Genomic DNA, 70,948 nt, shown 5'->3' on the forward strand with positions numbered 1-70,948 from the left:
GCCCACAGGTTGTGAATTAGATACCCTTTCTGTAGAGGAAGCAACTCATCACTGGTACACTGGTATGACCATGATGTATTGCAGGCCTTTTGGGAAAGAAATTCAACAAGTTGCTGAAGCCTGTAGCAATAGTGGGCTCTAACTAGGTCATGTCTTCCAGAAAAACCATGCAAACACCAAGTGTGGTCCTTCTTGTGGCCCTTCAAACACTTTGCAAACTGCAGCTGCTTTTGTTGATTCCATTGTCTTGGTGGTTCCATAGGAAAGTGAAATGATGTAGGTTGACACCTTTTTGTAGCCTTTGCATTCTGTCAGATGTCTTCTTTATGCAGTCCTGGATGCAGCATTACATACACTCCTGGAAATGGAAAAAAGAACACATTGACACCGGTGTGTCAGACCCACCATACTTGCTCCGGACACTGCGAGAGGGCTGTACAAGCAATGATCACACGCACGGCACAGCGGACACACCAGGAACCGCGGTGTTGGCCGTCGAATGGCGCTAGCTGCGCAGCATTTGTGCACCGCCGCCGTCAGTGTCAGCCAGTTTGCCGTGGCATACGGAGCTCCATCGCAGTCTTTAACACTGGTAGCATGCCGCGACAGCGTGGACGTGAACTGTATGTGCAGCTGACGGACTTTGAGCGAGGGCGTATAGTGGGCATGCGGGAGGCCGGGTGGACGTACCGCCGAATTGCTCAACACGTGGTGCGTGAGGTCTCCACAGTACATCGATGTTGTCGCCAGTGGTCGGCGGAAGGTGCACGTGCCCGTCGACCTGGGACCGGACCGCAGCGACGCACGGATGCACGCCAAGACCGTAGGATCCTACGCAGTGCCGTAGGGGACCGCACCGCCACTTCCCAGCAAATTAGGGACACTGTTGCTCCTGGGGTATCGGCGAGGACCATTCGCAACCGCCTCCATGAAGCTGGGCTACGGTCCCGCACACCGTTAGGCCGTCTTCCGCTCACGCCCCAACATCGTGCAGCCCGCCTCCAGTGGTGTCGCGACAGGCGTGAATAGAGGGACGAATGGAGATGTGTCGTCTTCAGCGATGAGAGTCGCTTCTGCCTTGGTGCCAATGATGGTCATATGCGTGTTTGGCGCCGTGCAGGTGAGCGCCACAATCAGGACTGCATACGACCGAGGCACACAGGGCCAACACCCGGCATCATGGTGTGGGGAGCGATCTCCTACACTGGCCGTACACCACTGGTGATCGTCGAGGGGACACTGAATAGTGCACGGTACATCCAAACCGTCATCGAACCCATCGTTCTACCATTCCTAGACCGGCAAGGGAACTTGCTGTTCCAACAGGACAATGCACGTCCGCATGTATCCCGTGCCACCCAACGTGCTCTAGAAGGTGTAAGTCAACTACCCTGGCCAGCAAGATCTCCGGATCTGTCCCCCATTGAGCATGTTTGGGACTGGATGAAGCGTCGTCTCAAGCGGTCTGCACATCCAGCACAAACGCTGGTCCAACTGAGGCGCCAGGTGGAAATGGCATGGCAAGCCGTTCCACAGGACTACATCCAGCATCTCTACGATAGTCTCCATGGGAGAATAGCAGCCTGCATTGCTGCGAAAGGTGGATATACACTGTACTAGTGCCGACATTGTGCATGCTCTGTTGCCTGTGTCTATGTGCCTGTGGTTCTGTCAGTGTGATCATGTGATGTATCTGACCCCAGGAATGTGTCAATAAAGTTTCCCCTTCCTGGGACAATGAATTCACGGTGTTCTTATTTCAATTTCCAGGACTGTAGATGAACTGCAGCTGGTTCCATACTTCTGTCAAAGATGGCATCTTGCTGCTCATATTGGAACACAGACTACAGTAGTACCAAGAGGTACAGTAGCATCTAGGTGTCCTTGTCAAATTAGATTAGATTAGATTAATACTTGTTCCATAGATCATGAATACAACACTTCGTAATGATGTGGAACGTGTCAGGTTAATAAAAGATGTCTGTACAAGATATTACATTACACAAAATATTGCATGACACTCATGTTTAAGTTGTTTTTTTCCCTCCCTTAATTTATATCTAAAAATTCGGCCAATGAGTAGAAGGAGTTGTCATCTAGAAATTCTTTTAATTTATTTTTAAATGTTGGTTGGCTATCTGTCAGGCTTTTTGGTAGGTGACCAAAGACTTTTGTGGCAGCATAATTTACCCCTTTCTGTGCCAAAGTCAGATTTAACCCTGCATAGTGAAGATCATGCTTTCTCCTGGTGTTATAGCTATGCACACAGCTATTACTTTTGAACTGGGTTGGATTATTAACAACAAATTTCATAAGTGAATATATATACTGTGAGGTTACTGTGAGGATCCCTAGATCCTTAAATAGATGTCTGAAGGATGACTGTGGGTGGGCTCCCGCAATTATTCTGATTACACGATTTGAGCAATTAATACTTTTCTACTCAACGATGAATTATCCCAGAATATGATGCCATACGAAAGCAGTGAATGAAAGTAGGCATAGTAAGCTAATTTACTGAGATTCTTATCACCAAAATTTGCAATAACCCTAATAGCATACGTATCTGAACTCAGACATTTCAGCAAACCATCAATGTGTTGCTTCCAGTTTAACCTCTCATCAATGGACACACCTAAAAATTTTGAAAATTCTACCTCAGCTACAGACTTCTGTTCAAAGTCTATATTTATTACTGGAGTTGTACCATTTACTGTACAGAACTGTATATACTGTGTTTTATCAAAATTTAAAGAGAGTCCGTTTGCTGAGAACCACTTAATAATTTTGTGAAAAACATCATTTACAATTACATCACTTAGTTCTTGGTTTTTGGATGTTATTACTATACTTGTATCGTCAGGAAAAAGAACTAACTTTGCATCTTCATCAACGTGGTATGGTAAGTCATTAATGTATATCAAGAACAGTAAAGGACCTAAGACCGAACCCTGTGGGACCCCGTACTTGATAGCCCCCCAGTTTGAGGAATAAGCTGTTGCTTTAACATTACATGAACCACTTATTTCAACTTTCTGCATTCTTCCAGTTAAGTATGAATTAAACCATTTGTGCACTGCCCCCTCAAACCATAATGATTTAGCTCATCTAAAAGAATTCCATGATTTACACGATCAAAGGCTTTTGAGAGATCACAAAAAATACCAATGGGTGATGTCCGGTTATTCAGAGCATTTAATATTTGATCAGTGAAAGCGTATATAGCATTTTCTGTTGAAAAGCCTTTCTGAAAACCAAACTAACATTTTGCTAGTACTTTATTTTTACAAATATGGGAGGCTACTCTTGAATACATTACTTTCTCAAAAATTTTTGATAGAGCTGTCAGAAGAGAGATTGGGCGATAGTTGTGGACATCCGACGTATCCCCCTCTTTATGCAATGGTTTTACAATGGCATATTTCAGTCTAACGGGGAAAACACCCCGCTCCAAATAGCTATTACATACGTGGCTGAGAATCCTACTTATCTGTGGGGAACAAGCTTTAAGTACCTTGCTGGAAATGCCATCAATTCCGTAAGAGCTTTTACTTTTCAGTGAGTTTATTATTTTACTGATTTCAGAGGGAGAGGTTGGTGGAAATACAGTTGTTTCAAAAATGCACAGGTATGGCCTCTTCTATTAGTAGCCTTGCCTCTTCTAGTGAAGATCTAGATCCTATTTTCTCCACAACATTTAAAAAATGATTATTGAAAATATTTTCAATTTCTGATTGTTTGTTAGTACACTTGTTATACAGTTTTATGGCACTAAAGTCTTCCTGTGCTCTTGGTTGCCCTGTTTCCCTTTCAATAATATTCCAAATTGCTTTAATTTTATTATCAGAGTTACTGATCTCAGACATGATACACATGCTTCTGGACTTTTCAATAACTTTTCTTAGTACCGCACAATAGTTTTTATAATATTGAACAATTTTGGGGTCAGTACTCCCTCTTGCTGTTAGATACAGTTCTCTTTTACGGTTGCAAGATATTCTTATTCCTTTAGTTAGCCAAGGTTTTTTATATGTTTTCTTGGAATTTTGTTTAACTATTTTCTTGGGGAAACAATTTTCAAATACCCTTAAAAATGTATCGTGAAATGAGTTATATTTCAAGTTTGCATCGGGTTCCTTATACACTTCATCCCAGTCTAACTGCTGTAGGCTTTCCCTAAAGTTTGCAATATTTATATTGTTAATTGAACGCACTGCTTTGAAATTCTGATTTGATATACTGCATGGAGCTATGTCATGTACTGTAACTAGCTGTGCACCATGATCTGAAAGATCATTCTCAACAGGATAAGCATTTATGTCCTTAAACTTATCTTGGTCTATAAAAAAGTTATCTATCAATGTCCTGCTGTTCTTTGTTATCCCAGTAGGAAAATCAATGACGGAGCTCAAATTGAAAGAACTGAGTAATACTACAAGGTCATTCTTCCTATTACACTCTCTCAGGGAATTAACATTGAAATCCCCACAAATGATAATTTGCTTCCCCCTGTCTGACAGATAGCACAACAAAAAGCATCCAAGTTTTCTAGAAATAGCTGGAAATTCACTGAGGGGGACCTATACACTGTTACAATTATGAAAGTGCCATCATTTAGTTTTAATTCAGTGGCACATGCTTCCATATGTTGCTCTACACAAAATTTTTTTGTTTCTAAATTTTTTACACTGTGGAAGCTTTTGACATATATGGCAACTCCTCCTCTCATCATATTATCTCTACTTACACGTGCAGCTAATTTGTACCCATTGATGCTAACATTTTGCATATCAGTGACAATGTGATGCTCAGACAGGCATGGTACATATATTACATTCTCAGTTTCTATGTCTTCTAAACAAAGCAGAAGCTCATCAATTTTATTCTTCAATCCCCCAATATTTTGATGAAATATACTAACATTATTTTTCACTTTACTTTTGTGTGTATCTTGAACTTTTTTAACATCTTTAGTACTTGCCTGGCTGAGTTTCCCACTGGACACTGATCTTACACTAAAAAAAAGTTTCCACCAAGAGATGTAGTTCCTCCCCCCTTTAAATTTCCTGCTATCAGCCCAGCCAGTTTACCCTTCCCTTTCTTGTTGAGGTGTAGGCCATGTCTAGTATAGTCTCACCTACAGAGTGAATCAACAGGAACCACACCAATGTGTGACCCTGCACCAGATCCAAGTAGCCGTTCCAACTCCAAATTAACTCCCCTGACAGAAGAGCTCAAATGAGGTCGGTCGTGGCGCTCCAGAACCGACACAAACCCAACACTGGTATGACTCGATGTTGATGCAATCTTTGCCAGGTCATGTCAGTCAATGCATTTGGCTCCTCTTCAGGTACTTTAGTGGAATCTTTGGACATAACGGCACATTGTACAACTGAGCAGACACTCTGGGGAGAGCTTGTACAGTTAAATTGTACATGGAACAATGCGTAAAATTTCATCCATTCGTTATATACCTAAGTGGTGTATGTTCTGTCAGACATGCCTGACGGGTCATATATCACTCAGATGTATACATTTCTGCAAGAGCGTGACCTCTTCTTGACTTTTGTTTCATGGGGATGCACTAATATCGTCCAAACTTCTACAGGAAACAGTAATCTGCAAGTAGGAGGTTAACAGATGAGGGACAATATGTTGCAACATGTGATTATGTTGAGGATTTTGGTCGAACAGAAAATGTGTCCAGATGGCCAGGGCAGTTAAGGCAATCGTTCTAGAGAACTGGAGCAACCGGATTTGTGTCCCAGTCCAGCACAAAGTTTCAACTTCAGTCATTGTATTGCCACAATACCCATGTGGCTGGAAGTCATGAGTTTCCCACCCATTCTTTCCTTTTACTTCCCCATCTTCTATTTCGTATAAATTCGTCCATTCCTTAGCATTTCTTAGTGATTTATATGTTTGTTGCCATCTAGATTTTTGATTATTCGCCAAACTTTACCTGTTTTTACACGCCCCTCCAGCTTCCTTTCATGTTGAAGCATTTTGTCTTTGATATATTTTTATTCTTTATAAGTTCAAATGGAAATGACATTTCTAAGATGATACATTTTCTCAGTTAAGCTAAGTTTGGGAGCAGTAATCAGGAGAAACTTTGTCCAAGAAATCAATCCAATGAGTTTAGAATAATAACAGAAAATTTATCAAGGTGAAATCTGAAGTGTAGTACTTCCTGATTAGTCCTGTCTTCTTGCTACATAACTGCATAAGCTCACGACATAATAATTTCTATACAATTTTCTAAAATTTATTCTAGTCAGTTTGACCTGTAATCTTATTTTTAATTGAAACACCACATTTGTATTTATTTTTCAAAGTCAGCTACATGTAATAACAGTTACGGATTTAAAAATAGTGAATGCATATGACTGAAGGCTGTAATTCAAGGAGAAGTATGGAGGATGCATTAATCCACTGTCTATGTAGAATGGGTGATGATACAAAGAATATACAAGGTATTTGAGAACTCTCTTGTACAGAACCCCAACGAAAATATGTTAAAACTGAAAATAGTGTTCTTCTTATAACCATTCAGTTTATTGGTTTAATTTGTCGCTGGAACTAGTATCAACAAATAGACATGACTGCTTTGAGGACATCTATGACCATGAGGTAGCTGTAGCAACAATTATCACCAAAGTACAAAGGGTAACTAAAACAAATAGAAAGATGTATAACTTAAGTAAACTGGATGAAGAGGTGTAAGTAGTGTTGTATCTCAGTAAGGAGCTTGAAACGTTTATTTTGGGAGAGGAGCATGTAGAACTGTGGCTCAGGTTTAGAAGAATAGCTTACCATGCACTGGCTAGAGGTGTAGGCATCCCTAGTAGAACAGTTCATGCTGGAAAGGACCCTCCATAGTATACAGCCACTGCAAAAATAAATTTCTACACAGAGACTACTACATAATAGGTGTAAAACAAGCATGAGGCTACAGATAAGGAGATCTACATCTACATGGATATTCTGCAAATCAATCGAAGCACCTTCACAATTCCCTATTATTCCAATCTCGTTTGCTCCCTGCCGCCGTTGGATAAGCAGCTGCAGCAGCAAGTTGTATACTCCTAGCTCACTCATTTGCTATATAGTTTAATTCTTAATTTCTTTGCGTGTTTTTGGTACTTGCATTGTTTAATTCATAAATTTCGGGCGTATTATAGTATTTGAGAGTTGTAGCATCGCGTTTTAGTACCTGAATAGTGTACATTTGCGTAGTCGTTTGTCTTCTGTTTTTGTTTTGAACGGCCAGTGTCGGTTGGTCACAGTCAGTGTGCTCCCTGCCGCCGTTGGATAAGCAGCTGCAGCAGCAAGTCGTATACTCCTAGCTCACTCATTTGTTACATAGTTTAATTCTTAATTTCTTTTCGTGTTTTTTGTACTTGCATTGTTTAATTCATAAATTTCGGGCGTATTATAGTATTTGAGAGTTGTAGTATCGCGTTTTAGCACCTGAATAGTGTAAATTCGCGTAGTCTCCTTCCGCCGCCGAGCAGTGTCAGCAGTGCGCAAGTAGCAGCATTACTGCATTTACTAGGCAATCTTGTATTTTAATAACCATTTAAATTTTGTCGATTTGTTTGCGCTCTCTGTAGATTAGTTCAGACGTTCTTTGCAAAACAGTTTTTAGCATGGATAGGGACTGCAACTGCTGTGTTCGGATGCAGGCTGAGTTGGCATCCCTTCGCTCCCAGCTTCAGGCAGTGTTGGCTTCGGTCACACAGCTTGAGGCTGTTGCCAATGGGCATCACTGTGGGGGTCCGGATGGGGGTTTGTCGGGGACGGCCAGCTCGTCCCACGCATCCCCCGATCGGACTACGACTGTGGTTGCCCGGGATACTGCCCGCATTGAGGCTGATCCCTCACCTGTGGTAGAGTGGGAGGTCGTCTCTAGGTGTGGCAGGGGGCGAAAGACATTCCGGAGGGCTGAACGGAAGGCCTCTCCAGTTTGTCTGACGAACCGGTTTCAGGCTCTGTCTCAGGCTGATACTGATCTTCGGCCTGACATGGCTGCTCGTCCTGTTCCAGAGGTTACCCCTCAGTCTGCAAGATCCGGGCGGTCGCAGAGGGTGGGCTTACTGGTAGTTGGGAGCTCCAACGTCAGGCGCGTAATGGGGCCCCTTAGGGAAATGGCAGCAAGAGAGGGGAAGAAAACCAATGTGCACTCCGTGTGCATACCGGGGGGAGTCATTCCAGATGTGGAAAGGGTCCTTCCGGATGCCATGAAGGGTACAAGGTGCACCCATCTGCAGGTGGTCGCTCATGTTGGCACCAATGATTTGTGTCGCTATGGATCGGAGGAAATCCTCTCTGGCTTCCGGTGGCTATCTGATTTGGTGAAGACTGCCAGTCTTGCTAGCGGGATGAAAGTAGAGCTCACCATCTGCAGCATCGTCGACAGGACTGACTGCGGACCTTTGGTACAGAGCCGAGTGGAGGGTCTGAATCAGAGGCTGAGACGGTTCTGCGACCGTGTGGGCTGCAGACTCCTCGACTTGCGCCATAGGGTGGTGGGGTTTCGGGTTCCGCTGGATAGGTCAGGAGTCCACTACACGCAACAAGTGGCTACACGGGTAGCAGGGGTTGTGTGGCGTGAGCTGGGCGGTTTTTTAGGTTAGATGGCCTTGGGCAAGTACAGAAAGGGCAACAGCCTCAACGGGTGCGGGGCAAAGTCAGGACATGCGGGGACCAAGCAGCAATAGGTATTGTAATTGTCAACTGTCGAAGCTGCGTTGGTAAAGTACCAGAACTTCAAGCGCTGATAGAAAGCACCGAAGCTGAAATCGTTATAGGTACAGAAAGCTGGCTTAAGCCAGAGATAAATTTTGCCGAAATTTTTACAAAGGTACAGACGGTGTTTAGAAAGGGTAGATTGCATGTAACCGGTGGTGGAGTGTTCGTCGCTGTTAGTAGTAGTTTATCCTGTAGTGAAGTAGAAGTGGATAGTTCCTGTGAATTATTATGGGTGGAGGTTACACTCAACAACCGAGCTAGGTTAATAATTGGCTCCTTTTACCGACCTCCCGACTCAGCAGCATTAGTGGCAGAACAACTGAGAGAAAATTTGGAATACATTTCACATAAATTTTCTCAGCATGTTATAGTCTTAGGTGGAGATTTCAATTTACCAGGTATAGACTGGGACACTCAGATGTTTAGGACGGGTGGTAGGGACAGAGCATCGAGTGACATTATACTGAGTGCACTATCCGAAAATTACCTCGAGCAATTAAACAGAGAACCGACTCGTGGAGATAACATCTTGGACCTACTGATAACAAACAGACCCGAACTTTTCGACTCTTTAAGTGCAGAACAGGGAATCAGTGATCATAAGGTCGTTGCAGCATCCCTGAATATGGAAGTTAATAGGAATATAAAAAAAGGGAGGAAGGTTTATCTGTTTAGCAAGAGTAATAGAAGGGAGATTTCAGACTACCTAACAGATCAAAACGAAAATTTCTGTTCCAACACTGACAATGTTGAGTGTTTATGGAAAAAGTTCAAGGCAATCGTAAAATGCGTTTTAGACAGGTACGTGCCGAGTAAAACTGTGAGGGACGGGAAAAACCCACCGTGGTACAACAACAAAGTTAGGAAACTACTGCGAAAGCAAAGAGAGCTTCACTCCAAGTTTAAACGCAGCCAAAACCTCTCAGACAAACAGAAGCTAAACGATGTCAAAGTTAGTGTAAGGAGGGCTATGAGTGAAGCGTTCAGTGAATTCGAAAGTAAAATTCTATGTACCGACTTGACAGAAAATCCTAGGAAGTTAAATCAGTAAGTGACTCGAAACAGCATATCCAGACACTCCAGGGTGATGATGGCATTGAAACAGAGGATGACACGCGTAAAGCTGAAATACTAAACACCTTTTTTGTTCGTAATTGTAATTCCTATGTATTTAGTTGAATTTACGACCTTTATATTTGACTGATTTATCGTGTAACCGAAGTTTAACGGATTCCTTTTAGCACTCATGTGGATGACCTCTAACTTTTCGTTATATAGGGTCAACTGCCAATTTTCGCACCATACAGACGTCTTTTCTAATTCGTTTTGCAGTTTATTTTGATCTTCTAATGACTTTATTAGTCGATAAACGACATCGTCATCTGCAAACAACCATAAGACGGCTGCTCAGATTGTCTCCAAAATAGTATATACTCGTAGATAAGGAACAGAAAACTGCCTATAACACTACCTTGGCTAACGCCAGAAATCACTTCTGTTTTACTCAATGACTTTCCGTCAGTTACCGCAAACTGTGACCTCTCTGACAGGAAGTCACATAACTGAGACGATATTCCATAAGCACGCAATTTCACTATAAGCCGCTTATGCAGTACAGTATCAAAAGACTTCTGGAAATCCAGAAATACGGAGTCGATTTGAAATCCCTTGTCAATAGCTCTCAACACTTCATGCGAATAAAGAGTTAGTTGTGTTTCACAAGTACGATGTTTTCTTCGAGGTAATTCATACTGTTCGAACACAATATACGTTCCAGAATCCTGCTGCATATCGACGTTAATGGTATGAGCCTGTAATGATGTGGATTACTCCTACTACCTTTCTTGAATATTGGTGTGACCCGTGAAACTTTCCAGTCCTTGGGTGCGAATCTTCCGTCGAGCGAATTGTTGTATATGATTGTCAAGTATGGAGTTAATGTATCAGCATGCTCTGAAAGGAACCTAAATGGTATATAGTCTGGACCAAAAAAGTTGCTTTTATTTAATGATTTAAGTTGCTTCACTACTCCTAGGATATTTAGTTCTACGTTACTCGTGTTGGCAGCTGTTCTTGGTTCGAATTCTGGAATATTTACTCCGTTTTCTGTTGTGAAGGCATTTCGTAAGGCTGTGTTTAGTAACTCTGCTTTGGCACCACTGTCTTCGATAGTATCTCCATTGCTATCGTGCAGAGAAGGCATTGATTGTTTCTTGCTGCTAACATACTTCCCATACGACCAGAATCTCTCTGGATTTTCTGCCAGGTTTCGAGACAAAGTTTCGTTGTGGGAACTGTTATAAGCATCTCGCATTGAAGTCCGCGCTAAATTTCAAGCTTCTGTAAAAGATCGCGAATCATATGGATTTTGCGTCTGTTTAAATTTGGTATGTTTGTTTCCTTGTTTCTGCAACAGTGTTCTGACCCGGATCAGCTCCGTCGTTTGGTAATTTATTTGGTATAACTCTCTAAATTGCTGCCGATACTATTTCTCTGAATTCAAGCCACATCTGGTCTACATTAATTTGGAAGGACTGTCTCTCAGGAAGGCGTCAAGTGAATTTTTATCTGCCTTTTTGAATAGGTATATTTTTCGTTTACTTTGGAGGATTTGGGGTTTACAATATTCAATCTCGCTGCAACAACCCTGTGTTCACTAATCCCTGCATCCGTTTTGATGCTCATTATTAACTCAGGATTATTTGTTGCTAAGAGGTCAAGTGTGTTTTCATGCTGCATGAAACGGATTTGGCTGTCAAGAAAGCATTGCCTGAAGCCTTCGACTACTGTATCAGAATATAGTCAAAGGATCTCTCAGAAAATCCAAAATTCCTGTCATATATAAAGGCTGTTAATTCCTGTCATATATAAAGGCTGTTAATGGTACCAGTGTCCAGTGATTCATGGATGAGACAGTAATTGAAATTGAGGTTACAAAGCAAAAATGTTGAACTCCATTTACAAATGTTCCTTTAAAATGGAAAATCCAGGATACTAACATAACTTAATTCTAACATGATGGACAATTTTGGTGTTAGTGGTGTTGAAGAAACAGCTGAAATCTTTAAAATTGAACAAATGTCCAGGACGTGATGAATTTCTCTAGTATTCTATACTGAATTTCCAGCTGTAGTCAGCCCCTCTTTCAACCATAATCTACTTTAGATTACTCGAACAAAAACTCTGCCCAGCAGTTCAAAGAAAGACAGACAACATCGGTCTACAAGTAGGGTAGCATGAATGAACCACAAAACTACCATCCAGCGCCCTTGTCATCCATTTGTTGTAAAATTTAGAATATATTCTAAGCTCAAACTCAATGAGGTATCTTGAACAGAATGACAGCATCCATGCCATCCAGCATGTGAGACATGACATGCACTTTTCTCACATGTCATGCTGAATCACATGGATCAAGGCAGTCCAGGAGATGCAACGAGTTCTCGATTTCTAAAAGGCATTTCACCACAGTCTATTCCGTGCATATGACATCAAAGGTACGATTGTACGAGGTACCAGGATGGAGAGTAATCAATAGATGTAGAACTAACTTCAGGTGTACCTCTGGAGAAATGTATTAGGACCATTGCTGTTCATGTTTTATACACTGACGGAAAAAAATCGCTACATCAAGAATAAGTTGGTAGGCGTGTTTCTCCATCTGAAAGATGATGTCACTTCCAATTTCGCGCCAGTCCCATAAGAGTAGCGCTAGTAGGGCCACTAAGAGGAAGCAAAACAGGTTTGCTTTAAATATACGTTATAATGATCATGTGCATTAGTTACCTTTGCGATTGGACATCGTGAGTTGATGTTAGTCAAGAATGACTTTAAGGCATTATCAGAATTTCACTGAGCTTGGACGAGGCCATGTAATAGGGCTACATGAAGCTGGATGTTCCTTTCGTGATTTTGCGGGAAGACTTGGCAGGAATGTACCCACTGTACATGACTGCTGGCAGCGGTGGTCACGGGAATGTATGACCACAAGATGAGCTGGCTCCGGAAGGCCATGTGACATTACGAAGAGGGACGACCATCGTGTTCGAAGTGCCGTTCTGGCGCATTGTAGTGCTTCTGCAGCAGCAGTCTGAGCAGCAGTTGGCATCACAGTGACACAACGAACTGCTGCAAATCGGTTATTTCAAGGACAGCTCCCAGCCAGACAGCCTTTAGCGTGTATGCCACTGACCCCAAACCTCCGCCATTTGCTTCAGTAGCGTCAGACCTCAATGGAGGGCAGGGTGGAGGACTGTTGTTTTCTGATGAAAGCTGGTTCTGCCTCTGTGCCAGTGACGGCTGTGTATTAAAGACCTTGTAGACAATATTAACATTTCCGAAATGGGGCAGAGTCTGACAAGTATGGCGTTTTTATTTATCTTTTCCGTCCTGATTATGCTATTTGCACCAAATTTTGCAGACAGTATTCACATATACCACTGAATGTACTTGCAAAGCTATATCAGCGTATGATACATAGTTAAGGAGAAAAGACGTCTATAGCTATGAGCCAGTGCATGCCTGAGTGAGACTCGGGTTCCCCTGGTAAGTATGACTCGTGACCCCATACTTTTTGCAGATGATGCGGTTATCTGTAATGAAACACTGTTTGAAAAAAGTTGCACAAATATTCAGTTGGATGTTGATAAGACTTCATACGGGTGCATAGACCGATAACTCCCTTTAAATGTTCATCAGTGTAAAACTGTGCACTTCACGAACCGAAAAAAAACGCAATATCCAGTGATTTAAAGTATCAACGAGTCGCAATTGGAATCAGTAAACTCATACAAATTCCTGAGTGAAATGGAACGATCACTTAATGTCAGTCATAGGTGAAGCAGATGACTCATCAGTTTACAAGTAGAAAGCTGGGGAAATACTATAAGTCTAAAAAGAGATTTCTTACGAAACACTCGTGTGACTCATGCGTATACAAAGTAGGGCAGCACGAATGTCACAGATTTGTTATTTGTTGAGCATCCATTTTATCATATACAATGATATAAGAGTTGTCGTGTTACATTATATGAGTTTGTAATTAAACTGTAAATTAATAACATAGGCCTACGGTGGTAAAACATATATAAATATATATCTCGTGCAGTGTATAGTAGAGAATAACAAAACAAACAATAATTAATTATTTATAGTGCATAGTATTTTCATACGTTTGTTTTTCAGGTATAACTTATCATTTTCATTGACCACTATTGTAGAGAATAATAGAACAAACACGGTGGTCACGTGGTCACGGAGGTGCCGAAAAATCTGAATTGGCAACGCTTGAAGGTAGTCGCAAACTATTCCGAGAAAGCCTAACAACGTTTCAAGAAGCAACTTAAAATGACAAATCTAGAAATATACCAGATCCCCTATATATCGCTCCCATAGTGTTCGCGAAGACAAGATTAGGGCAATTACAGTGCGATAACAGAGGCTTTTTGAACAGTCATTCTTCTCTCGCTACATAGGTGAATTGAACGGGGAGTGCCCTCTGCCATGAACTTCACAGTAATTTGCAGAGTATGGATGTGGAATTGTACATGTTTCATCTCCTGTTTCCCAATTGGGTTTCTATCGTCTCGCGTTTGAACGTGGCCCAGGACTTACTATCGAGAATGTAATGTATCGATAGTATTCGAGAGTTGTCGATTTCTAACAATGTGATTAGCTAGTATCCGATTATATCGATAATCCTATAAGTTCTTTGTTTAAGATTAATCACCCGCGTCTTAGTAAGTCCCGAAAAGAAATAATGGGTTGGGTGGTGGAGGGAAAGTGAGGGGAGGGAGGGAGAGGGACTCGATACATTTGTGCAGTTTTGTAACGTAATGAGTGTGTTGCATTTGAAGGGAATGATAATGCATGAAGAACGATGATTGGCATCAAATTGCATACCATAGGACCGAGAAGGTTACATTGTTGCGGGTATTAAGGAGGATGGATAAAGCTAGTAAAGCTTTGCGAAGGTACATTAGGCTCTTATATATCATTTCTTTGGTAGAGAATACATGAGAAACTCTGTGTTACACATTAGCAGTAATTAATTATAAATAACCAAGTCGTCACTATTTTGGTATGTTTTAATTTCTTCATTGCAAGTGCGTACCTCACATTTTAATTTCTTGTGCCTTGCAGTTTTGTTGGTGGTTAAATATCGAATTTATTTTGTAGTTCCGTTTGAATCGTCATTCATTTAGATAAGTGACCTAATGATGATTATAATTCTGTAGAGTTTCCATACTCTGCACCACAGAAGTAAGATAAAAATATACGATCTTATAGGAGCAGTGTTTGTATAAAATCAATGGGAATGGGCCATCGTGATCTGAATATGGTAATCTCAGAGCTTAAAGCCGTGCGATCTACAGCAAAAGCCTTTATTGTGGCGCAGAATACAGCTGTTATGGAATTGATGAAATGGGCATCTGGTGATGAAAATGAAGCAATAAAAAATACGTTCATTTATATAGCAGAACTGAATTCTTTGTGGACTGAAGTGCAGAAGGAATTTTCAGGTAACCTGTTTACATTTACTGTTCAGATTTACACATAAGAAACCATAAGTATGCAAGGTATTGGTTTTTCCTTTATCCTGTTTTTTGCATTTACAGATATCTTAGCTGTGGGGCTGCTTTTGGCTTGTAGTTGTTGCAGGGTAACTTGGTATCTTACAATTTAACAGTTTGCTTAATGCCTCTTATTTCCTGTAGTTGGATAGTTCATGATGGTGTATGAGAAAGTTAGTCATGAAAGACGAATCTTGGTCTCTCAGTATTTATTTATTGGTCCCCTGAATCATTCTTGTACAAGACATGCATATGATATATAAAAAAAAAAATCATTATGGTATGAGAAAAGTCATAGTATTGCTGTGGTTGATTTTATGAGGAAATGTAATGAAAACTACAATATATGATTTTTTTGTAAGTACACACAGAAATGTTATATTAATAGACTTTTTTAAATTTGGAGTGGAAGACTAGTCTGTATATCTGAGGTATTAATATTGTGATGGGCAGTTATGTTGGAAATTGTAAACTGATGTCAGTGCCTAGTGTCATTTGGTTATTGAAATTCTGTATATTTGTCCTTAGTTAAAAATGAGATATGGCCATGGAATAAACTGGTGTTCCCTTTTAAGTTTCATTCTTGCAGTCACTAAAATTTAAAGTTACACAAATATTCTTTGGATTGTAGTTGTCTGAACTTTTATAATGTGTGTTAATGCCCTGATTAGTAGAGCCAGTACTAGACCATGAATTGGGAATGAATTCAAACCTTTTGTCAGCTTGCTATGTAAAAAAAAAAAAAAAAAAAAAAAAACTGCTTAAGCATCATCTGGAGTAGATCCAACTATAATTATTGGTATATGAGATTCTGTTACACCTTGATCTCCACATGTACACATATGTGAATGTCTATTAGAACTGAATGCTTCCTCTATATCACTAACTTTTCCTCTCTTGTTGCAAGTCATGTATTAATTAACAGAATGGAACTACATACTGTTGATTATGAAAGTTGTATACTTTGAGTTTTTGTGTGATTTCACTTGTTAAGATTATATAATTTTCTTTTCACCAGAAAATCTGAAGGAGTTTAGCCATCAGTTTGAAATGATTCTGGAAGGTGAGCAGCACATGGATCAAGTTAGAAATCGGTTGAGTGTATGTGAGAATAAGGAGCAAAAAATTAGAAAGGAAATACAGAAATCAGCAAGAAAGAGCACAGCAGAAGAACTACAGCAGCTAGAAGCAAAGTTAGTGCAGGCTAAGCAATCAAAAGAACTTGCACAATATGAAGGTAATTTTGATTCTTCCTTTTCCTCGCTGGCTTTGTGTTGATTGTATTATTGGTTCATGACATTATTGTATTTTAATTATTTTTGTATGATTCTGACGTTGAAAAATGCATTGAAGTGAGAATGTGCCTATGTGTGCAAGTCGTCATCCAATGTCTAATGAGTTAGGACAGAGATATTTATTGGGTGTTGAGCTGGCATTATATTTTGTTCACTTCAAAGTACTTTTATATGAAACCAGCCTGAACTGCACCTCTCTTGCTAAATATTTATTACAGCACTTTCAAAGGTATATTAATTGTATATCACCAAATTTGCATTAGCCAGAAGCTGAGTTCAAATCCAATACAAGTCCTTTATGCTTTAGAAAATGCACAGTTTTATGTAACACAACTGGCAAATGCCAGCCGAGTTCCTTCTAGAATACAGCTGACTTCTCCATTCCATTCGACATCATAACAGAGACTATTTTTCAATCCCATGGACTAAATTGATGATGTAGTGTAGTAGGGAAACAATAACTTGCCAGATGAGCTCTGTAACATGACTATCTGAGATGAGCATACTATTTAAACTGTAAGTTAATATTGTAATCAGTCACTAGTTTTTCTAATAGGCTATATGCATATATTTCAGATTTAAGCAGTGTTTTTGTGAACTGATAGCATCACAGCTGTTTCCACTTCTCTGGCGTAGAGAGACATATTAAATTGATTCCTCGCCCAAGGGCTTGCTTTCCTCAAAATATTATAACTAAAAGAGGGAGGAATTGATGTAATGCATTTTAAAGTTTATAGACATAGCGTGTGACATAGACTTGGCTAGCTGAAGTTAAAATGAGAGCTGTTAGTCCCATCTGCTGTAAACAACGAAACTTTGTTTGAAGTGTTTGTGAGAATTTGTTTGATATAAAAATTGCAAACCAGTGCACATTTATTGTAGATGTGTGTGGAAATGTGAAAACCATGTCCAGATTAGTCAGTTTCATTGGTTTGTTGGTGGCTCAAAATGGCCATTGCTGTCAGTAAGGCATTAAATTCTTAGTTCTTGAAATTGGAAAATTGATGTAATTTATTCTACTCATATCACAAGTATTACTTTAGATAAATGAACTGAAGACATATAGCTATCATTCATAGAATGCACAGGCAAAAATTACAATATTGCAGTCTGTTGGGAAACACCTGAGAACATGCAGATAATTCCTAGCAGGGCCAAGATAGTCCTGCTGGTTATCTTATAAGAGTGGCCATCTACCTTTAGTGTTCAGAGTAAGAGAAAACATGTTTACTACTTCTGGAAAATAAAGCTATACTCTGCACATGAGCATGAATTCCTTGCTTATTCATGAGGACTATTTTCTATTTGTTCTCATCTCTTGACATCATAAATGACATTCACCTCATACTGTGTCTGTAGAGTGTGTGCATACAGTGACTGCAGTCACTCCTCTGTATACATCCTGTTTGACTACATTAGCATTACATAACATTAAGTTATTCCATTTCTGCCTTGGAATGGTTCAGAACACATGAAATGAGCCATGACTACCAAGTGGCAAATCGATACAAATTCAGAATGGCTGTACTGCAGCTTCAATACAGTCATTAGGAAACACAAGTTTGTAAACACTTGTGGACACGGTCCTGATAGCGTTGGCACATAGACACATTTCGCGAGAGACAGAAGTCTCTTCACTCCCCAATGGTTGAGACTGGCTGTGTCATGGTGAGTAGACAGCACAATGATGTTACCCTGACAGGAACTACCTGGAAGTTAGCAGGATCCAACCTCAAACAAAACTGGCCTCCGGTGATGCTGCTTCATGGGAGAGGTGAGACGGTGGTGCCTTGGAACTATAAGAGGCATGGCTTCTTCCTAGCATCTCATTGGCACCTTGTGATACCGTTTTTCTGTGCAGTATCTCTACAGTGGTTGATATTTCTTGTGCCGCTCTCGATACTCGATGACACTGCAAAACATATTAGCCAGTATTGAAAAATTAGTATGTTGACTAGCAATCGAGATATTTGACACCCCCCCCCCCCTCCAGCCGTCTCTCTCTCTCTCTCTCTGTCTTTCTTTCTTTCTTTCTCTTCATTGTTGGGCCTGTCAATGTTTCAGCATCTCTAGTACACAGTAAGCTATTGCCTTTACTCCTAAATTATTTACATTGTACCAGGACTTTGCAGTACTATGTTAGTTGAAAATCATTGGGACCACAAAAATTTTGTTTTGTGGCTTTAACTGGATTGCCATTCTCTTCCTATCAAATCAGTGTGTCTTATTTACAACATGTTGTGGTGCTGTATGTGCATCTCAATTTGTTGAATACCAGGCAAAATTAACTTGAAACACTTATAAAAGTAAGCTGGCACTCTTAACAGTAGAACAGCCAACTTATGAACACAATATATTAAGTGTCCGGTTTGGAAACAGTTTCATTGGAATAATTGTAGTAAGATGGCTTTATGGTGGGATCTAAATATCATATGGCTGAAGTGAGCAGTCTGGATCTAAAATGTGCTAGGGAATGGCTATTGTTATAGAGCACAGGAGTTTGGACACTGGTGCTGTTTGACCCAAAGCAACAGTTGTGATGGTCAGCTGTGTTATGAATAGCAGTCACAGTGCAGCAACTGGTGAAGCTTGGTGGCCAGATTGATATGGGTGATCCCCATGTTGGAACCAGTCAAAATAACCTACTTTCCTGGAGCTTGGACATATGGGGAAAAATGGTTGGCTTATTTTGATAAATATAAAACTGTTGCATCAATTGTCGGGGGACAAAAGTAATCTCATCTTGGCACTGATGATTTGGAAAATTTAAAATAAAATCTGTGTACTGTCTTTTACTGTATGTTAACTATGTCAATGTACATGGAAGTCAGTATTTTATGTAAGGACCTTCATTGCAATGTCAACATGCCAAAAACAGGAATCTGCAAATTTTGTTGACTTCTTTTGTGAATGACATCACAATGAAGTAACTCCTATTTGTTCAACATACACAGTTTTCAAAGATGACAGTACAAAAAAAAATTGCAATAAATGTTTAAATTTTCTTAGTCATTAGCGTTGACATTTTTTCCTATGACGAGGACATGAAATTTAGTGGATAATCTGTCTCAGTTACTTAAGGTAAACTCTAAATATTCCACACTTTGCTGAAACCATTACCATGTCTCCAAATTGCATTTTAATACTGCATGGCGACCAGTCTCCAGGTTGGTGGAAGTGACACAAGCAGGAATTTCACACAGTTAGTACACTGACATGACAAAAGTCATGGGATAGCAGTATGCTCATATACAGATGGCGGTAGTATCATGTACACAAGGTATAAAAGGGCAATGCATTGATGGAGCTGTCATTTGTATTCTGGTGATTCATGTGGAAAGATTTCCGACATGATTATGACCACACGACAAGAGTTAACAGGCTTTGAATGCGGAATGTAAGGTGGAGCTAGACAGGCGCACGGGACATTCCATTCTGAAAATTGTTGGGGAATTTAATGTCTTCATCACTAAAAGTCAACCTAACCTTCATGTAAGGCGTGACAGTGAGGACAAGCGTGAATCAAATATGGGTGAGCAGTGACAAATATTTCAGGAAATTCCATGTATAAATTCTCCACTGTCACAATCAGTATTGTCACAGAAATTAGATTAACCTGCTCGTGTACCAAGTAACCAATATTATTGAATGTGCCTAGCTCAAATAAGGTTTGAATGCCGGAACACAGTACTAACAAAACGGTTATGCCTCTAAATGTGTTTGTCAATAACTGGGACTGTGAATTGACCTTTTATTGGAACCAAGCATCCTTTGCTTGAGAATAAATAATTGTTGTGAGATTCCAACTTTTAAGGTGAGATAAGTTTGCCAGTTCATCAGTGAGCCAGATGGTCCCAAATCAAAATGAAACTTATCTTGTCAGACAAGTCTGTAGGAATTTTTGATATCTGCCAATTGCTGGATGCCACTGTATGTGTGTATGATGCACAACATTGTCCTGTTACAAATGAGGTGTTCAATGAATGATGTGTGGTTGACAAATACTGCTAACATCAAATTTCTGCCATCAAAAACACAAATTCAGCTTTTGGTTTACTATTATGGTGTGTGTGTGTGTGAGAGAGAGAGAGAGAGTGAGTGAGTGAGTGATTAAAAACTAGGGGTGGGATGGAAGGCATTTGCAGTATATGCTTGCGGAAATGGGGCTTATGAATGTACTTGTTGCCGGTGGTGTGTAAGACACCTGAGCTGTGCTGGAGGAGTATGACTTCTGAGGAAAAGGGGAGTGGTAGAAAGAGGTACCAGAGCTGTCTGTGGCATGATTACAATGCAGTCAGTCATTCAGTACAGAGACATATTAACTGCATTGAAGATGCCACGCCATACTGCTGTCTGAACTAACTCAGAACTTTGTGCTATTAACAAAACTTTAAATAATGATGGGTTTGGCTTGTTTAATTTCTGCAGTCCAACCTCTTTTATCAGGTCTAATTGTACACTGCAATCATGGATCAAGGAGTCTGTATGAGATTACCTATGACGAGGATGCTCATAAACAAATTCACAGTATCGATTTAATCAGTTCAGTTCTGCTCGCCAGTGTGAGCAGGATCGTGAGAGAGCTTTTGTAACTAAAGTAATGCAGCTGGTACTACACGGGTCCATTTGCTATATTATTTTTACTTGAAAATACAGCAAATGTACGGAATATTGGGTCTTACAGAGGGCACAGTCTATTGAGGAGACTGACGTTTCCTGAGAACACTAAGCAAAAACTCAACAGCTGAACTGTGAACTCTGTTACCTAATTTGGTGCAAAATGATTCAAAAGAGATTTTGGGTAAACTTCCCACTCATCAACACTCTCATTCTAAGAGAGAGAAACAGAGGTTTCTAATGACACTGAATGCGCTGCTGTGAGCTTAGACACCTGTTGCTTTATGTTTTCTTGGTGGTTTTGTAGAACTTCCAACAGTACATGTTCTATGGTGATATCAAATGGATTTGTTGCCTCGTCAGCAATTTTGTGATATTGTATGTGAAACTAAGTTTATTGTACACAAGACAAGACTCACTTGAATCAATGATAAATGCATACCAGCACTGATGACTGTAGAAAAGCCAAGTCGTTTACAGATTCTGCAGACAAATCTAGCCAAAATCAATGTCTGGCTTGTTAACAATTTCACAGCAATATTCACAGTAAGAATTGCTTTCTGGTTTCATCCAAATAGCTTTTGGTTGGTGTGAGCAGACTGGATCTGTGACCTTAGGCCACAATCATTATAGGATACTGTTTTACAGGTGATGCAATGTGTGACCCAAGATTTCTAGTAATGGCAGAAAGCGGTGTCACTGGTGGTGGCCTCAATTCTGTGACTGGTGAAGCTGAATGAGCATATCCATATTGCCACTGCCAGTATCAGATGCAGCCGCAACACAGTGTCCGTATTTGCTTCTTACAAACATTATTGTGGTATTTGTTTACTACCATAGTAGTAGGCCCCAGTACTATAACACCATTTCACCCTACAGCTCTTGAACATAAAAAACACACATCTGAGCTGATTTAATGAAAATGATAAATATTTTGATGATAGTTGTTCCACAACTATAAAGCTGATATACAGCACACATAAACAGAGATATGCCATCCTCAGCCAACCAGCAGTCTTAGATTTGTTAAATGTAGGACTTTCATGTAGGCTGTCTAAGCAGAACTTTTCAACTTCTGCAGCACGCGGTTCATTGTTTGATGTTTGCCTTCAGATTTTTGTAGTGTTTATAAAATGTTAGTGTTCTGCCCTATTTGATTTCCAAGTACTTTGAATTAGATCATTGCTTAACATTCATACTCATCTCTGTATCAGTGTAGTCTTTTCTTTTCTTCCTGTTTCATGCACAGAATCTGTATACTTGTGTCTTGTGAAGCTGTGTCCTAACTAGACATGCAGCACCACACAAAAATGCATGGTGCAGAGGAGCACAGAATCGCGTAGAATGGAACAGAGTTTTCGCAGGTGCCGATGACTCCATCCAACATAACATGCTGTGTCCTCCCTACCAAGGTGCCGATGACTCCATCCAACGTAACATGCTGTGTCCACCCTACCAAGAAACCTCAATCTAGCAACTTTGAGTGTACTGAGGGAAGCGTGTTGGGTCCCTTGCTGTTCATGTTGTATATTAATGACGTTGTGGACAAAATTAATAATAACCTGTCGTTTTACAGATGATAAAGTTATCTACAGTGAAATACAGTCTGAATGAAGCTGTACAAATGTTCAGTCAGATGTTGATAAGTGGTGCACAACATTGGTAACTTGCTTTACATGTCAAAAAATGTAACACTGTGCGCTTCACAAAATAACAAAGTAATTTATGAATATGAATACAGTTGGTATTTATAAACTCATGCAAATACTTGGGTGTAACATTAGTAGAGACATGAAGTAGGATGATTATGTAGGCTCAATTGTGAGTAAAGCAGGTAGCAGACTTTGGTTTATTTGTAGAATACTAGGAAAAAGTAATCGGTATACAAAGGAGATTGCTTACAAGTCATTCGTATGACCTGTGTGGGGCCCGTACCAAATAGGACTGGCGGGAGATATTGAATGTGTACAGAGAAGGGCAGCACAAATGGTTTCAAGTTTGTTTGACCCACTGAGAAGTTCCACTGAATGTTGAAAGAACTGAACTGGCAGACTCTTGAGTATAGACAGAACGTACCCTGAGAAAGTCTACAAGTTTCAAGAATTGGCTTTAAGAGATGACTAGGAACATACAACCACCCCTTACACATCACTTCCATAGGTATCATGAAGGTAAGATTCGATTAATTACAGCACACACAGAGGCATTTAAATAATCATTTTTCCTGCACTCCCCAAATGAATGGAATGAAAAAAGTTCTAATAACCGGTACAGTGGGGCATACCCTCTGCCATACAGTTCACTGTGATTCACAGAGTTTGGATGTAGATTAGAGGAGAAACTTATCAACAAAATTGGGAACCATGAAGTAGACAAAGTGAAGGACTTTTGCTGTCTTGAAAGTGACACATGATGGATTTAGCAAGGATGACATAAAAAGCAGATTAGCACAGACAAAGAAAACATTCCTGTCCAAAACAAGCCTACTAGTATCAAACATCGGCCTTAATTTGAGGAATACATTTCTGAGGTTGTATAACTGGAGCACAGCATTGTATGGGACTGAATCATGGACTGTGTGAAAACCAGAAAAGAAAAGAATTCAAGCATTTGAGATGTGGTGGTATAGAAGGATACTGAAAATTAAGTGGACTGATAAGAAATGAGAAGGTTCTCCACAGAACCAGTGAGGACAAAAATGTGGAAAACATTGAGAAGAAGAAGGGACAGGATGATGGGTCATGCATTAAGACATAAGGTAATAAACTCCATACTTCTACAGGGAGCTGTAGACACTAAAAACTGTAGTGGAAGACAGACATTAGAATATATCCAGCAAATAATTGAGGACATAGGATAAGGTTGCTACTCTTTAGGTGAAGGAGTCGACACAGGAGAGGAACTTGTGGTGGGCCGTATCAAACCAGTCAGAAGACGGATGACCCCAAATAAAAATGATGGAAAGTTTGGACATCTTTATCACATGTTGTCAGAAGACTTCAAACAGTTTGATTGAATCCATAAAATGTGCCTCCTGAAATCTGCAGTGCTGAGTTTTATATTCATGACAGAATGCTTGTGTACCATGGCTTACCATCAGTTCTCTTGGATATACTTTTTTTGTGTCACCTATAAAATTTAGTTCCTGTGACAGGATAAATCACGAAACCGACCAGCTCATTTATACAAAAGATGGCAATTTTAGATTCTAGATCACAGTTACATTCCATCATAGGTTGAAAGGGTTTATTTTTTAAATAAAATGATTTCACAAAAATGTGTTGGGCGTAGCAAATTATTATCCAGAATGAAGTGTACAACAGTATACATAATGTGGTTAAATTTTGTTTTCTACTAACAAAATTGTTTGGTATTCTAACATTATATACCTACTGAATTGAACATATTTTCTGACATTTTGCACTATGTCATTGAAAACTGCCATTTTTGCATGATGTATTGTGTTAAGGCGGGTTCACACATGCAACGAAAGTGTTGGCACAGCTAATGGCGTAATGCAGTTGCATTGCAGTTGGATGTGTGAACTCCCGGTTTTTGTGGCACAACTTAAAAGATGCAACTTTTGTCACGCCACAAAAATTTCGTCTTGGTTGTACTTTGTTGCACCACTTTCCTAACACCACTGCTCCCTGGCCACAGTGTTGTGAAACATGAGCATTCTGTCACAGTTATTGTGCAGTAATTGCTGCTGTACTCCATTCGATTTCAGTTCGTTTTTATTTTATTTCTGAAGAAAATGAAAACAATGGTTAGCAGGTACACTTTTGCATCTTCTAGAAATACTGGGACAGCAACCTGTGTTTGATTTTCTTCAGCTGTGTGTGTGTGTGTGTGTGTGTGTGTGTGTGTGTGTGTGTGTGTGTGTACAATATTTGGAAACCATTGACATATCCCACAAAGGAATAAATAAATAAAGTTAATATATGTAACCAAAAAAGTAAGTCATATAAACTTCATAATTTGTGAGACCAGTCATTGTATAAATTGTGGATTATATGCAGGAAATAGCTCCAGAGTGTGACTTGGCAGCTGTAAAACTAAAAATTATTTATTCTAAATGCCTATATCAATGAAAACAATCATCATCATCATCATTTAAGACTGATTATGCCTTTCAGCGTTCAGTCTGGAGCATAGCCCCCCTTATACAGTTCCTCCATGATCCCCTATTCAGTGCTAACATTGGTGCCTCTTCTGATGTTAAACCTATTACTTCAAAATCATTCTTAACTGAATCCAGGTACCTTCTCCTCGGTCTGCCCCGACTCCTCCTACCCTCTACTGCTGAATCCGTGAGTCTCTTGGGTAACCTTGCTTCTCCCATGCGTGTAACATGACCCCACCATCTAAGCCTGTTCGCTCTAACTGCTACATCTATACAGTTCATTCCCAGTTTTTCTTTGATTTCCTCATTGTGGACACCCTCCTGCCATTGTTCCCATCTACTAGTACCTACAATCATTCTAGCTACTTTCATATCCGTAACCTCAACCTTGTTGATAAGGTAACCTGAATCCACCCAGCTTCGCTCCCATACAACAAAGTTGGTCGAAAGATTGAATGGTGCACAGATAACTTAGTCTTGGTACTGACTTCCTTCTTGCAGAAGAGAGTAGATCGTAGCTGAGCACTCACTGTATTAGCTTTGCTACACCTCGCTTCCAGTTCTTTCACTATGTTGCCATCCTGTGAGAATATGCATCCTAAGTACTTGAAACCGTCCACCTGTTCTAACTTTGTTCCTCCTATTTGGCACTCAATCCGTTTATATTTCTTTCCCACTGACATTACTTTCGTTTTGGAGATGCTAATCTTCATACCATAGTCCTTACATTTCTGATCTAGCTCTGAAATATTACTTTGCAAACTTTCAATCGAATCTGCCATCAGAACTAAGTCATCCGCATATGCAAGACTGCTTATTTTGTGTTCACATATCTTAATCTCACCCAGCCAGTCTATTGTTTTCAACATATGATCCATAAATAATATGAACAACAGTGGAGACAGGTTGCAGCCTTGTCTTACCCCTGAAACTACTCTGAACCATGAACTCAATTTACCGTCAACTCTAACTGCTGCCTGATTATCCATGTAAAGACCTTTAATTGCTTGCAAAAGTTTGCCTCCTATTCCATAATCTTGTAGAACAGACAATAACTTCCTCCTAGGAACCCGGTCATATGCCTTTTCTAGATCTATAAAGCATAGATACAATTCCCTGTTCCACTCATAACACTTCTTCATTATTTGACGTAAGCTAAAGATCTGGTCCTGAAAACCTCTAAGAGGCCTAAACCCACACTGATTTTCATCCAATTGGTCCTCAACTAAGACTCGCACTTTCCTTTCAACAATACCTGAGAAGATTTTACCCACAACGCTGATTAAAGAGATACCTCTATAGTTGTTACAATCTTTTCTGTTTCCATGTTTAAAGATTGGTGTGGTTGGTTGGTTGGTTTGGGGAAGGAGACCAGACAGCGTGGTCATCGGTCTCATCGGATTAGGGAAGGATGGGGAAGGAAGTCGGCCGTGCCCTTTCAGAGGAACCATCCCGGCATTTGCCTGGAGTGATTTAGGGAAATCACGGAAAACCTAAATCAGGATGGCCGGACGCGGGATTGAACCGTCGTCCTCTCGAATGCGAGTCCAGTGTCTAACCGATTGGTGTGATTACTGCTTTTGTCCAGTCTGATGGAACCTGTCCCGACTCCCAGGCCATTTCAATTATCCTGTGTAGCCATTTAAGACCTGACATTCCACTGTATTTGATGAGTTCCGACTAAATTTCATCCACCCCAGCCGCTTTATTGCACTGCAATCTATTGACCATTTTTTTCCACTTCCTCAAATGTGATCCTATTTCCATCATCATTCCTATCCCATTCTACCTCGAAATCTGAAACATTACTGATCGCATTTTCACCTACATTGAGCAACTCTTCAAAATATTCCCTCCATCTGCCCAAGGCATCCACAGGATTCACCAGCAGTTTTCCTGACTTGTCCAAAATACTTGTCATTTCCTTCTTACCTCCCTTTCGAAGACTGCTAATTACACTCCAGAATGGTTTTCCAGCAGCTTGACGCATAGTCTCCAACCTGTTTCCAAAGTCTTCCCACGATTTCTTCTTGGATGCTGCAATTATCTGTTTGGCTTTTTTTCTTTCTTCAACATAACTTTCTCTGTCTACCTGGGTTCTGGTTTGTAGCCATTTTCGATACGCCTTCTTTTTCCTTTTACAGGCTGCCTTGACTGTATCATTCCACCAAGCTGTTTGCTTCATCCTACTTTTACACACTACTGTTCCAAGACATTCTTTAGCCACTTCTAGTACTGTGTCCCTGTACCTTGTCCATTCCTTTTCCAATGACTGTAATTGACTACATTCAACTAACTGGTACCTTTCTGAGATCGCTGTTATGTACTTGTGCCTGATTTCCTTATCCTGAAGTTTCTCCACTCTTATCCTCCTACATATGGACCTGACCTCCTGCACTTTCGGCCTCACAATCCCAATTTCACTGCAGATTAAATAATGATCAGTGTCATCAAAGAATCCCCTGAATACACATGTTGTCCCTCACAGCCTTCCTGAATTCCTGATCTGTTATTATATAGTCAATGACAGATCTGGTTCCCCTGCCTTCCCAAGTATACCGGTGAATGTTCTTATGTTTAAAAAAGGAGTTTGTGATTACTAAGCCCATACTGGCACAGAAATCCAAGAGTTGTTTCCTGTTCCTGTTGGCCTCCATATCCTCTCCAAATTTACCCATAACCTTTTCATACCCTTCTGTTCGATTTCCAATCCTGGCATTAAAATCACCCATGAGCAGAACACTGTCCTTGTCCTTTACTCTAACAACTACATCACTGAGTGCCTCATAAAAACTATCCATCTTATCTTGATCTGTCCCTTCACAATGCGAATATACTGACACAATCCTAATTTTCTTGCTAGACACTGTCAAATCTATCCACATCAGTCATTCGTTTACATACCTTATTGTAACTACGCTGGGTCCCATTTCTTTCCTGATGTAAAGCCCTACACTCAATTGTGCTATTCCTGCTTTGACTCCTGACAGGTAGACCTTGTATTCTTCCACTTTCTCTTCTTTCTCACCCCTTACCCGAATGTCACTAACAGCTAAAACGTCCAGCCCCATCTTACTTGCAGCCTCTGCCAGCTCTACCTTCTTCCCAGAGTAGCCCCCATTGATATTAATAGCTCCCCATCTCATTACCATTTGTTTGCCAAGTCGTATCTTTGGAGTCCCTGGTTTGTCAGTTAGAGGTGGGACTCCGTCACCTCCAAAGGTCCGAGGCATTTTGCTCTGATTGTTGCCAGCATCATATTTAAAGTACCAGGGAAACAGGTTGCTAGCCTTACTTGCCCAGTCTCAAATCTTGGAAGAGTGACATGTCTGCAAATGATATTTATATACCAGCTGTTGGTTAGTTTGCCATTGCAGAGAGAATTTTTGCCTCTGAGTTGTATTTATTTTACAAATATGTTTGTTTCACTTGATTTATCCCTATGCAGAATCTCTTTTCACATCCAGCATTTGCGTTTCGTCTTCCTTGTATTCAACTCTTATCACAGCTCTATCGCCATAACCTGCACTTAACTTTTATACCTGCCCATCTGGTTTCAATTGATACCATGTTCAAAGCTATGCAATTACCTAGAATTTGTGGCCTCCTGTGGGAACAGTAGCTCACGATGCCACTACAGCAAACCACAAGCTGTGGTGCCACGTTAGATGTATGCGTGAACCTGGCTTTATTGTTTAAATGAAATTTTTATGTGTCTAGATGCAGCTTGTGGTGTTTAGTGACAATTGACATTTCATCTGCTACTTGGGACTCAATCACTGGAAGTAATGTAGAGAGATGGAAATCCTTACATGTCAGCAGTTAAAGAAGGCAGGGAAGTGAGTGTGACAGAAATGAGAGTGTGGTCTGGCATTGGCAGCCAGAGACAGTGATCATGCGTGTAAGAGCTGCATTTGCGTTAATATGTGTGTTTGTGTGTGTGTGTGTGTGTGTGTGTGTGTGTGTTATGTATTTCAGATGAATGCCTTCTGGCTGAAAGCTAACGTGTTTAGTAGTCTCTTCATTGTGCCTGTCTGTGACTCAATATCTCTGCTACATGATGAGTAGCAATCCATCCTTTTCATAATATTGTCATTATTCCATCCTGAATAGAGTGTGAAGGGAGTTTCATGAACAGTCATGCATTAACAGGGTGTATATGCTCCGGGACAACTGGGAAATCCAGGAAAAACCCAGGAATTTTTTATCTGGAAGAAAATGAGGAAAAATCTGGAAATTTTCTAGAATTCCAGGAATTTTTCATTGTTTTAGTCTTTAGTTAAATCTTTAATTTTGACTGGTAGGAACTGATGAACACCAAAATGTGTCAAGGGCTTTAGGGCAAAGACTATAGAATACTTCGTAGCAGCAAACTGCTTCCGATGAGCATGACATCACAGCTGTTTACATCAAGTTTGCTTTGAGCAGTTGCCAGCGAGCGCATGCGCAGTTGAGTTGAATATGAGCAGTGCCTTCTCCCACTTCTGGCTACTTGAAGTTTGGCTGCAGCAGTAGCAAGAAGCAGTCATGCTACATAGTAAAATTTTTATGGTGCGCCCAAGCTGCCAGATTCGCACATACGCAGAACGGTCTGGATTTAGTGGGGACGGGGATAATCACCCATGTTTACCTTTATTGATTTCGCTGTTTCCTTATGTCCTATTTCCTCTTTGTTTACAGTTCACAAGTCAAATGAAACCAAAACAGTTTTCTGTGGCTGGGAGCTATCAAGTGAATTAAAATACATTCACATAATTACTGAAGACTGTTATTAGTTCCAGTTTTCTGATTTACTTTTATTTCCACGACTTTGCAGGCAAGCATTAATCACCTTGCACAACAGTGGAGTTATTTTTGTCGGTCTGCTAAATAAATGTGGCTTTTGTTAATCTTTTCCACAGATGCAGTCAATTTATAAGAAATAAAGTGTTTCATTCCGCAATATTGGCTAGTTTCAACTGTTCACTGAATTTCAAGTGCACATTTTCATCTTCTGGCATGTATGGCATTATGCCATAATATACACTCCTGGAAATTGAAATAAGAACACCGTGAATTCATTGTCCCAGGAAGGGGAAACTTTATTGACACATTCCTGGGGTCAGATACATCACATGATCACACTGACAGAACCACAGGCACATAGACACAGGCAACAGAGCATGCACAATGTCGGCACTAGTACAGTGTATATCCACCTTTCGCAGCAATGCAGGCTGCTATTCTCCCATGGAGACGATCGTAGAGATGCTGGATGTAGTCCTGTGGAACGGCTTGCCATGCCATTTCCACCTGGCGCCTCAGTTGGACCAGCGTTCGTGCTGGACGTGCAGACCGCGTGAGACGACGCTTCATCCAGTCCCAAACATGCTCAATGGGGGACAGATCCGGAGATCTTGCTGGCCAGGGTAGTTGACTTACACCTTCTAGAGCACATTGGGTGGCACGGGATACATGCGGACGTGCATTGTCCTGTTGGAACAGCAAGTTCCCTTGCCGCTCTAGGAATGGTAGAATGATGGGTTCGATGACGGTTTGGATGTACCGTGCACTATTCAGTGTCCCCTCGACGATCACCAGTGGTGTACGGCCAGTGTAGGAGATCGCTCCCCACACCATGATGCCGGGTGTTGGCCCTGTGTGCCTCGGTCGTATGCAGTCCTGATTGTGGCGCTCACCTGCACGGCGCCAAACACGCATACGACCATCATTGGCACCAAGGCAGAAGCGACTCTCATCGCTGAAGACGACACGTCTCCATTCGTCCCTCCATTCACGCCTGTCGCGACACCACTGGAGGCGGGCTGCACGATGTTGGGGCGTGAGCGGAAGACGGCCTAACGGTGTGCGGGACCGTAGCCCAGCTTCATGGAGACGGTTGCGAATGGTCCTCGCCGATACCCCAGGAGCAACAGTGTCCCTAATTTGCTGGGAAGTGGCGGTGCGGTCCCCTACGGCACTGTGTAGGATCCTACGGTCTTGGCGTGCATCCGTGCGTCGCTGCGGTCCGGTCCCAGGTCGACGGGCACGTGCACCTTCCGCCGACCACTGGTGACAACATCGATGTACTGTGGAGACCTCACGCCCCACGTGTTGAGCAATTCGGCGGTACGTCCACCCGGCCTCCCGCATGCCCACTATACGCCCTCGCTCAAAGTCCGTCAACTGCACATACGGTTCACGTCCACGCTGTCGCGGCATGCTACCAGTGTTAAAGACTGCGATGGAGCTCCGTATGCCACTGCAAACTGGCTGACACTGATGGCGGCGGTGCACAAATGCTGCGCAGCTAGCGCCATTCGAAGGCCAACACCGCAGTTCCTGGTGTGTCCGCTGTGCCGTGCGTGTGATCATTGCTTGTACAGCCCTCTCGCAGTGTCCGGAGCAAGTATGGTGGGTCTGACACACCGGTGTCAATGTGTTCTTTTTTCCATTTCCAGGAGTGTAGAATCAAACATGAGACAATACAGTTCTGCTTTTTTCTTTTATGATATCATGTAAGATGCCTTAATTTGTATGAACATACGGGCTTCCTACGTCATTGTAGCTGCCTACGTGCAGTAATACCTGTTTTCTGGTACTCTTTGGCAGCTGCTGAAATGAACGCATGTCTAAGCAGCCGCGAGAAAATATTGTGAATGGTTCTTCGAAAAGTGTTATTTTCAAAAGAAATTTTCTTTTACGCAGTATGAACTATTTTACATGTGGGAATGTGCAATGAATTTCTATAATCACTGTGCGTTTGACTCTCATTTAGAACTTAAAACTTTCATGACTAGCCACTTAGAATAATCTCGAACCCAGAAGACCAGACATTAGTGTCATTGTTTAAAATTTTGCTGCACATTTGTGTATTGTATCTTAAAGTGTAAAACACGCTAAAAAGACCAATGTTACACATGAAAGCTCAACTTTTCTTGTGGCATATTAATCTTCAAGACCAGCATTATATGTGAAAGCTGAGCTTTTCTTGTAGCAACACTATGTACATTAATTTAAACCATTAACTTTTCCTATTTGTGTGTTCATGCTACTTAACAGTGATGCTATTGGCTGACTACATCACGTGTCCTATGCTCTGAATATCTGCTGTGATTGGCTGATGAGATCACGTGTCATGAGCTATGATTGACTTATGATAGCACATTGAGATCTCTGTTTCAGTGCCATGGAAACTAACATGCTGTGTTTGGTGGAATTCAAATTTATACTTTCGTAATACGAAAATATGCAGTTTATCGTAATATGAAAGTATGCAGCGTACATGTTGCTGCACATCAAAGATCTTACCAAAATGTGTTTCTCTTCCCTGACATAGCTCAACAACTAGCCATACTAACCATAATAATAGTGGTGTGCAGATGAAGTTACTTATGTGTTAGCAGTATTATTTGTATTCAGTAACATTAGAGCTTTTTCAGAATATTGTTGATTTTGTGCATTCAGCAGTTATAGTGTTTTATTTTGGATGGTGCTGGCATGTTATTCATCTCAGTTCATATCCTTCCAGAAAATCTTCATTTGTATGCAGTACAATCTGTAAATATGTGGGATGATTTTTGGGTCAGTCCAAACACCACAGTAGTCAGTGTTTGAAGCACCTTGTAGTGGCTCTTAGCAATGTTTTAATATAGTTGATTTGCTAAAAATAGTTTTTGATAGTATCAGAAGTTGCAGAATAAATGTGTGGAAGAAGCAAAGTATCATGTTAAATTTAGTTTTAAGCCTGTAATTGCATAATGCAGACATGGTGCATTTCACGTAGTGATATAATTCTATTTCAGCAATGGAGTGCATGAAAGAGAAAGAAGCAGTCAAGCTTATTAGAATAAAAGAAGGCATGCTGAAGCTGTCAGAATCATATTTAGAATTGGCTCACAAATGTCATGTAATATTTGAGGCCCAGCGTGATGTTGCCTCAGAAATTCCAGATGTGCAGGACCAAAATATTCATGAAATCACATATACCGGTAAGTAAATACTTCTTAAGTATCATGGAGAAACCACGTTTAGACTTATAGCTGAATTTAAGATAAAGTAACAGGGACATAAATTAACAGAAATTGTCATTACTTTTAAAGTTTGTGTAACCTGACAATTCCTGAATGAAAAATGTGAAAGGTTACTCTCCTGTGACAGAGGAACATGATACAGTAGTTAACCCTCGATCGGGTGTGCCTGTGTATAAAGTGCACCAATCACAAGTAACATTGTACCATTGTTGTTTTACAATGTGAGCCTATACAGATTTCTTAATTATTACTTCAGCGAACACAGTAATAAGTTGTGCTGTCATATGTCCAGATGAGCAGTAATAATATATAATAAACAGTGAGCTAGGTGAGAAAAAAATTACAATCTGTGTAAGAAAATAACCCAGATTCTGAGCTAGTAGCACAATCCCACAATGAGGGAGATATCTATGAGATAATTAGTAATAAAATAAGCGAATGGTAGGAATCCGATGCAACTGCGCTGTTTAATGTTTCGAATGGGTCCTTACTGTGGGGTAACATGTGTGCAGCAACAGAGTGATACAGTGAAAGGTTTATTTTATTATTGTTTAATTAAACAGTGACTTAGCTCATATAATGCCAGTTTATTTTATCATTGTTTTATTAAACTAAGATTAAACACTAATTTTGTTCTTACACGTTTACCTTGGTAACATAAAGACAGCTATTCTTTACATGTGTTCAAAGTGTGCCACATGCCCGCTCGTGTTATGAAAAATGGTGTGCCTGCTCGAGGGCTAAGTGGGATTCAGTCCTCATCTGACTATCGTGATTTATGTTTTTCGTTTCTCCTTTAAACTCTTGAAAGTGTGTGCCATAATAGACACAACCTGTTTCCTTTCCAGTTCTTGCCTATTCTAAACTTGTGCACCATATGTAATAACCTTGACATGTCAATACGTATGGTGATGCACACCAATTACAGTACAGTAATTTAATGGTATGTGCACAGATTTTTATTTCATTAGTTGTAATACAAACTGTACATTAGAAAAATAGAGAACTTTTCAGCTCTGTTCAGTGCACCTCTTTATTGCTTGGAACTCCCTGTTTGCAGTGTGTGTGCTACTCTTATCATTCCTGTGGTTGTGTGCCATTTGACATTTGTTTCTTATTGGCTCTTAGGGTAAAGCAGATTGAGGACTCCTTATTTGATTCCTGGGTAAGTAAATGATGTCCAGACATACTGATCACAGACGAATGTTTTGTTTTGAAAGCTGAAGGAATAAAAGATGTTGTCTATGTGTGTGTTTGAACTATTTAACTGTTTATATGTTGTATAATATAAAAGATTTTTGCAATGTAATACTGAAAACTGTATCAATATACAGAAAAATACTTCCAACTCATAGTTCGGCTCTGACAGTGTATGAACCACCAAAACTCCGATAGCAATCTACTGTTTGCTCTTGGGCACTATTTCGACAAAATTTGGGAACAGCAGATGCAATTCTCACAGGCAGATTTTCAATTCCATGAATTGCCTTGAAATTCTAATGACACACTATGTCATGTGTGAATTCTGTTAACTGCTTTGAAATAATGTGTGTTGTCATAGAAGCTGTTCAAAAAATTCAAATCTCCTAGTGACACAGTGTGTCACATGTGAATGCTTTGTGTTCCTTTTCCTTCTTGGTGCAGGTGTTGTATAAATCTGAATGCGGGCTTTTCAGCAGATGACAAAGTGCCACGGCGTGTGAGATTCTTGTGTACTATGTGTACAGGCAGTCGAATCAAGGCATCTTCTTAGCAACATATGGCAGATCCTTTGGCACTAATGATGGGAATTACATGGTGTGGAATGTACTGCACAATACGCTGAAAGTATTACGAAGTCATTGTGATCCATAAGTTTTCTACTTCCATCCACAACTAACGGAAATGATTTGAAACTGAATCTAAGATGCACACACCACACTCAGTGGCATTCCATATGTGCTCAGTATGTTTGAGATCGGGTGATATGAGGAGGAGGACATGTTGCTGTTATAACGTCAAGTTGAACACATATATTTCAAACGACATGACACATATAAGTCACAGAGCAAGTTGATTAGCAAGACGTGAACACGGTAACATTCAAATGAGCACTGAGTCCAAGTCTAGCGGCCGCTGGCTGGCTGGCCGCTTAGGTGGCGCGGCTGCTGCATGGCTGGCAGACAGCGCCGCATGTAGAGGACGCGCGTAATTGCGCGGTGGCACTTTGAATGATCGGCGAGTCACAACAGTTGCGGTCTTCAGTCTGAAGACTGGTGTGATGCTACTCTCCTGTGCAAGCCTCTTCAGCTTCAAATAACTACTGCAACTTATATCCTTCTGAATTTGCTTACTGTAGTCATCTCTTGGACTTCCTCTATGATTCCCCTCCCCCCCTCCACCCCCGCTTTCCCTTCACTATTAAAGTGGTGATCCCTTGATGTCTCAGAATGTGTCCTATCAACCACTCCCTTCTTCTAGTCAGGTTGTGCCACAGATGGCATTTTTCCCAAATCCTGTTCAGTACCTCATCATTAGTTACATGATCTATCCATCTAATCTTCAGCACTCTTCTGTAGCATCACATTTCAAAAGCTTCTATTCTCTTCTTGTTTAAACTGTTCATTGTCCATATTTCACTTCCATACATGGCTACACTCCATACAAATATTTTCAGAAAAGACTTCCTAACACTGACATCTATATTCAGTGCTAACAAATCCCTCTTCTACTGAAACACTTTTCTTGCCGCAGTCAGTCTACATTTTATATCCTCTCTACTTCAGCCATGATCAGTTATTTTGCTACCCAAATAGCAAAACTCATCAACTATGTTAAGTTTCTTGTTTCTTAATCTAATTCCCACAGCATCACCTGATTTAATTCAACTACATTCCATCATCGTTGTTTTTCTTTCATTCATGTTCATCTTCCTTTCAAGACAGTGTCCATTCTATCCACCTGCTATTCCAAGTCCTTAGCTGTCTCTGACAGAATTACAGTGTCATTGATAAACCTAAAAGTTTTTATTTCTTCTTCCAGAACTTTAATTCCTGCTCCAAATTTTTCTTTGGCTTTCTCTACTGCTTGCTTGATGTACAGATTGAATAAGATCGAGGATAGGCTACAACCATGTCTCACTCCCTTTGCAACCACTGCTTCCCTTTCATGCCCCTCAGCTATTATTACTGTTGTCTGATTTCTGTACTAGCTGTAAATAGCCTTTCACTCCTTGAATTTTACTCCTGCTACATTCAGAATTTCAAAGAGTGTATTTCAGTCAACAATTGTCAAAAGCTCCCTCTAAGTTTACAGATGCTATAAATATAGGTTTGCCTTTCCTTAATCTGTTTTCTAAGATAAGTCATAGTGCCAGTATTGCCTCAAGTGTTCCTACATTCTCTGGAATCCAAACTGATTTTCCCTAAGGAGAGCTTCTACCAGTTTTTCCATTCTTCTGTGAAGAATCCATGTTAATATTTTGCAACCATGATTTATTAAACTGATAGTTCGGTTGCTTTCACTCCTATCAACAACTGCTTTCTTTGGAATTGGAATTGTTACATTCTTTGTGAAGTCTGTTTCATACATCTTGTGCACCAGATGGAATTGTTTTGTCATGACTGGCTCTCCCAAAGATATCAGTAGTTCAGATAGAATGTTATCTACTCCAGAGGCTGTTTTGACTGAGGTCTTTTAGTGCTCTGTCAAATTCATCTCGGAGTATCCATCATATCTTTATCTACTTCCTCTTCCCACTCTATAATACTGTCTTCAAGTTCATTGCCCTAGCATAATCGCTCTACACATTTCCTTCCACCTTCCAGCTTTCCCTTGTTTGCTTAGGACTGGTTTTACATCTGAGCTCTTGGTACTCCTACAGCTGCTTCTCTTGTCTCCAAAGGCCTCTTTAATTTTCCTGTTGGTCGTATTTATCTTTCCTGTAGTGAAATGTGCTGCTAAATCTTTACATTTGTCCTCCAGCCATTCCTGCTTAATCATTTTGCACTTCTTGTCAGCACATAACCACTTCCATACCTGAGGAGTTTTCCTCAAATCATCCTGTCAAAATTCAGGAATGATAATGTGGTGCATTGTTTGTCTGTAATTACAGGTTGACTGCAGGGTGCTTTAAGTGAACAAACAGATGCACTTGTTCAGACAGTAGGTTCCTGCACCACTCTCCAATGAGAGACACATAAGGGGCCCCAATTCATCCCTTGCATGCAACATCCACAAGAGAATATCTCTACCACCTGCTGCAATAGTGATTTGCTACACTGTGGCTTGTCTGTCTGCTGTTACGCTCTGTAACTGTCATCAGTGACCTATCATCAGCACATTGTTTGTGGCAGTTGACTTTAGCAGAGATGTTTTACCCAAACCAAGGTAACCGTGCTACACACTTGACACATTAGCACATAAAAATCCTAGTGGCTGCCCAACATTGAATGGGAGTCCCCCTTGTGTCAAGTATCCACAATCTGGCCACATTCAAATTCACTGATATTAGGTGTCTTGACTCCTCTGTGGCTGACTGTCAAGTCAGTGGCTAAAATGAGGTCTGACAACATCCCAGTCGTGGGACACACAGAACTCTTTTTCATATAAATTGACAACAGGAACACTGCATAACCAACACAGCAATTATCTGTAGTTTGTTCACAATGAGTTTATTTATCAAGCCTGCTTTTGGTTTTCTGTGGTTTAAGTAATTAATTCCATGTAAATTGTGAGATGATCCCCCTAGATCAAAGTCAACCTCACTGTTGCATGCTTTAACTTCTCACAGAAAAGGCTGTAATGATAACTTGATTTATATATTAGGTTATGTAGCAGTTTGTCAGTCATGTTTAAATTAGAGACCAGTATAGTACCGAGCGAGGTGGCGCAGTGGTTAGCACACTGGACTCACATTCGGAAGGACGACGGTTCAATCCCGTGTCCGGCCATCCTGATTTAGGTTTTCCGTGATTTCCCTAAATCGCTCCAGGCAAATGCCGGGATGGTTCCTTTGAAAGGGCACGGCCGACTTCCTTCCCCATCCTTCCCTAACCCTATGAGACCGATAACCTCGCTGTTTGGTCTCTTCCCCCAAACAACCAACCAACCAGTATAGTGAGTGAATACGGTCAGCCTCATATTTTTAATACTGAAAGCAGTCTGAGTATGATTATGCCATTATTGATCTGTAGCACAAGGAGAGAGGGAACGGAGAGGTGTTAATGAGCAGTAGGCGTCACATTGAAATTTTTTTCGTATTTGTGTAATGTTTTATAGAGTATATCTCCACTTTTGACTTGAAATTAATTTCTTTGTCCTTGATTCATAGTGTGATGTACTTTTTCTGAGTATTATTAGTCATAAACTGTTACTATGAACAGAAGTCAAGTTTGTGCCATTCCATCATTGCATTGGTATAAAGGAGCAGCAACTCAATATATTTATTATGTATTTAGGTTTCCATCACAGTTGTTATGTTGACCTGGAGTATGAACAAGTCTTTTGAATGTGCCATTGGAATTATGCTACAGTCAAACCACATTTGTTATGTTGACCTGATGTATGACCAAGTCTTTTGAATGTTTCATTGGAATTGTTACAGTCAAACATTATATACATGCAGGTAATGATTTGAAAATGACTACAAATGTTTGAAACTAGTCAGCATTAAAAATTAATCTGCAAATGTGACAGGAACATAAATAAACAATAAAAGAAGTCTAGTTGTTTCTATTTGTTTCTTTCTTTCTCGAATGTTGTTTACTTTGTTTACTCAGTTCGTTTTGTGCAGTTAATAGTTTTTATTGGCTGAATTTATTATGTGTTCGGCAAATGTTTTTTAGTCATTTGTGAGAAACTGTGCACATTACACACAGTAATTTTAACATTTTGGTAGAGCTAACTGTGTGTATTATCATCAGCGAACACAACCAGAATTAAAATGTGTAACTTCTCTGATAGGTAATGAAGCAGCAAGGCAATCTGTGACAAGAGCAAAGGAACAAGTGCAGCGATACCAAAGACGTTCTTATCATTTACTGCCTCGTGCTCCACCATTGATGGATGATTGTGGTCCACCTCCTCCATACTCACCAGTCCTTTCACAGGAAGTGCACAGGCATTCACATGGCTCAGATCGTACTAACCTGCATAATAGATCACATACTGGTGGTTATCCAGACAGAAGACTGACTGATCAACGGTGAGGTATTTTAATAAAAGGCTCTGAATTTTTTATGGTGACTCTGTTATAAGAGCTAATTTTCAAAGTGCAGTTGTTGTAATATTGAATAGTCATGGTTATGTTAAAAGCCCCAAATAAGTTTAACTAAAACAAGAACATACCAATAAGGTAATAATTATTCATAAGACTGATAGCTCTCACTATTTACAAAGCACTTATTTTAGCATGTTGTCAGACACATCCCACAAATCTGTGCAGTTCGTTAATTATTTCATATCCTCCATGTGTCACAAATTTTTTTCATTTTCTTTAAATCTGCGTGGGTCGGACTTGACAGCTTTTATTGTATCTCAGATGGGAAACATTGTGTCTTTGAGAGTATCCACACCATTTAGTTAGCTGGAGGAGTAATGTAGTTATTTCATTGAACTAAAAATCTTCAACTTCGAGAAAGTTAAGTAATGTATGTGAAATATTATGAAGATAACCAGTACCATGAAGTTGAGGTACTGAGTGGTGGATAGGCACATAAACAAGAACTAGAACTTTCTATTTAGTTTACAAGCAGTAAACACACACGCACACACTCTGTCTTTTGGAAGCTAAGCTACCATGTTCCAATTCCTGTTTATGCGCCTGTCTACCGCTAAACACCCCCAATTTATGGTGAGTGGTTACATATTACATTTGAATTTTGTGGATATAAAGTTCGTAAATGTAACCACAATGTTATTTTCTATTTTCTCTGTAACAGGTATTCTGTTGGTTCATTGAGTGGTACAGATGTGCGATGGAACCAGAACTATGAAGAGGAGTTGGCTGGAGCTGTCAGCAGATTCAGAATTGGAGAATGATCTGTTAAAACTTTTTAATGTGTTATCTTGTAAATGGCTTGTATTTTATAACATAAGCCTCCATTAAGTGACAGAAGAAGGGAATTTTCTACTGTGTGTGGAAGACGTATTTGAAAACTCAAAATAAAGTTTCAGAAGAGTGGCTTTTGTGATTATAGGCTCAGTATACTGGTATACTAAATGTTATATGCACAAATTGCCCACTATATGTATTGCTGAGCACAGGGAGGATCAGTTTCTTCATGTTGGCAGTGTGTGAGGTGGTATAATGGTTTGCTAATTCCTTGGAAGCTTTACTATCTTTGCATTAAAGTGTGAACAGAATGAAATTCTGCAGCACAGATTGGTGATATGACAGGCATGTGTAAATGTAGTATGGCACAACTTCTTTTGCACTATGACAGTGGTAGTGCTAATCATACTGATTATTCACTTATAAAAATGTATTTGAAAGCTTAGGTTCTTACAGGAGACAGACTGAATACAATACCTTTGTTTACACATGACAAATCCATTTTCTCAATCAATATCTATCTGTTTTGCCAAATATGTGTTACTCCTGTAGAGTAAAGATAAGACAGAAATAATTATTAATCAGATTTTTGATGTTGGATAAGGTCCAGTCCATGTGGCATTATAGTAATATTGATTGTATGCATATGTTGCTTGAACAGTGAATGTAACGTACCACACTTCTAATTAAATACCCCGAGAAAAATTATCTTTGTTATCATTTCAGGAAACAGGCAATATTTCTGAGAGAAATTGACCTTATGTAATGTAACGTAATATTTTACTACTTTATCTAAAAGAATCATCAACTTGTTATACAACAGCATTGATAATTGTAATTAGCATTTATTGGTGGAGTTAACAGACCAGTAATCTCATATTATCAAATGAGATGGTGCAGTAGTGATATGTTGTACTGTATTAATTTGTCAACTGTCAGTAACATTCTGTGGTCATTAATGAGAAGGAATCGTCCATTATTGTTCTGGGCAAAGTGGTGGAGGTGATTTGCCAATGGCTGATTTTTGAGTTAATGATGAAGGATTATCTTTGTGTGAATGACTCTCATGACCATTTGTGCAGTGTAATTCTTTTTTTCCCCCTTTTTTGTGGTTGAGTGGAATTGTAAGCAGAGAGAGGCTGAGACTTGGTGGTAGTAGTTAGTGTATTCCCCTTATAATATCATCAAATGTGCCATTGAATTTAATGTTACTGTCCTACAGATGAATCACCAGCAACAGTGTTTTGTACCTTCACACTTTTAGATATTGCAAGCAGGTTTGAAATCTAACGTAGAACACAGTCTTATAATCAGACTTGTATGCTGCCCTCATCAATCCAGTTTATAACTACAGTAAATTATAGCAATGGAAAATTTTTCCTCCGTCATTTCAACAAGCTACCTTGAGGTTGAGTGCCAGTGTGGTGTAATGCCAGCAATCTCAACTGTGGGGTAGGGATGAGACATTGAAAGATAAGTATCAATATTCAATATAATTGAATATTGCCACACTACAAATCAATATTGGCGAATAATCATATAAAAATGTCCATATTCTGGTACATCAGTGCCAAAAATTTAGATATGGAATTCAAATTATAACTTATTGTGTCATTGTTATTTAGAACTTTGAGGAGTGGGTTTAATGAATTAAAATAAGGAAAACCAAATTTGATACTAAATTATTTTACATATAAAAACAGAAACGTCTTAGAGAAAAATAAAAGAAGTTATACTACAGCATATGAAATAATAGAGAGCAAAAACAATCAAAAAATGGATAGTATAAATGAAACTTATTTTCTAAAGAACTTAAAAAATTAATTTGTTGGCATGGTGTGCTCTTAATCTACTTCTCTGACCGGAAATCACTTCACCAGCTTTTGAAAATAGTCTTCCTGCCGGAACTGAAGTCCCTTCAACTGATAAATATTTCCCAGCTGCATAATACAGGATGTAACTAGGTTGAGATATTTCCCTTCAGATTGTGAATGGATTATTTCCTAACTGTCCAGGGGAGGGCATCCGTAATACCTGATAATTCTGGAGCAGTGTTTTCAATGTCTCGAGTTACTATTTTTTAATTTTATTATTCTTATTTTTATTTTTACCTTCCATGTTTCGAGATTTACACTTCAAATTTTCTACCAACTTTACTTTCGAATGAGAGGAGGTTACCAAAATACGCAACTGACAACAATCAAAAGTTCTGTAAGAACTTCAAAGCAAGTAACTGTAGGTACAGTTCTTATGTTGTAATTATTTCAGTATCAAAAAGATGGCAGAATTACGTTTTCTCTGTTATGAGTCAGATGATAAAATAATATTATCCAATTATATCAGAACAAAATATCAATGTTACTTATATATAGGCTGGGTAAATATTGATTAAAAATATTGTGTAACTGATTCAGATGTATCAATATGTTGATAAATCTTTGTCTGATATCCCAGTCCTACTGGGGAGACAGACATTTAATAAATGCTATACATATGTTTCAGAGTAATGCTCTTGGCTGCAAGTCCCCCCCCCCCCCCCACCTTTTCTTATTTTTTTATTTTATTTTATTATTATTTTTTTCCCAAAATCCCAGTTATCTGCATATAGGAATATTGTGGTGGTTCCATGGTTCCATCAACATGTTTCCATCTTATTACTTCTTTCATCCTAATCAAAATTAACCAGTGCTCAACTTTCAGTGATGCAACTGTCAGTAGAACAGTAAACCACAAAAGATAAATGTTAACCCTCAGCCGTACTCGACGAGCTGAGCTCGGCACCCATTTCGGTACTGGCACTGTGCATGGCGAACTGGGGTTGGGCAGCCCTTTTGCCTCAGTGTGCATGCTCATCAAATGTAATTCGGCCCGCCTGGCCACACTGCTCTGCGTGTTCAGTGAACGGTGCTCAGGTGCACCGTCGGCAACATTTGGCGGGCTCTATGAAATGTATTTCAACATGTATATCAGCCGCAAGGGTTGCCCTACTTAGTTTAAAAGTCTTCAGACAGATGTCACTCGTATTCTGTTGTGTGAAACATTTATTTTGTTAGGCAGTAGACGCACAAATGTAAACATATATAAGTGTGCATCTTCTTTGACTTTTAGTGATGAAGACATTAAATGGAAGTTATAATGAGTGCTCTAGTATTAGTTTATTGAGTAGTAGTGAAGACTGATGATGTTAACTATAATGACAGTGACCCAGAGACATAGAGTCATGAAAGGGACATCAAAGAAGTGATGATTGCTGACTATGACTCTAGTTCTGTAAGGTTGTGGTCTGTTAATGGGTATTGTACATAGGAGTTAATTTCCTTTCACAGGAACCATATATGTAAAAATTTCTCCTTTAGATTTTCCAAATCCAGTTGATACTTTCACCTTTTTTCATAATAGCTTGCTACAAAGGTAACTAGTGAGACGAACAAATATGCTGAACAGTTCATAAAATCATAGGCTGATTAATAGAAAAAGCAATTATATGTGCACAAAAGGGTAGAAACAAACAATGGAGAACTGTATTCTTTATTTGCAGTGTTATTCTTCCAAGGATTATTCAAAAACTGGACTTTGAAATGTATTATTCTAAGAAAGTAGTCTGTGAAACACTAATTTTCTGTAAAGTTATGTCAGAAGGCAGATTAGTCTTCTCTGAAAGTTCTTTCATTTTAATACTAGCAGATTTATTCAAAAGACTGGGATATTCTTGCTAAATTGTATAAATTAAAACCTGTCATTGACCGTCAGAGAGAGAGAGAAAGGTAGAATTGAAGAGGGTTATGCTCGTGAAGGAGAATTACCTATTGATGAAACACTTACTGTGGAAAGGGCAGCTGTCTATCAAGCAGCATATATTAATGCAACATGCTCGGTTTGGTATTAAATCATTTTGCTTGTGTGAAACAAATAGCAGGTATTCCTGTCATTTTATAATTTACACTGGCAAAGACACTGTATTTGAGTCACAATGTAGTGTGTATCCTCTAGTGTCTTTGCTTCATGGATATTTTAACTAGGGATGTACTGTGTTTACTGTCAGGTTTTATACAGGTCCTCAGCTGTTTAACTGTCTCATTTCTAAAAGAATTGACTGTACTGGAACTGCTGTGATAACAGGAAAGAAATGCCTACAGCTGTGAAGGAGGCAAAACACGAGGAAGGTTAAGGGGGGAAATTGATGGCAAGATAAGAAAGATGTGTACATCCTTTCCACTGTTTACTATGACGAGCCACAGGAAACTGAGAAATAACTTGTGAAAATGAAACCTGAAGTAATATTGAAAGACAGTGACTGAATGGGTGGCATTGATTTATCTGACCAGTATATGACAAATTATTCAACCACAAGGCAACGTCTTTGAAAATATTATATGAAACAATTTTGATAGATGTAACAGCTCTGAATTCGTACCTGTTGTACAAGAAAGTTGGTGATAAATTCGGGATACTTGACTTTCAAATTAATTTCATTTAAAGGTTCCTAGAAAAATACGGTGTAGATGTCAGTTCGTCCTCACAGCGTAGAAAAGTTGGACGATCTCTTCAGGTATCAGCTTCAACACATTTGGTTGGACAACATTTTGCGAAACACATTCCATGTACTGAGAACAAGTAGGTCCCAAAACAAAAATACAGTGTGTTGCAGCAAAAAGGATGCCCATGAGAAAAAAGTAAGAAGAGAAGTGCATGTGTATTGTGAAGAGTGCGATGCTGGACTATGTGCTATACTACTCTTTGAATTGTGCCATAGAAAAACAAATTTCTATTAAATTTGTTCAAGAAAACTTGCGATACGGAAACAAATTTCTAAAAAATTTGTTCAAGAAAACTGTGTATGCATTGACTTCACCAATAAAATCTTTCCTCAGAATAACATAACAAATAAAAAAAAAAAATTATTTTCATGAAAACATCACTACTATGAAAATTTTTAAATTGTTATATAATTTCAGTCACAACAGTCACTCAGTTTGAATAATGTGCATCAGGGTCACAGAGCACTGCAAATAAGTGGTGCAAGATACGAAAATAATTACATGCACACAACTCCATGCGGTAGCTGAACTCTGTTGCAGCGCAACTCCATGTGGCAGCTACCAACAATAACCCGAAACTGGCTGCTTATTGATGCAACAAACAGTACAGTCAGGGGGTTATAATAAAATGCTCTTTTGGTTACTGCAATAACACCACAACGTAATGGCCAATAATATCAACAACTTCCACCTCAGTGGTCTTGTTCTTCAGTTCTGCATTTGTTTACCGAGAGAAATTACTAATGACTTATACAAACTGGATTTGGTGATTCTCAATGGATAACATATTTTACCTCTTGAAGCTTCAGTTATATTTTCATGTTTATTGGAGGTGTATGTGGCTCAGGTGTCGTCTTTTTAACATCTCAGCTCTGAATATCTCTCACAGATATGTTTCCAGATTTGTCATTATTTCATCAGTCACCATCTAAAAAGAAATGTAACTTAACCTTGGTTGATTTGAGTTACGTGAAGTAATTTTGGTTCTCAGTAGACTTGCCTTTACTACAATATTAAGGATGTAAAATACACTCTGGATTTGAAGGTGAGTCAGCACACTGATAGAAATCACTTTCACCTCAGTTGCACTGTTTGTATACTTTGAGTTACTTCAACTTATAACATTAATAACAAATAGTTTTACTGTTGCAGCCACTTCATGCTGAATTCAGTTTATTTTTGTTACATTATCACAAGTAATTACATGTTTTGGGAGTACTACTGCTGCTGTTACAAAGCTATCCAGAGAGTAAGTTCCATTTGCGGCTTATAACTCGTCTTCCTTCCAATTGCAATAGTATACGGACTAGTGGGAAACAACAATATGGCAGTGATGTGACTACTGGATGTAAACAAAGGCACTTGATATGGGTTTCAGTAATTGTTCAAGAATGTCAATATACATAGTGTATCTTAAGAGCAGTCTGCCAAACAGATTCTGAATGTATGGAATCTTGTCAGCCAGTCACATTTGTCAAGTGTGTGGTGAACAGATCTTAAGTGTGTCAGTAGTATGGACAGTAGTTGACAGTTGTAGTTAAAGATGGAGCAGTATGCTAGAATCCAAATCCAGCGGGCAGCTGTTTGTGATGACAGACAAATTGGTCCATTCTGTGTAATCAAAGATAAAGGAGAACCAATGACTTATCATGACAACTCTGTTACATTTTTCACACAAAAAAGACCTCAGAAATCAATGAATGGGGGCAGTGGATTTCTGTTTTCAAGAGAGGTCTGTGAAGATAGCAATGAATTTTTGAATGGCATTGTGACGGGACAGGGCATAAATGTTATATAATACAGGGTGACTCTTTCAAACCTCCCACATTTCAAAGTCCCAGAAGAAAAACTACGGTAGGTATGATAATGAAATTGCACCGTATGGTAGAACATCTCAGAGAATTTATTTAATAATCTTCAGTACATGACTACATGGGAATATTTGTAGCTCAAAGAATATCGAGTATGTATCCAGTTTCTTGCCATGTCCTTCGTAACATGCCCTCTGTTGTGATCACATCACTGGTACTAACATAGGAATATTGTCTACTTTGATCACTGATCCCAGCGGAGGTTCGAGTCCTCTCTTGGGCATGGGTGTGTGTGTTTGTCCTTAGGATAATTTAGATTAAGTAGTGTGTACACTTAGGGACTGATGACCTTAGCAGTTAAGTCCCATAAGATTTCACACACACACACATCTACTTTGATCATATAATGCGGTCCTTCACAAATCCCCACAAGAAGAAATCCAGTGGGGTAACATGATTCCCAGGCACTGCGTCCTCCGCATCTGGTCCAACGATTGGGAAATTTTGTATCCAGGAACTTGGGAACAGCCATCGACTAATGTGACAGAGCTCCATCTTACTGAAAGCATACAAACTCTTCCAAAATGTCCAGATACACTAACTCATTCACTGTGTTTGCTGTGAAGAACAGTACAGCAATCCAGTTGTGCATTAGCCCACGTCAAACATTCAGTTTAGGGCTGTCAAGAAGATGTTCTATGATAGCTTGTGGATGTTGTGAGCATAAAATCCAAACATTATGCTGATTAAACTTTCGTGTTACATGAAAGGTTGCCTCATGTGAAGAATATTTTCAGGAAGCTGTTATGGATGTCAATATAGTGCTGCATATCTGTAGCAAATTTTTGTCAGCATGATTTGTTGTACAGCATCAGATGTTGCAGAATTTGCATTTTGTAAGCGTGCAAATGCAGATGCTGATGTACTACATGATGCAATGTTGGTCGGGATACATTAAGTTGCCAAACTGACTTACATGTGCTTCTGAGCGATGCCTGTCTGATATCCTCCAATATCTCTTCTGAAACACTATGGTGTGCACTGTCAGAATCTTTTAGAACACTTCCAGTTGCCAGAATGTTGTGAGACCATTTCTTAATTGTTTCCCCATCAGGTGAATCACATCACTACAACCTGGAGTAAATTCTTTGCACAGTAATTGGTGATTTTGTTTCTGCAAACCACACTACTGTTTGTGTGCACTGCTGTGGAGACTTCCGGCAACACCTTCATGTGATAATATTCCACTCTGATGACAATAGTTGGCACATCTGACAAGGAAATTGAACTCTGAGATGCTCTATCAGATGCTGCAAATTTCGTTACCATGTCTAATGTATTATATTTTTTTTTCGTGGATCTTTGAAATGTGAATTTTTGAAAGGGATACCCTGAATATTGGAACAAATTGACAGATACAGAAACCTGACTGGTTCTGACCATTAAAAAAATCCTGTGGATGATATTTTCAGATGGGTAGTGTATATTGCTGACAGACCTTCTGAAATGATGTGCAGCAATCAATGCCAACATCTATTGTAAAACTATAATTTCCATTGTGCAATCCAAAACTAGTATATGTTCAGGTGCAGTGTCATTTTCGTCCTCTACAATGCTGCTGCTGCCATAGCAACTGTAACACTATGCGACTTACCTTCTGAGGTCATCAGTCGCCTGGAACTTAGAACTGATTAAACCTAACTAACCTAAGGCAATCACACACATCCATGCCCGAGGCGGGATTCGAACCTGCGACTGTAGCAAATGTTTATCCTCCATCCTCATTAAAGGTAGCATCACACTTCATTAAGGGTACACAAAACCAAAATATGGCATCGTATGAAAAGTGTCTCAATGTGGCCAGTTACGCTAAAATATATTCCAGAACCCCTATGAACCACGGACGTTGCTGAGGCGTCAGGGCTCACATGCCACAATAATACAGATAGCTGTACCATAGGTGCAACTATGAGACAAGGGTGTCTGTGCAGAGGCTAGACTGACTACAGTGGTGTGCGCATAAGATGGGGTAATGTACATTGCAAAGGATCAATATACCACATGTCGCTCCGGCCAATTGCGTCATTCTGTTGTGCCTGCCTATAGCATATGCTTCAGTGTGCACAAAGCACGTTTATCATTGATTTTGATGTTAGGTATGGTGAGGTAGCTTAGAACACCATAGTGTTCGGTGCAAATCACATAAAGCAAACCCATTAAGAAACAACAGCATATAAATTCTGATAGGGAGGGAGTCAGACATGGAAACAGTGGCCCACTGTAGCAATGAAGACCACCTCGGCATTGCCATTTACCAGGGTAGGAAATAGCTGGAGCATGAGATGTGAGACAGAGGCAGAGAGCACATTGGTGCCACTGCAAAGTATTCTCCATCAGAACACACTGTGCTGCTGTCTTCTTACATGCACACTGCTATAAACTATAGTTCCTGAAGAGGGGCAGCAGTCTGGATGGTTCACTGATATGTCCTTGTAACATAACCCCCAGGAGGGCTCACATCTCGTTTGTGTGTGCGTGTGCTTGACTTCCATGGTGCCTCAGCTGCAGCAGTGCTAATTCCCTCTCCATGCTGCAAGTCTATCCTGCTGTTATTCTTGTTTCCCCTTGTGGCTTTCCATTGAATTAGTCTTCTTGGTGTCCATTGTGCTTGGATCTGGTTTCTGATTTTGGACACTCGTTTACTTCCATTCTATTATTCTACAGTTTTTCATTCTTAATGGTCCCCATTGCTGTGATTGACTTGCTATCTCTTCTCCAAATTTTATAGAAGTGCAGATCATAAGGGAAGGTTGTCCAACATGGCGTATATTCCGCCTATTTCACCTTTCTCTCTTTGCATCATTCCTTTCTTGAACATGTACTATGCCCAAAACCCAGAACGACAGCCATACCAATGTGGATGGGGTGTGTCTTCCAGTACCAGCATGGTGGTAGCCCCCTAAGCCTGCAGAAATCGCTCTGTTGGTGCCTGAGCTGGAACCTCCACATGCATGCCAAGGAATATGTGCCCATTGTGACTGGGGCATGGGGGCCCTAGACAGTGGTTTACTGGCTATGTAACCGTTGCTGTGGCTGGATGCTGCCAATGGGGAGAGCCCCCCTTTGGAGTGGGTGGCACTGTGACGGAAGACTTGCATATGACACAAATTAAACTTCCTTGTGGTTATGGCCACATGGCCCCACAACATTGGGCGCTTTTGACCGTTGTTGCGGCGCCTTGACGACAGAGACATGCACTGGAAACGCCAAATGGTGGCTTCATTCCATTCATGACCAGTAGACCACTTTTTCAGAGTTTAACTGTCAGTGCAATATGACTGCTGTATGTTTCTTGACGTGTAAAAAGTAGTTTGCCATTGAGATTCAAGTAATTTGCCCTTCTGCAGAAAGTGACAGTGGGTTTCGAAATATATCATGAACTTTTAGATATGTAACTGTTCTGATTTTCGTGTCAGTGCTTATACACCAGAATGCTTCGAAAAGTGAGGAAAATAAGAGCATTAACGTCCCTGATGCCGGCAGCAGATATAAACTAAACCTACTCAGCGTTTCCAAGTGCGATCAGAATGTTAAGTGCCGCAATTGTTTAAATATTCCATGCTGCGATCGATTTCCTAACAAATTCTTTAAATAAACTATATTCCATGAACCATCCCATCCTGTAAATTGCTTAAATAAACAGTATTTCATACACTGTGTTCAGTTTCCCGAGAAATTCATTAACTGTTTAAAACTGCAATATTCCACACATTGTCTAAATTGTTTGAACAGTACTCCATACACTGCAATTGAATTCCCTCCGAATGACCGATCAACTGAGTCTTTTTCCCACCAGTTTCTGGGAGGGGGAGGGCTGTGTGGTTTTCCAGCCGATGGATGTAATAAATTGTTCGATTTAATTAATTAGTCAATGAAATTGATATCAAAAGTGTGCTTGTGTCAGCAAGGGGTGATCCCAGAGGGATAGGGGAGGAGTAGGAGGAGGGGGGAATCAATGGTTAAGGACCTGTCAATCAAAAGGGTGGACTATCTCCAGGAGGTGTTAATCCTCTTAGCAGAACAATAGGTCAAGTACCTGTGGATCGAAGGAGAACAATAGGTTTGCCCCTGAATATATACTTGCCCCTGATGTAGGCAATCCGCAATTTGTTCTGGAATGAAGTTTTCCCTATTACTAGCAGCATGCTTCCCAGTTTCTGAATCAGCAGTAAACCGCCTCTCCACTAAATTGTGAGGACCACACACTTGATTGCGAACGTAAATAGATGACTGTGCAGTACATCCATTCATTGTTAGTTCTGGAACATATACGCTGTAGTATACCAGTGATTTACATATTTCTAGCACTTCGATCATAGTGCATAATTTACGGTATTTCCCTATCTGGATAAGGGTTACAGAGCATTCTTACACTCGTAGGATAAAGTTAGAGATTGAGAGGTCTCCTCGCATCGTCTTTGCCCAACCCTCCGTACAGCGCTGTCACCGATTTAATCTACAGCTGACCAGAAGTAGATAGCTACATTCTGCGTCTCATGAAGAAACAGAGCGAGCCAAGTCCGTAACTGCTGTTCCGCACCAATCTTGCTCACAGTGTCCAACCAAGTGCTCAAGATTTCTCCAGATGTGCACATGTTGAGGAGGTATCAGTGTATAGTAGTAGATATGTAAGTGTTGTGGTTCAAATGGCTCTGAGCACTATGCGACTTAGCTTTGGAGGTCATCAGTCGCCTAGAACTTAGAACTAATTAAACCTAACTAACCTAAGGACATCACACACATCCATGCCCGAGGCAGGATTCGAACCTGCGACCGTCGCGGTCGCTCGGCTCCAGACTGTAGCGCCCAGAACCGCACGGCCACTCCGGCCGGCTGTAAGCGTTGATATAATAACAAATGGTTAAGAAGAAGAAGAAGAAATGGGTCGTTTTTATGTATGGTGGAGCTCTATACTGACAGAGTTTGAAGCATTTTATGAATATCAAATGTGCTATCAATTCTAAAGTATTGTTCTAGTGTTGGGATCAGTACCATGAAGGTAAGAGAGAACATATATACATGCAATCCTAAGCTACACGGTTCTGCACTTCAAACACACTATAATGTTAGAGCAGTGCGGTTTCAGACCTATTAGTCATGTGAAATGGAACGCTGGTAATATCCCAGTGTAATAAATGTACTTCCAGCGCTTGACACACATTCTCCTTGCAGATTTCTCTATGATAAACTTCGCTGACAAATTGTAAAATGAAAAAACTAACTTCTTTAAAACATCGATTCTTTGTTATACATGCACGACATAGCTTTCCAGAGGTGTGTAGCCCCCACTCTTCACATCCGATCATGGTTCAGATATCGTAATAGGCTAGCATCAGTCCTATATAAAATGATCATTAGTAACGGAGAGTGCCTCTTACAAGGAAACAGGCAAACTCATATCAGCGGTGTTTGACATGTGAAATTACACTCCATGCCGTCACTAACTGCATAAACAGGACATCTGTCAAGCAGGTGTATATATGGGGATTGCAGTACCTCACAAATCCCTGTAGCTACCAATACCTTCTTGGTACTGATCCCAGGCACAAGAACAATACTTTAGAATTGACAGCGCAGTTGGTTTACGTAAAATGCTTCAAATTCCGTCCGTATAGAGCTCCATCATGCATATAAACCACTAATTTCTTCCTTTTCTTCTTCTTAACTGCCTGATATTACATCGCAACACTTTCATATCTACTACCATACGCTGATAGGGGGTGTAACCTCCTCGACTTGCACCCATCTGGAGAAATCTTGTTCACTTGGTTGGGTACCATGAGCAAGATTGGTGCAGAACAGCAATTATGAACTCGGCTTGCTCTGTTCCTTCACGGCCCGCATCTCGTGGTCGTGCGGTAGCGTTCTCGCTTCCCACGCCCGGGTTCCCGGGTTCGATTCCCGGCGGGGTCAGGGATTTTCTCTGCCTCGTGATGGCTGGGTGTTGTGTTGTCCTTAGGTTAGTTAGGTTTAATTAGTTCTAAGTTCTAGGCGACTCATGACCTCAGCAGTTGAGTCGCATAGTGCTCAGAGCCATTTGAACCATTTGTTCCTTCACGAGATGCAGAATATAGCAGCTGTGGATTAAATCGGTGACAGTGCTGCAGAGACGGATGGTCAAAGACAATGCGAGGAGATCTCTCAATCTTTAACTTTATCCTAAGACTGCGAAAATACTCTGGGACCTCCATCTGTATAGGGAAAGATCGTAAATTACCCACTACGAGTGAAGTGCTAGAAACATGTAGATTGCTGTCTGGTATACATTGGTGTGTATGTTTGAGAATTAACAATGAATGGATGTACTGCACAGTCATCTATCTACATTCACAATCAAATATGTGGTCCTCACAAAGTGTTGGAGTGGCAGTTTGGCGATGATACAGAAACTGGGAAGCATGCTGCCACATCATTGGTTGGTGTGAAATTATGGTAAAATTGCAAAAATTGATTGCACTATCAACTGTGATGCTATTCTTCAGTTTCTCCCGACGTATTTCTTGCTCGAACAGTTGACGGGTGTACTGCCAGTCCATAGTGTCCAACGGGCACAATATTTCCGCGATCAGACATGTCGCCATCGTCAGGTGCGCTGACGAACTGAGCTCCTGAGGGTAGGCGCCCGTCTTAAATCCCTTGCCCTCGCGAGGCGTTCTCTCGGCGGTCCACACCCGTTCGTCAGCGGTCGGTGAGACGCTGGCGTCGGCGTTTGTGGTGGCGTGGGTGTAATTACCTCATCCACCCTAGTCGCCCCTTTGTTTCCTTGCGTCTTTTTAATTAGACTCAGTGCTGGTTCCCATACCCTGCTGAGGTTGTAGCCGCAATCTCGGTTGATGAGTCCGTCCCTGGTACGAGTTTCGACAGCCTCTCTAACGATGCTGTCCCAGTATTTAGATGTCTGTGCCGAGACCGTGGTATGTTGATAGTCCATTTCGTGATTTGCGGACAAACAGTGCTCTGCGACCGCCGACTTGTTGGGGTACCCAAGTCGAGTGTGCCTCTGATGTTCTTGGTAACGATCTTCGATGGTGCGCACTATCTGTCCAATACAAGTCTTCCCACATTGATATGGAATCTGGTATATGCCGGCCTTCCGCAAACCGAGATCGTCTTTGACACTTCTCAATAACACTCGCGTTTTATTTGGTGGGCAAAAGACAGTTCGTACTCGGTGTTTCCTCAATATCCGTCCTATTTTCCCCGATAGTGCGCCAAGATACGGTATATAGGCAGTGGCTATCTGTTTCTCCGTGACTTCTTCCGTCTGCACACCCTGTAGTGTAGAGGAAGGCGGAGAGCGCGTCTGATCTGCCATTCCGAGTACCCGTTATCCGGAATAAAGTTTTGAAATGTTCCAGCTCTTGGGGCAGACACTCTGCGTCAGAGGTGGTGTGCGCCCTGTGCACCAGTGTTTTTAGCACCCCATTCCTCTGCGCAGGGTAGTGGCAGCTATCTGCTTGCAAATACAGGTCGATGTGCGTTTTCTTCCTGTATACCCTGTGGCCCAGGGTGCCATCCTCTCTTTTTTTGACCATGATGTAGAGGAATGGTTATCTTCCTTCTGCTTCGGCCTCCATCGTGAATTTGATGTTCGGATGTATGGAGTTCAGGTGTCCCTTCCATGGGGCCAGATCACGAACGTGTCATCCACATAAGGTAAAAACAAGTCAGTTTCCATTTGGATGATGCCAAAGCCTCCTCCTCTAAGTACACCATATAGAAATTAGCGATCAAAGGCGAGAGTAGGCTCCCAATTGCGACTCCTTCTGTTTGTTCATAGTATTCTCCATTAAAGAGAAAATACGTGGAGGTCAGAACGTGCTTGAAAAGGTCGGTCGTCTTCTCGTCAAATTTCTGTGCAATATGCTCAATTGACTCTCGAGGAGGCACCCTGGTGAATAATGAAACAACGTTAAAACTCACCAGGATATCTGACTCTTTCAGCTCGAAGTTGTCGAGACGTTTTACGAAATCTACAGAATTACGAACGTGATGAGGGCATTGACCCAATACCAGGAATCAATCGACTTAGTAATTCTGCCAGGTATTTGGCCAGCAAGTATGTAGGTGCCCTAATGTTGCTGACAATTGGGCGTAGCGGCACCCCTTATTTGTGGAATTTAGAGAGTCCATAAAGTCTTGGTGGTAGAGGTCCTTGAGGTGTCAATTTCTTGGTGACACCCTCTGCTAAATCTGCGTCCTTGAGAAGAGCTCTAGTCTTGTTCTCCATGTTCTCTGCAGGGTCAGCGTTGATCTTCCTGTAAGATTCGTCATTTAGCAGGCTCTGCATCTTCTCAATGTAGTCCTTATGGGAAAGAACAACCATAGCATTGCTTTTGTCAGCCGGTAAGACAACAGTCTCAGGTTCTGTCTCAGGTCTCGAATGGCTGCCCTCTCCTTGCTGATAATATTCGACTTGATCGGTTTAGTTCTTTTCAGAGCATGACAGGTTTGCTGGGGTACTTCTTCAGCTGCTTCAGGTGGTAGTCGCGCAGCAACCTGTTCACCTGCACTGACAATGACCGCTACCGGTGTGAACCTAGGTGTGGGAGCAAAATTAAGTCCCTTCGCGGAAACAGAAACTGCATCCCCAGTCACCTCAATGTCTGTGAGATTGATGACCGTCTTGCCTGGAGCCTCCAGCGATGGTTTGTCAGAGAGACGAGAGAATTTAGATATCTGACGTCCTGAGGTCTTCTTATGTGCAGAATCGGCGGTCACCCAGGTAATACCATCAATATAGTCCCAAGTCCTGGAATTAAAATGATTGGCTAGTTGTAGATGTAGTTTAAGTAGTTCCTGGGAGTTGTACTCAAGGCTGCGTCTGGTAAAGTATACCCTCTCCCGAACCAAGGCGAGGCTAGCATGCTTCGTAATTCTCGTAGCTGCTGCAGAATCGATGTGATGCGTGACCTTAGCAAAGTTTGACACAATCTGATCGGCACCACGTCTCTTCAGAAAAGCAAGAGCACTCAGCAAACGGCTCCCTTGGTGGCGCAGCTTGTCCATTTTCTTCATGATGCGATACATCTCCTACCCGTTGAGGTATATGATTTGATTCTTCAGTTTCTCCCAGCGTATTTCTTGCTCGAACAGTCCACGGGTGTACTGCCGGTCCATAGTGTCCAACGGGCACGATATTTCGGCGATCAGACATGTCACCATCGTCAGGTGCGCTGACGGACTGAGCTCCTGAGCGTGCGCGGCCGTCTTAAATCCCCTCCCCTCGCGAAGCGTTCTTTCCGTGCTCCCCACCCGCGCGTCAGCGGTCGGCGAGACGCTGGCATCGGCGTCTGTGGTGGCGTCGGTGTGATTGCTTTGTCCGCCCTAGTCTCCCATTCGTTTCCTATGCTGAGCATCTTTTTAATTAGACTCAATGCTAGTTCCCATGCCCTGCTGAGGTTGTAGCCGCAATCTCGGTTGATGTGTCTGTCCCTGGTACGAATTTCGATAGCCTCTCTAACGATGCTGTCCCAGTATTTAGATGTCTGTGCCAAGACCCTGGTTTGTTGGTAGTCCATTTCATGATTTTCGGAAAAACAACCTCGGCAGGGAATGGGAACCAGCATTGATTCTAATTAAAAAGACGCGCAGCAAAGGAAACGAACGGGCGACTAGGGCAGATGAGGCAACGCACCGACGCCACCACAGACACCGACGCCAGCGTCTCACCGACCGCTGACGCATGGGTGCGGACCATGGAGAGAACGCGTCGCAAGGGGAGGGGATAGAAGACGGCCACCCACACTCAGGAGCAGGAGCTCAGTCCACCAGCACACCTGATGATGGATACATGTCTGATCGCCGAAATATCGGGTCCTTTGGACACTATGGACTGGCAGTACACCCGTGGACTGTTCAAACTGTGATGCTTATCATTACAGTACACTGACAGTGTCTTTTCCATCCCACCCATCCAACAAAACGCTGTTGATTATCACATAATTATTGACTGACATCACTTGTTTGAGATGGAGAAAGAGTCTTGGTGGAGGGGCAACACCTCTGGGGGATGGCTAGCACCAAAACTGTGATTGCGTTCATATATATATATATATATATATATATATATATATATATATATATATATATATATATATATATATCGAAAGACAGGAACGTGGTGAAAATATTATCGAGTTCTCTATCAGATGACGTTAGCAGATATTTATAGTTCGTAGGGTTTCTTTTTCTCTGTTGGATGGTACAAAATAACGATGATAGACGGAATTTTTGGGTGACAGACATAACACACCCTGAGGGATGCAGATCTTCGGACTGCAGTGGAGGTATTCAGTTTGGAGACGCACTGCAATGTGGTAGCAAAATCCTCATTCTTTGGAAATGCTCCATAATGCTGCAAAACTCTTGCAGTTTCCATATGTTGTGGCTGTCTTTATTTAAAGCCATCCAGTGTGTGTGTTGTGGGGAGACAGTTTCATTTGATGTTGGCCTTACACATCGTTCACTATTGGCAGAGCTACAACAACATCTTCCCATTTCCACCAAATGGTCAATACACCATTCTGTTGCACGAACTCAGCTCACTCTGTTACTACACGGGTTGCAGATGGTGATGGATATAGCGCTCTCCAACTTCTGCTCAGTTCCGACTTAAATTGGAACAATCACTTGCACAAAGCTGCAGAGACTGAGGAACAGTTACAAGGTGCATAGGGGCTGCCTAAAAAACCACAAAAAGTATTACTATAGCGAATAGGTTCGAAAAAGGTGAGACTTTTGAGATATGAGAGTGCCACAAATATGATTCACTAAAGTGCGCGTCATTTACGACGGCGGCCGAGTTTAGGTTTTTTCTGCGCATCTGACGTCACAACACACAGGCAGCCAATCAACAGAGAACGACGTTGCCAGAGTTCGACTGCAGAGCAGAGCACAGACGAGTGTCTTCAGTTTTAGAAACGTTCAGTCATAAATAAAGTAATTGAACAAAAGCAATGTCTTGATAGCAGACTTCCTTTTATAGAAAGTTTGGAAAAAGCATTCTTTATACCAATTGCTTCATATTCTATTAATTAATTAAACCAAACAAGCAATAAGCCTCCTAATTCAGGCGATAACAAGGAAAGGTGTTTGTATCATTCTCACTAACCGCTTTTTCGCAATAAAGAACAGCGGTAATTGTTTCTTTCTTATTGTACTTCGACGAAACTTGGGTAATTCATAGTTATACCAACAGTGTTTGTCGGTATTTTGCGTGCTATGTTAAAGTCCTCTGGAAGGTTTATTGAATGATAAGCTGTGTTAGTGTAATGGTTATAGTGTTGGGACAATGTTATTAAGGAAGCAGTGGAAATACGTAGCTCGACGAATCTTGTAAACAGAGACACAGGCTTTCAGCTCAGTACAGCTTGGGATCCAGCAGTGGCCATATTAAAGTCGCATCGAGCAGAGAGGAGTACTATTGGTCATACGACGGATGACGATTCGCCAGCAACATAAATATTCTGTTGACAACGGCAGGATAGTCACGCGCCTTACGCGGACGCGCATCTTTGCTTGCGGCTTCCGACAGAGGTCGCTGGGGCGGCCGATGGCAGTGCAGAGCAGCAGCGGCAGTCAATTCAATTCAAGTCTCCGCGCATGCGCCGAAGTCTTTGGTTCTTCATCCTGTAGGTGGCGTTCAACGAGTTAAAATTTTAACTCGTTGGTGGCGTTGCTGTCCTTCCAGCTATCGGTTGATATCGTCGCTATTGGCCATCGAATTTGGCGCCTTCCATGCATGCGCACTTCCTGCCTAAGACTGGCATAAATAGGGGGCTCTAGTCATGCCTTAGCAGTGTGTTCATCGCACCTGAAGATGTCGACCAGTTGCACTGATGAAATATTGTGGAGTTTTCACTATGACATCCGACATCTGGCCCGAGAACCATATATACAAGTAATGACTTTGTGCTGGGTGAGGGGGGAGGGAGGGGGGCAACTCAGCCTTGCCCCACCAGTTCGGAGAGTGACCGCATTCCGCTGAGGGCACTCTGGTCACATGTCCGTCCAGCGAGTGTGTGGGGTGCAGTTGACTCGTCACCATTGGTCGCAGTGGATGACCAACCAACCTCGTGGGAAATATCTAGTACTGTGACTATATGTACAGTGTATGTGCTTTTTTTGGGGGGGGGGGGCTCTGTCGTTCTTCACAGTATGTGTATGAGCGTCTGGTGCTCGATAACTACACTCCTGGAAATGGAAAAAAGAACACATTGACACCGGTGTGTCAGACCCACCATACTTGCTCCGGACACTGCGAGAGGGCTGTACAAGCAATGATCACACGCACGGCACAGCGGACACACCAGGAACCGCGGTGTTGGCCGTCGAATGGCGCTAGCTGCGCAGCATTTGTGCACCGCCGCCGTCAGTGTCAGCCAGTTTGCCGTGGCATACGGAGCTCCATCGCAGTCTTTAACACTGGTAGCATGCCGCGACAGCGTGGACGTGAACCGTATGTGCAGTTGACGGACTTTGAGCGAGGGCGTATAGTGGGCATGCGGGAGGCCGGGTGGACGTACCGCCGAATTGCTCAACACGTGGGGCGTGAGGTCTCCACAGTACATCGATGTTGTCGCCAGTGGTCGGCGGAAGGTGCACGTGCCCGTCGACCTGGGACCGGACCGCAGCGACGCACGGATGCACGCCAAGACCGTAGGATCCTACGCAGTGCCGTAGGGGACCGCACCGCCACTTCCCAGCAAATTAGGGACACTGTTGCTCCTGGGGTATCGGCGAGGACCATTCGCAACCGTCTCCATGAAGCTGGGCTACGGTACCGCACACCGTTAGGCCGTCTTCCGCTCACGCCCCAACATCGTGCAGCCCGCCTCCAGTGGTGTCGCGACAGGCGTGAATGGAGGGACGAATGGAGACGTGTCGTCTTCAGCAATGAGAGTCGCTTCTGCCTTGGTGCCAATGATGGTCGTATGCGTGTTTGGCGCCGTGCAGGTGAGCGCCACAATCAGGACTGCATACGACCGAGGCACACAGGGCCAACACCCGGCATCATGGTGTGGGGAGCGATCTCCTACACTGGCCATACACCACTGGTGATCGTCGAGGGGACACTGAATAGTGCACGGTACATCCAAACCGTCATCGAACCCATCGTTCTACCATTCCTAGACCGGCAAGGGAACTTGCTGTTCCAACAGGACAATGCACGTCCGCATGTATCCCGTGCCACCCAATGTGCTCTAGAAGGTGTAAGTCAACTACCCTGGCCAGCAAGATCTCCGGATCTGTCCCCCATTGAGCATGTTTGGGACTGGATGAAGCGTCGTCTCACGCGGTCTGCACGTCCAGCACGAACGCTGGTCCAACTGAGGCGCCAGGTGGAAATGGCATAGCAAGCCGTTCCACAGGACTACATCCAGCATCTCTACGATCGTCTCCATGGGAGAATAGCAGCCTGCATTGCTGCAAAAGGTGGATATACACTGTACTAATGCCGACATTGTGCATGCTCTGTTGCCTGTGTCTATGTGCCTGTGGTTCTGTCAGTGTGATCATGTGATGTATCTGACCCCAGGAATGTGTCAATAAAGTTTCCCCTTCCTGGGACAATGAATTCACGGTGTTCTTATTTCAATTTCCAGGAGTGTATATGCAGGATATGAATTGTGCTACATCAATCTAGTGTGTGGTAATACAGCCTAGTTGTAGATCAGTTTCACACTGAAAAATTAAAGTTTTCCTCGACAGTGGCAAATCAGTGTAATTGCAAAGTCTCTTTGGCTATATTTTCTGTATTTCATGATCTGAAGACCACTTTTGTGGGCTTAACTGTCAGTGCAGTATGACTGCTGTATGTTTTGTTTGATCTATACAAAACAGTTTTGCTGCTGAAAGTCTTGTCTGCAGAAAATGGTGGGCAGTGCTCCCACACTGGCAGCAGCAGCAGCAGTTTGACGCGTAAATTCAGTAAAGGCCAATCAGAATGCTCCACTCACAACACGTCCTTTGTGGGTGTTATAGGAGCCTCTACAGACTGGTTTGAACAAGACAGGGGAAAGGTATCCATGACGCCTGAGAGTAACATGATGTCTTCTTTGTTCAAGTGTTCAAATACAAGTCCAAGCAGACCATTCATCTCTGGCGCGATGCTGTTCTTCATCCAACTTTGTGGCTTTAGAACATCTCCAGACCAGCAACTATAGGACATCGAAAATTCACCGAAAATTCCACCTATTTTTCTCGTCTGTAGGGCAGTGCTTGGATTTCTGTTTGTGTAATTGTTCCGATTTTCCCGTCTGTACTTAGACACCAGTGTGTGCTTCGAGAAGTGAGGAAAATAACGTTTCTGATTCCAACAGCAGCAGCAGCAGCAAATATAAAACTAAGCCCTCTCACCATTTCAGAAAGGTGATGAACACCACGGCAGCTGTAGGACTCAGAAATTTTTTTCTCTCTCTGGCAGTGCCTTCAGACAAGCAGCTAAAAGTCGAAAAGTGGTAAGTGTCCTGTTTAGAGTTGCAGAGGTTGTTGTTGTGGTCTTCAGTCCTGAGACTGGTTTGATGCAGCTCTCCATGCTACTCTATCCTGTGCAAACTTCTTCATCTCCCAGTACTTACTGCAACCTACATCCTTCCGAATCTGCTTAGTGTATTCATGTCTTGGTCTCCCTCTACGATTTTTACCCTCCACACTGCCCTCCAATGCTAAATTTGTGATCCCTTGATGCCTCAGAACATGTCCTACCAACCGGTCCCTTCTTACAGAGGTATTTATTTCAAAATCAGATGTTGCGGCTGATATCAGTTTTTGGATCTGTGTCTCACAAAAGCGTGTGAAGTGTCTCAGGGAGAGATCACAAGTGTGCAGCGATGTTTTTAGAGTCCATGTTCGAATGTGGGGGTATACATTACAAAAGTGAAGCAAATTACTGTGTGGCGATCTTTTTGAAAATGTATTTACAGACATATTCAGTTGGATTTAGTAAGTCCTGGAGCAGCTCATGCTCAAAGACAAGTGTAATTCCCACAAAAGAGCGCGAAGTGTCTGTGGAGTGGTTTCACAAGTGTGCCAGCATCTTTTGAGAGTCCGTGTTCAAGTTTGGTGGTAGGGGTATACCTCAGAATTGTTTAAATATTCTCGCATCATATGCAAAGCTCTCTCTCTCTCTCTCTCTCTGTCTTTGTGCAATGGTACATTTAGTTCCTGTGACGTCTTCAAGTTATGTATGTGACAATATTCCATAACAACAAATGTAATAACTCCTGAAGCAGGAACAGGGTATCTGTCCGCCAGGGATGGGAAGGAGGAAGGCTGTGGATATTTCCAATGTGACGGGAAGTGCTTAGCATATGGCTCTGTGGCTATCATGTGGCCATACCGTAAGCTTCCAACAGAGTGTGCACACCGGAGTGAAGGTCTTGCTCTTGTGCTTCAGAAGACTGACTGGATGTTTATCAAATGATCTATAGTTATAGCACACACATTTATCATCATGATTTGCGAAGTATTTTCCTATTGCATCTTCATTATTTCATGAAGCGTATTTGTCTTTGCCAAATATCATTGTTATCGATACAGTCCTCAGATGCTAATATACTCCTCCTTCTCCAGCACAGACACCTCATCTGTTGAACACAGTAAACAATTACATCTGTCCTCCCAGTTCAGCAGCTAGGCACAAAGTGAGCTCTTTTCCCGCTATTTTCACCCAAACCACCGTCTTGGATTATGTCACAGGATGGGAGAGGGGGAGGGACGATATTGCCCTCTAGTCGTGGTGCGGTGAATTAGATCAGTTGGACTCGGAACTCATGGTGACCACATTGGATGGAGTTACTGAATATGACAACTCAAACTGTTTATGTAAACAATGCATGGCAAATAAAGACTTTGTCCATCCTATCCGACAGCCCACCACAGACTGAGTCCTTTTTCCATCAACTTCCTGATGTGGGAGACGAGGGGACGGAAGGGGAGCAATGCATACAAAATAAAAACTTACATCCATCCTACACAGCAGCCCAGGGCAGACTGAGTCCTTTTCCCACCAGTTTCCAGATGGTGAAGGTGAGGGGAGGAGAGGGAGGGGGAGGCGAGATATGAGGGGATGGGATGGGGAAGGGGAGGGGGAGGGGAGGGGAGGGGATAAGGTTAGTGAAGGTAGCCCAATTGACCTACTTTCCCACCAAAATTTGAACTTCCTGCCATGACATCACTGTGATGTTGCAACATCTATTGCCGCCATTTTTGATCCGCTATCTTGAATAAATTTCCCAACAATGCAATGTGGGGTGATGCTCTCTTTGTCCCACTACTCAAGCATAGCTCTTCAAAATGGTGAGGGGGGGGGGGCTAATCTGGCGAGTGCAATAGTCAATGACCAAGAAGAGAAACGTTATATTGTGGGTTTTATCTTTTGTTTGATTATCTTTTGTATGTTATTCTTTACTACTGTCTAGCTGTGAAAATTTGCCCATGTTGTGCTCTTTTCTTGAGAAGTAAATTGGGGTAAATAAAGAAGGATTCATTAAAGTGCATACTGTGTACACTTGTCACCTATAATGGTATGATCCACAGTGTAGTCACTCTGAAAACAGAAATTTAATTTTTTTGGTTGCTGAGCATGGCTGACATTCGATCAATGGCACTAAATAAATATTTACTGATATCACAAAGATAGAGTAAAATATTACTGCCATGTTATAATTTTGTTCTAGCTTATCAGCAAGTGATATTTCATCACATATTTGACACACAGTATTTAATGTCCCGTCTGCTTCAAACACAGGCATTATCAATAATTGGAAGGTTACCACATAAATCTTACTATTCTGTGCTATGTCTGAACTTCAGATTTGTCCTCTACGAGACCGAGACAGCTCTCTTTCAGTACTTGTAGTATCTACAGTTAATAGACGATAGCATGACAGTTGCAATGTACAGCCAAAATACTGGCGACCGTGAAACTGGTGTTTTGCAGTTAAGTGCAGTTTTTGTTTGCTAGCCACGTAGCACGTATTAAACAAGAAAACTGGGTCTACAGTGGTATAAACGCACTTCTATATCTTTGGGCCCTGTATTACAATGACATTTTAGTTTTTGCACCCATAACAAACTGAGTTTTTGGAAATTTCCCACCTTGCTATTACATAAGTAGCAGAACACAGTACGTTGTCCTCGTGGTGGATAGCAATGTGCGGCTGTTTGCTGATGATGCTGTGGTGTACGGGAAGGTGTCGTCGTTGAGTGACTGTAGGAGGATACAATATGACTTGGACAGGATTTGTGATTGGTGTAAAGAATGGCAGCTAACTCTAAATATAGATAAATGTAGATTAATGCAGATGAATAGTAAAAATAATCCCGTAATGTTTGAATACTCCATTAGTAGTGTAGCGCTTGATGCAGTCACATCGATTAAATATTTGGGCGTAACATTGCAGAGCGATATGAAGTGGGACAAGCATGTAATGGCAGTTGTGGGGAAGGCGGATAGTCGTCTTTGGTTCATTGGTAGAATTTTGGGAAGATGTGGTTCATCTGTAAAGGAGACCGCTTATAAAACACTAATACGACCTATTCTTGAGTACTGCTCGAGCGTTTGGGATCCCTATCAGGTCGGATTGAGGGAGGATATAGAAGCAATTCAGAGGCGGGCTGCTAGATTTGTTACTGGTAGGTTTGATCATCACGCGAGTGTTACGGAAATGCTTCAGGAACTCGGGTGGGAGTATATGGAGGAAAGGAGGCGCTCTTTTCGTGAATCGCTACTGATGAAATTTAGAGAACCAGCATTTGAGGCTGACTGCAGTATAATTTTACTGCCGCCAACTTACATTTCGCGGAAAGACCACAAAGATAAGATAAGAGAGCTTAGGACTTGTACAGAGGCATATAGGCGGTCATTTTTCCCTCGTTCTGTTTGGGAGTGGAACAGGGAGAGAAGATGCTAGTTGTCGTATGAGGTACCCTCCGCCACGCACCGAATGGTGGATTGCGGAGTATGTATGCAGATGTAGATGTAATATACTCCAGTTGCATCTTTCAATGGTTCTAAAAATGTCACGAGTTCTTTTGCAGTGTTGTTATCGTAACCAGTCAGTTTTTCAGAGATGCCTTTATCTGGAAGCTTTTCCATGATTTTACATCTACATCTACATCTACATGGATACTCTGCAAATCACATTTATATTCCTGGCAGAGAGTTCATCGAACCACCTTCACAATTCTCTATTATACCAATCTCGTATAGCAAGTGGAAAGAATGAACACCTATATCTTTCCGTACGAGCTCTGATTTCCTTATTTTATCGTGGTGATCGTTCCTCCCTACATAGGTCGGTGTCAACAAAATATTTTCGCACTCGGAAGAGAAAGTTTGTGATTGGAATTTCGTGAGAAGATTCCATCGCAACGAAAAACGCGTTTCTTATTATGATGTCCAGCCCAAATCCTGTACCATTTCTGTAACACTCTCTCCCATATTTCGCGATAATACAAAACGTGCTGCCTTTCTTCACGCTTTGTCGATGTAGTCCATCAGTCCTATCTGGTAAGAATCCCACATCGCGCAGCAGTATTCTAAAAAAGGACGCACAAGCGTAGTGGAGGCTGGCCGTGTGGCATCACCCGCTCTGCCTGTGAGTGGACATGTGGCCGCTCCTTCAGCAAAGTCCGAGCAGGCACACGGGGGGGGGGGGGGGGGAGGGGTTTATTAGTTATTGGGAGCTCCAACGTTAGGCGGGTTATGGAGCCCCTTAGGGAAATAGCGGAAAGGTCGGGGAAGAAGACCAGTGAAGAAGACCTCTGTCTGCTTGCCGGGGGGTCTCATCCGAGATGTGGAGGAGGCGGCGATAGAGAGCACTGGGTGCACCCGACTGCAAATTGTTGCTCATGTCGGCACCAATGACGCCTGCCGCCTGGGTTCAGAGGTCATCCTCAGTTCGTACAGGCGGTTGGCGGAATTGGTGAAGGCGGAAAGCCTCGCTCGCGGGGTGGAATCAGAGCTAACTATTTGTAGTATCGCTCCCAGAACCGATCGCGGTCCTCTGGTTTGGAGCCGAGTGGAAGGCTTAAACCAGAGGCTCAGACGATTCTGCGGAGATCTGGGGCGCAAATTTCTCGACCTCCGCTATCGGGTGGTGAAATGTAGGGTCCCCCTGAATAGGTCAGGCGTGCACTACACGCCGGAAGCGGCTACAAGTGTAGCGGAGTACGTGTGGAGTGCACATGTGTGTTTTTTAAGTTAGAGAATTCCCTCCCTAGGCCCGACAAAGGCGCCTCCCGAGACGCGGCAAGGTAGGAGTAGGCAAAATGCAACAGGGAATAACAATATTAATGTGCTAATAGTAAACTGCAGGAGCGTCTATAGAAAGGTCCCAGAACTGCTGTGATTTCCCTAAATCGCTCCAGGCAAATGCCGGGATGGTTCCTTTCAAAGGGCACGGCCGACTTCCTTCCCCGTCCTTCCCTAATCCGATGAGACCGATGACCTCGCTGCCTGGTCTCCTTCCCCCAAAACCAACCAACCAACCAGAACTGCTCTCATTAATAAACGGTCACAACGCCATATAGTACTAGGGACAGAAAGTTGGCTGAAGCCAGACGTAAACAGTAATGAAATCCTAAACTCAGATTGGAATGTATACCGCAGAGACAGGCCGGACAGTGAAGGGGGAGGCGTGTTTATAGCGATAAGCAGTGCAATAGTATCGAAGGAAATTGATGGAGATCCGAAATGTGAAATGATTTGGGTGAAGGTCACGGTTAAAGCAGGCTCAGACATGGTAATTGGATGTCTCTATAGGCCCCCTGGCTCAGCAGCGGTTGTGGCTGAGCACCTGAAGGATAATTTGGAAAACATTTCGAGTAGATTTCCCCACCATGTTATAGTTCTGGGTGGAGATTTTAATTTGCCGGATATAGACTGGGAGACTCAAACGTTCATAACGGGTGGCAGGGACAAAGAATCCAGTGAAATTTTTTTAAGTGCTTTATCTGAAAACTACCTTGAGCAGTTAAACAGAGAACTGACTCGTGGAGATAACATATTAGACCTTCTGGTGACAAACAGACCCGAACTATTTGAAACAGTTAACGCAGAACAGGGAATCAGGGATCACAAAGCGGTTACGGCATCGATGATTTCAGCCGTAAATAGAAATATTAAAAAAGGTAGGAAGATTTTTCTCTTTAGCAGAAGTGACAAAAAGCAGATTACAGAGTACCTGACGGCTCAACGCAAAAGTTTTGTCTCAAGTACAGATAGTGTTGAGGATCAGTGGACAAAGTTCAAAACCATCGTACAATATGCGTTAGATGAGTATGTGCCAAGCAAGATCGTAAGAGATGGAAAAGAGCCACCGCGGTACAACAACCGAGTTAGAAAACCGCTACGGAAGCAAAGGGAACATCACAGCAAACATAAACATAGCCAAAGCCTTGCAGACAAACAAAAATTACGCGAAGCGAAATGTAGTGTGAGGAGGGCTATGCGAGAGGCGTTCAATGAATTCGAAAGTAAAGTTCTATGTACTGACTTGGCAGAAAATCCTAAGAAATTTTGGTCTTATGTCAAAGCGGTAGGTGGATCAAAACAAAATGTCCAGACACTCTGTGACCAAAATGGTACTGAAACAGAGGATGACAGACTAAAGGCCGAAATACTAAATGTCTTTTTCCAAAGCTGTTTCACAGAGGAAGACTGCACCGTAGTTCCTTCTCTAGATTGTCGCACAGATGACAAAATAGCAGATATCGAAATAGACGACAGAGGGATAGAGAAACAATTAAAATCGCTCAAAAGAGGAAAGGCCGCTGGGCCTGATTAGATACCAGTTCGATTTTACACAGAGTAAGCGAAGGAACTTGCCCCCCTTCTTGCAGCGGTGTACCGTAGGTCTCTAGAACAGCGTAGCGTTCCAAAGGATTGGAAAAGGGCACAGGTCATCCCCGTTTTCAAGAAGGGACGTCGAACAGATGTGCAGAACTATAGACCTATATCTCTAACGTCGATCAGTTGTAGAATTTTGGAACACGTATTATGTTCGAGTATAATGACTTTTCTGGAGACTAGAAATCTACTCTGTAGGAATCAGCATGGGTTTCGAAAAAGACGGTCGTGTGAAGCCCAGCTCGCGCTATTCGTCCACGAGACTCAGGGGGCCATAGACACGGGTTCACAGGTAGATGCCGTGTTTATTGACTTCCGCAAGGCGTTCGATCCAGTTCCCCACAGTCATTTAATGAACAAAGTAAGAGCATATGGACTATCAGACCAATTGTGTGATTGGATTGAAGAGTTCCTAGATAACAGAACGCAGCATGTCATTCTCAATGGAGATAAGTCTTCCGAAGTAAGAGTGATTTCAGGTGTGCCGCAGGGGAGTGTCATAGAACCGTTGCTATTCACAATATACATAAATGACCTTGTGGATGACATCGGAAGTTCACTGAGGCTTTTTTCAGATGATGCTGTGGTGTATCGAGAGGTTGTAACAATGTAAAATTGTACTGAAATGCAGGAGGATCTGCAGCGAATTGACGCATGGTGCAGGGAATGGCAATTGAATCTCAATGTAGTCAAGTGTAATGTGCTGCGAATACATAGAAAGAAAGATCCCCTATCATTTAGCTACAAAATAGCAGGTCAGCAACTGGAAGCAGTTAATTCCGTAAATTATCTGGGAGTACGCATTAGGAGTGATTTAAAATGGAATGATCATATAAAGTTGATCGTCGGTAAAGCAGATGCCAGACTGAGATTCATTGGAAGAATCCTAAGGAAATGCAATCTGAAAACAAAGGAAGTAGGTTACAGTACGCTTGTTCGCCCACTGCTTGAATACTGCTCAGCAGTGTGGGATCCGTACCAGATAGGGTTGATAGAAGAGATAGAGAAGATCCAACGGAGAGCAGCGCGCTTCGTTACAGGATCATTTAGTAATCGCGAAAGCATTACGGAGATGACAGATAAACTCCAATGGAACACTCTGCAGGAGAGACGCTCAGTAGCTCGGTACGGGCTTTTGATAAAGTTTCGAGAACATACCTTCACCGAAGAGTCAAGCAGTATATTGCTCCCTCCTACGTATATCTCGCGAAGAGACCATGAGGATAAAATCTGAGAGATTAGAGCCCACACAGAAGCATACCGACAATCCTTCTTTCCACGAACAATACGAGACTGGAATAGAAGGGAGAACCGATAGAGGTACTCAGGGTACCCTCCGCCACACACCGTAAGGTGGCTTGCGGAGTATGGATGTGGATGTAGATAGTCTTCTTAGTAGGTCTGTTACATTTTCTAAGTGTCCTGCCAATAAAACGCAGTCTTTTGTTAGCCTTCCCCGCAACATTTTTCATGTGTTCCTTACAATTTAAGTTGTTCGTGATTGTAATACCTAGTCATTTAGTTGAATTTACGGCTTTTAGATTAGATTGATTTATTGTGAAACCTAAGTTTAACGAGCTCCTTTTAGCACTCATGTGGATGACCTCACACTTTTCGTTATGTAGGGTCAGTTGCCACTTGTCGCACCATTCAGATATCTTTTCTAAATCGTTTTGCAGTTTATTTTGATCTTCTGATGACTTTATTAGTCGATAAACGACAACGTCGATTTTATCATACTGCCTAACTACAGACTGCAGAATTCTATACAAACTTTCCCACCTACTCTCCATTTCTTGCTTCAAGTTTGTCTGTATCTAATTCACGACACCAGTTTTCTTCGTGAAACAGGTGGTGTCTTTGGCAGCATAAGTCGTGGAATAAACCAATGCGTCCTCACATATCAAATGGAAAATGTGTGTCAGGACTGTGTTCAAAACATGTGTAATGCACGCAGAATACTGAAAGGATGTAGTTCATTGCACATAGAAGGCTACTGTATGGGTCAGTGACAAATTAAATCTTATTTAAATGCTGAGGATTTACTCTTAACAATGTGAATAAAGTTTCGTCATTGTAGCTCGTAATTAATTCTCCAGATTTTTTTTCTTCTCAGAAAAGAAATTTGTCACCGTTATCATATTTCGCAGTTCCTCATCTTCATAAACAAAGCAGTAAGTGAGATGTAACTCATTTTCCGATATGTATAGGTCCATATATATGCTGTATATCAATATGTATATGCTGTACATCCATATGCCGTACATCCATGTGCATATCCATCCATATGCATGTACATCTATATACTGTACTGGGTATCATACTTACCAATATTTCATCGGCTTCTCTTTCAGTGTTTCGTGATATTGTCGTGGGATGAGGCAAAATGTTGGAGACGTCTACATGCCCAAATTCTAAAACGACATTTACAAGCTCCTGACATAAAGAGTAAAATCCTGAACCTAATATTAATGTAAATGGACAAAGATCTCTGGCACACATTTCTAAACACCTTTTTAATTACCATAGCTTTCAATGAAATTGGCAATGCTTCAGAACTTACCCTTCATCATGTTCTGCACACACATTTCTTCAGATGTGTGGTGGCAGATCCGTAAGAAGAACAGAGCACTTGCTAGAGTACATTTAGCCGCCATCCTCATCTATCACTAATGAAAATCTCCCCCAAACATTGTTATGGTCACTGCCTTTCGCACTCAGGATATACGAGGTGCGGCTAGAAAAAAACCGGACTGATGCTGGAAAAAACATTTATTTACAATTATTTACAATTTCATGTTATGTCCTTCAATGTACTCTCCTCCTCGGTCTCTACACCGCTCCATACGAATTTTCCACTGTTCATAGCAATGCTGCAGATCATTTTCGGTAAGTCCATACATTACTTCCGTCGCTTTTTCTTTTACTGCTTCAACAGTCTCAAATCTAGTTCCTTTCAAAGCTGACTTGACTTTAGGGAAAAGAAAAAAGTCACAGGGGGCCAAATCAGGTGAGTAGGGTGGATGATCTAAGATGGGAATGTTGTGTTTTGCCAAAAACGTCTTCACTGACAACGCACTGTGAGCTGGGGCATTGTCTTGGTGAAGGATCCATGACTTTTTTCTCCACAAATCGTTCCGTTTTCTCCGTACTCGCTCACGTAGGGTAGCCAGGACGCTAATGTAGTAATGATGATTCACTGTTTGTCCCTCTGGTACCCAATCAATGTGCACAATCCCTTTGATGTCAAAAAAAAATCATCATTGCCTTGAA

At 41.5% G+C, this 70,948-nt stretch overlaps 1 protein-coding gene across 1 annotated transcript; it reads left to right on the forward strand.

The window, feature by feature from the left end:
- Positions 1-14,529: 14,529 nt before the first annotated feature.
- Positions 14,530-41,117, forward strand: LOC124555803. The gene is made up of 6 exons (XM_047129863.1): positions 14,530-14,726; positions 15,043-15,275; positions 16,345-16,563; positions 33,149-33,334; positions 39,320-39,560; positions 40,297-41,117. Exons 1-6 carry the CDS (start codon positions 14,623-14,625, stop codon positions 40,394-40,396), a joined length of 1,083 nt encoding a protein of 360 aa, XP_046985819.1. The 5' UTR covers positions 14,530-14,622; the 3' UTR covers positions 40,397-41,117.
- The last annotated feature ends 29,831 nt before the right edge of the window (positions 41,118-70,948 follow it).

Source organism: Schistocerca americana, chromosome X (assembly GCF_021461395.2).
Source record: "Schistocerca americana isolate TAMUIC-IGC-003095 chromosome X, iqSchAmer2.1, whole genome shotgun sequence".
Taxonomy (NCBI): domain Eukaryota; kingdom Metazoa; phylum Arthropoda; class Insecta; order Orthoptera; family Acrididae; genus Schistocerca; species Schistocerca americana.

Bases quoted from the DNA above. Each gene is read 5' to 3' on its own strand.
- LOC124555803 (XM_047129863.1), top strand. From the start codon at position 14,623: ATGAAGAACGATGATTGGCATCAAATTGCATACCATAGGACCGAGAAG. The intron at 15,276-16,344 runs GTAACCTGTTTA...TCTTTTCACCAG, and splicing joins AGTGCAGAAGGAATTTTCAG to AAAATCTGAAGGAGTTTAGC. The intron at 16,564-33,148 runs GTAATTTTGATT...ATTCTATTTCAG, and splicing joins AGAACTTGCACAATATGAAG to CAATGGAGTGCATGAAAGAG.